Source organism: Magnolia sinica, chromosome 17 (assembly GCF_029962835.1).
Source record: "Magnolia sinica isolate HGM2019 chromosome 17, MsV1, whole genome shotgun sequence".
Classification (NCBI taxonomy): domain Eukaryota; kingdom Viridiplantae; phylum Streptophyta; class Magnoliopsida; order Magnoliales; family Magnoliaceae; genus Magnolia; species Magnolia sinica.
Window position 1 is genome coordinate 69,243,159 of NC_080589.1, and position 72,089 is coordinate 69,315,247.

Consider the following 72,089-nt stretch of genomic DNA (forward strand, 5'->3'; position numbering starts at 1 on the left):
AGAAACCCTAAAACCCTTTTAAGAACCCTCAAAAAACTTTTAGAAAGCCTTAACATGCCCTAGAATAGCCCTAGGAACCCCTATTTATAGTTTAGGAAACTCCCCTTAGGTACCTCTTTGGAAAATTCTGGAAACCGCATCAAATTTACGCAGTCTGCGTGTGGGCTGTGTAACCCTCAACTAGTCGTGAGGAACACGTGTGTACCACATCCTGTCCACTCATGTTCCCACGTCCACACGTGTGCTCAAGTGAGGTCCCACATGTAGGGCAGGAGATTTGCTTGCACCACAAATTTAAAAAGAATATTGTCATAAATATAGGGTATTATTGTGATGTTATTTTCGGAGATATTCAAGAATATCTGGATATTATGGTGAATATATTTTTTATGAAATTTTGGGAAATATTGCTATATTTTCAAAATACCAGAAATATTCATAACTATGCTAATGCTAGCATACTACCCAGAGTTGTGAAGATCTGATCCAGAGGTGAATCATAGACGAATATAGCTATACATTTTCATACATGATCCTGCTTGATGGAGAATAAAATGGGAAGAAAAGCATGCTGGGGAAAAGGGTCAGCTGTAATGTAAATAGAACAAGTACTCGTACTCAATAAATAACAAACATGAAGTGCTTGCAGAAACACATGCCTACCTGTCAACCTGACGAAGGAAGATTTCTGCAACTTCACGATCTTCCGCAATTATGCAATCAGTGTGTGCACTGAAAAATCATCAAGGGTAGAACAATTACAAATTTTCATTTGTTTAAATGCTGTAAACCAAGATAAGAAACTTTCTCACATTATGAAACACAAGACACTTTGTCTAAAATAGCAGCACAACTTGATGGAAATATTACATTGTCCAACTAATATCACAATCAGAAATCTATAGGTGTTACAGGAGATGTTAGAGCATGCCTTCCATGACGATGTATATGGTCAATGGCAGCAAGCACGTCGTCCACAATTTCTACCGTGCAAGCCATCGAGTTGTACTCATGATGGAATGAATGTACCGCCGGAATATCTAATATAGCACTTGCTCTTGGCCCACCATATAAAGAAACACCTACATTGGATGCACATGAGTTAGTAACTATTAACTATATTTCTTCAATGATTTGCAGAAAATCAGCATAATAAGGAACAAGCTAGTCTCCGCCAAGTTTTACAAATTCATTTATATATACAACAAAGCAGCAGAAGAGAAATTAGTTATCTGACGAAATTATAACCAGCAGCAGGTACTTAGTCTATTTCAAGCTTAAGAGCACAACGCAATAATCTAAAACTTGGAAAAATGAGGAAGTCCAGATGCATCATTTTAGGGGCAGCTGATTACTGAAAATGACCATTTTGTTCATTTAAAACAACAACACAATGAAGCAGAAACATGAACCTGACACCAGGATGCTTCATTAGCGGCCATCAAAAGCATTACAGACTGACCCACCCATATGGGACTCGAACTTTGCCATTTGCATGCAGGGTGTCGTCCCTTGCTCCAATTTCCTCGCCTTCATTAGCTTCGACCATTGTCACATCCACAAGTGACTATAAGGATCAAGATGTAAACAATCGTGAGTGAATGGCATTTATACATGTAAGATGTGGCAACTTCTGAGTTCAACATCATATTTGCAGACTAACAGCAGGGGGAAAAAGAATGAAAGAAAAAGAAAAAAAGAGCCCAACGAAGAAAAAGAGTTGGACTTAGTTGAGCCCAATCTGGTTCAGTGCGAGCCCACGAGTCATCCACAGAACTCAACTCAAGATTACACAAATTGGTCTGAGTAAAAAAAAAAAAAAAAAACAAAAACAACAACAAATATCAGGTGGGCAGTCCAAAAATGGCCAGTCTGACCCGCTTCCTTTCAGTACATTCTGCCGTCTGCACCTTGTGCCTCATGTCAAACGGCTCTACTTCCACAAAATGCAGATGAGGTTCCAATACAACATTAGCTTTCCTCTGGAACTACAAAACCACAATACCTGATTTATTTTTATTTTTTATGAATAACATGGTACCTGCAAGTTCTGGACAAGCACATCAATTGCAGCCAAATAGGGAGCTACAGTCAGGGATTTATTGATGACATTGTTTCTCTTGTACTTGCTATTACCAATTTACTCCAAATTGGTAATAGCAAGTACTTATCAATATCTGGGATGAAAAGTTCGCCTCTGCAAACCTATTTTTTGCAACTCACAACCAGTCTACCAGAATATACTATCCATGTTTCTTCCGAGTTTATTTGTGCACACCCATGTCAGTACACACACTCCATGTTGGCCACCCCCACTAGGGATCGATGCCAAGACGTCAAGTGTTGAAACGAGGTATTTCCACTCAGTCTGCCAGTTGAGCTATGGATCTGGGTTTCAGATCCATGAATAAAACCTTTATAGCTGATTTTGATTGTCAATTTTGATGGTCATCATTAGCTAGTATGGATCATCCAATAAAAGCAATTATTAGAGATTGATTTTTATAGTTGTTTGACTATCAATTTTGATGGTCATTGCTAGCTGGTTTGGATCATCCAATGAAAGTGATTATTTAAGGACATGAAAATTTGATGTGGCCATCCCTCCCTCCCAACATGTAAATTTTACTAGGCAAGGATAACCAAACAATAAAACGATAATTCACAAATTAAAGAAGGAAACAACCAAAGAACACAATTGTTAAATTATAAGCTTCCATGAAAGTACCAACTAATGAACTAACTAATTCATTAAGTCACTATATTATACATGCAAATGGCCATATAGACATTAGCTAGAAAATTAGGTACCTAAAGACCCTAAAGTTGAAAAAGTGCCAGTGAAGTCGCCTTCTCCAAATGCCAACCTACTGCAAGCCTACACTCATCAGGCATGCTTGTTAGGAAAAAGGATATAAATATTTCATGCTCAAACAAAGCCAACAGAAGATGTCATATGAAAGACTTAGACAATGGCACATATTATGTAGACCATATGACTTGAAAGAAAATGGGGGAGGAAAGGCAGAAAACAAGGGAATAAGTAATAGTTTGCAAACAAGATTAGTCTACTCAGGACTTTCTTGAGTTAACTTGACCTACTACTGGTTAACTGGGTCTAGAAAAGCAGGCACATCCGAGTTCAGGTAAGGTTCATCTTGGTTTTCAGAGCACAAGCCTTGTTCTAGACAAGACTCTTCTCTTTCTGATTCCAGGAGTGGTTCAAGATTTGAAATTTAGATGTCAATCTTTAAGATATGAGTTATAGGCGTTCAGAACATTTAAGAATTCTTTGGATCTTTCTCTCTTGTATCTTGGTTTATATATAAAAGACCTCTAAGACCATATGTATGAGAAGAGTTGATCAATATACATTGGATTTAGAAAACGTGTGAGCTTTGGGATAATATCACACAAGAAGAAAACAAATCAAAATAATTTTTTAAAAAAATAATAATAAAAAAAAAACAAACCCTTGGATCACAGGGTTTGTGGATCGTGTAGTTTGTGAAAAAGAATCCATCAAAGGCATTGCATCAAATTAATCAAATTAGAAACTCAAATATAGAGAAAGGACCAAATCACAAGGATTTAGCTAACCTTCGGTGTTGGTGAAATATATTGAATTTCTCTAACTTTCCAATAAACCCTCAAAAAATAAGAAAAGTGAAGAAAATATGCCCACAGATTAGAAATATGAGGACAAAACAGACACTCCAGCAGAAAAGTTCCAAGACATCTAGCAGAAAAGTTCCACCAACAGACTGCATGCATATCACATCTAGTTTTTCCGACTACTTCAAAAGAAATAGTAAAGCAGTCTCAAATTGATTCAAGTAAGAAAGAAAGATCCGGTTACCTGCTCTCATGTGCAGCCAATGATCTTACCATTGCTAGTACATGTTGCCGAGCTCGCCCACATGATTGGACATAACTACGAACTGTTTTTGGCAAGTCAAAACGGATCACACAGGAGCAGTTATGCACATCAATTCCCTCTTCGGCCACATCAGTAGTGAACAATAGGTTCACCTGCAAGGCACAATCTCACTGTTGAACACCAGTAAGAAAAACTGCATTAACATGAGCTCCCAGAGAAAGTTGCCGGTTATTTTACAATTACTAGTATTGACAGCATTTTCTGCAAAATAAACCGTGAACCAACTTCCCAGGAACCACGCAAAAACATTGTCGAGCTACAATATTTCGTAATATTATCCAATTTGCAGATGCCAGAAATCTGACATTTCTTGTATCTGATACTCAGCTAATCCAGTGGTCAGGATATAAACTATAGAAAGATTAAATGATCTGTGAAACACAAACTGTAATAGCAACAGAGCTCATAGCTCAAGCTAATGTTTGCTAAAGAAACAAGGCACTTGCAATATACTTCATACTCAAAAATTGAAGTTACAATGGTTGTTTCAAAATGGAGGCAGAGTTCCTCATTCATTCAGAACAGCGAACTTCCCTGTTCGGATCTTGCTTTGTAGATGTGGGCCCCATGGTCTATCCAAGCCATTGATCTGCGGGCTCCAACCATGGATGGACCATTCCCAGAATATCCTCCCAATTTGGCATTCAAATACATGGTTAAAAAGTAATGCACGAACAAACCATGGAGGAAAGGCCAATGATTCATGGCTAGGATCTCCCATTTTGGGGAATCATCCATCCATAATGGAGGACTCAGATCAATGGTTTCAATAGACCAACCATGGTCCCACATCTACAAACCACGTTCTAAACAAGGAGCTTGGCCTCTTCAAAATAAGATCCTTATAAACCAAAACAAGTAAAAATCATAGCATTCTCAACACAAAGAAAGGGTAAATGTTGAGTGGCACACTATCCTGCTACAATAAGGCATGGGGTGGACATAAGCATCAATTCGAACCTGGATGACTGAATAACCATCAACTCATCATCGACAAATCTTCTTCATCCAAACTCTGATTTCTCAGAGGCCCCCTCACATCATCTTCAGCACCGAGAAGCTCCCGTGTCGCCTTCTCGAGGAACTCCCGTGCAGCATCTCGAACAGATTGGTGTTTCTCAGATGACGGGCCCTTCCTCTTCTTGCGGGAGCCCCGGTGCTCATGAAAACTGCTCTTACGCCCCTCCCTTCTACTGATATCCTGCATACTTTGCTTCTGTTCTGCAAAGTTACATCTCTCATCAACAAAACAATGTCAAGCAATACAGAAACAATGTGAACCAGAGGAACAAAGAATGGTTCAATACCTGCTGTTAGATCAGGCAAAGAATGCTCAATGAAACGAGTTGCTGCTTGATAGTTTATTGTAGTAGAAGGTCGCAGTGGCTCTAAAACATGGAGCAAACAAATGCCACAAAGCAGCCACTCCTCTAGCCCCATTCCAACTACACTTGAGACCTAAATCGTTCTCTTGAATCTAGAAGGTGAAATCCCTAATTCGAGGTCCACATTCAAATCTGAAAAGAACAATGGTATTGTAGACATCTATCATATGGACTATAGACAGTGTATATTGATTGTGGATTGTTCGTCAATTCGTCATAAAATTCATCAATCAGAGATAAGGAAATAGGAAAATTTTCAACAGATTCAAAGGAAACGATAAGAACGTACCTGAAATTCGAGTTCGCCTTTGCAAGGTCGATCAGAGAGAGATTGCAAAAGGAAACCCTAAAAATCTCCTGGAAGAAGACCTCTCTCGTCTTTTTCTTTGAAATTGCTGGATTTCTCGAATGAAAGATTGAGGTTTGAGAAACAGAAAACCATACAGAGAGAGAGAGAGAGGAGGCGATTAGGGCCAAGTAACATAACCAAAACTTACAGGATTTCTCTCTGATTCGCTGAAAAATGCAAATGAGAAGGAGAGAGGGAGAGAGAGAGATTACCCTAGAAAGTCTTCCTGTCTAAACAGGGGAAATCTTGATTTGGAGAGTGATAGCCTAGAATTTCCACATCTGAAGGAGAATAGATTGAAGAAAGAGGAGAGAGAGAGGAACAGAGAAACTTGAGAGAGAGAGAGAGAGGGTTAAAGAAACTTCCCGCGAGAATGAAAAGAAACTGGCGGGCTTGTGGATTTGAAAAAGAAACTTCTCGCGAGAATGAAAAGAAACTGGCGGGCTGGTGGATTTGAAATTACGTTCATGGTGAAAGAGACCGGTGGTCTTTTCAAGGGCTCTGTAGGGCCCACTGTGATGTAAGTGGTTTATCCACGCTACATTCATTTTGGCATTTAGTTTTAGTGTATGATCCAAAAATGAGATATCTAAAGCCCGAGGGGACCACACCACATATTGATGGTAAGCATTTAATCTCCACTGTTTCCTACATTGTGGTCCACTTGAGCCTTCGATCTGCCTCTTTTCTTTGGGCTATGCCCTTAAATGATTAAGAAATGAACGGCTTAAATAAAACACACATTGCAATGGGCTTTGTTAGTGTCTGGTGCCTACTCAATATATCCACGTGGTCCATCAGTTCTTCTAGCCTATTTTAAGGCATGGTCCACAAAATTAAGGGGTCGTTTGGCACCTTGGATTGGAGGAGATTGGAGGGAGGGAGGGGGTTTCAAATCCCCATGGTTGTTTGGCAGGCATAAAGCAACCGGGGATTGCTAATCCAGGGGTTTCCAATCCCCTCTTTGAGGGGGTTTGTAATCCAAGGTGAGAGCTTGGATTACACCTAAAATCATTTGAATAGTTGCATGTATAAATGTATGTCATTGTACACTATCATTCTACTGGGCACATGGCCCACTAACGATGATCAGCACCGTCCAAACATTGTTCATGTAGATCAGCACCGTCCAAATATTGTCCAGCACCGTCCAAACATTGTCCATATCAATCAACGATTAAAAATCGTTGGTTAGTCACTCAGACATGATCTTGTGCTTGCGGTCCATTTGAGACTTGGAATTTCATCATTTTTAGGCAAAACATATATTTTAGCGGGCTTATCACAACCATGGTATCAAAAATTATATATCTCACTAATTGGGGATATTAAAGTTGATTTAGTAATTAAATTCAAACCCCCGTGAATATACCATGTATAGGTATTTTTGAATTAAAGTTGATTCACACTCAAGGGTACCAAACACACCGAGAGGATTGCGAATCCAGGGGGTTTCAATCCTGGGGGTTGCGAATCCAGGGGGTTCCAAATCCACGCTCCCAAACAGGCCCTAAGACAGATCTAACTATCAAGTAGACCACAGTGTAAAAGGCAGTGATGAGTGAACGTCTACCATTGAAAATGAGAAGGAGAGAGGGAGAGAGAGAGATTACCCTAGAAAGTCTTCCTGTCTAAACACACACACACGTACATAAGTATTAGCTATATCCAGAGTTCTAATGGTTTTAATGGTGAGGCCATGCGACACCCAGCCAGCAGGCTTTTAGCGGACCCCATTCATATACCAAAATCAGCTCATTCATGGACTCGTGGCCATCTTTATTACATCTTTAATCAGGCTTGCCTAAGCAATGTATTATACATCAAGTCAGCCTCATATCACGCTCCAAACTCAATGAACAAGCTCACAAAAATTTTGATCTCCGAAACCAACGGTGACAGCCTCCATGGCACCCATTCTCAGTTCCTAGCTCCCATACGGCAGGTTATGATCATGGGATTCCACAAGGAAGACTTTTTTGGGAAATAATTTTACTAATATGAAATTTAAAGAATTTCACTATTATGAAATTTAAGATGATAAAATCGATGGAAGAAGAGATTTCTCTCTCACCACCGGGTAAATTATTTAGAGGGAAAAAAAAACTATTTTTCAAGAATTTCATTTTACCGAAACAAAAAGGTGAACATGGGCAGGTGATGTACCAATCTGTACCATCAATGTATTTTCCAAACATACATGACGGACGCAAAAATGATGGAAGGCTAAACTAGCAAGTCTATAAATGCTATCAGTCATACTAGACAATGCAATATAAGAGCCTACATGGACAAATGTCATATGTTAATGATGCAATGCAACATGTCAATCCTCCATTAGTCCACATATCAGAATAGTTCAACTCTGGAATATTACTGTGGTCTAGTACACTTTTGACACTAGTTGCCACCCATCGTGCGCAAGGCCAAGGAAGTGCAAAAGACCTCACTATCTAAGTTGTCGGTAGTACACGATACCACCCAACTCGTTGATAGTGAACCTATTTCACGAGCTAGTCAAATTCAACCTAATGTATAGCCCTCTGCACCTAAGCGGGTAAGGTCAAATCCCCTTCCAACTGACCCCGACACAGTGGGAGACGCATCCTACCGATATCTATCCATCGTTAGCTCATGAATCTACTCGTTCTAGATGTTGGAGCAACCTATCCTCAGGTACCATGAGGTTTATGAACTTTCACCCATAGATTCACATAATGCCCTTTAACCTCAATTATTTTTGTGTCCATAAAATCATCCGTCAACCATAACAAGATTGTGGGACTACCTCCCTAATGTCACTAAGGAGTAGATGTGAGTTTTTTACCATAATGGTTTAATGTATGAATCACATTGTCCAAGTCATGCATCAATCCTACGCATACTTAGGGGTGTAAACGAACCGAGTTAGCTCGGTTAGCTCACTCGAATCGACTCGAAAAAGCTTGATTCGACTCGGTTTGAAGGCGAGTTCGAGTCGAGTCAAGCTGATTTTTAAGCTCGAAAAATTTCGAACCGAGCTCAACTCAACTTGGATTGAACCCCAACTCGAATCGAACTAGTTCAATAACTCGGTTACTCGACAATGATGTTGCTCACCTAGTTTTTGATGAAATGACTCAACAAAGTGTCAACTAGTGGCAAGGAATGTATGTATAGGAAACAAATATTATTTTTCCTTGATTTTGATGTTGGTTGGAAGGTGTTTGATGAAATACTTGTTTACATACGGTGAGAAATTGAAAGTGCACGCATGTGTTTGTGAAAATGCCGCAGAGGCTTGATTTTGGCTCGAACTCGGCTCGAATTGGCCCGAGTTGCAGTCGAGCTCGAGGACCGAGCCGAGCCGAGGTCGAGCTGGGGTCTGCTAGGTGTAACACCCTGAAAATCGGGGTCGTACATACACTCGACTCAGAGTTCCCGGGGTCACTTATAATCGGTTTTCATTAATATGCGCTTAAATCAAGTTTAAATGCGCAGCTTAGAGTTACTGGAACATGGAACACAACCACAACTAGTCTCCTGAAATGAAAAGAGATAAATATATATATATATATATATATATACACATGCCCAAAAGAATATATAAGGGTCGCCCAAGGCGTTACCCAACAAAATTACAAAAATATATATATAAAAAAGAATGATAAGCTGAGTTCACTACTCAGCGATCCACAATAGGCTGTTAATCTATGACGAACCGCCCATCAGCTGGAAGTAGAACAACTCGTCCTTCTCAAACTCATCGCTACCTGCAGCTACTAAAGAGTCTGGTTGGTGTTTTAAAACACCGTCCCAGAGTGAGAGTGAGTGATCAACTTAGTGGGTGTTATTAGTCTTAAGTCGTAACAAACATCAATTATATTATGAATTTAATGAAAGACAATCATTCAGAAACACCTAACTAATCTTGTTAATGTGCATGCATGCAGAATGATATGATATATGCCCTTACCACAACGCTCCCTCGTGCGACAACATCTAACGATCGCCAATGCCAACACTCCCTCAATGCGACCTCGACGCCGAGTCGCCAACCTAACTAATGCCATGTAATGATGATGTTAACCGGGTTCTTAGTTAAGTCCATTCATCCACGAGATTGGGGAATCGATACACCCCACGTATCAAATGCCCCGAACTAGTTGCGAGGCTAAGACCCCCAATGTGAGAGGCCGAGACCCCGCGATCCTTGACCTCGTCGGGTTTCCCCATCCCCGACTTCAAGCACATGGGGGTCTTTGAATGTGGGGTCGCTCGCGGTCACTATGGGGAGGCACGTCACCCGGCGTAGGCCGACAACTCGGACATAGTGTCTCATTCTACCATGCCCGGCTCACGAGATCGTGGATCAATTTTTCATTATCGATGGGCTACAACGGTGGTGGAGTGTTCCAGCTTTCCATACATATGTGAGCAAACAAGGTTAACAAACCAGTGGGTCAACCAGTGGACTAAATCGCACGAGCCTAGGCAAGTATGTGGCGGAACAACATCGAGTACAAGCGACCCATGTAGCCTAACCACCGCCGCCCACACGTACTCGCCCAAACCCATGGGTTTAGCCTCAAGGTGGTCCTACCAACGGAACCACCTTCGCTCTCCTCATGTTCCCGACCAACCCAAGGGTAGGAATAGTGACTTATAACATGCTAACTACCAATGTAACATCAAGTATATTCATCACTATGTTCTCATGTTGCTCAACATATAATTCACATGTCTCTAGCAAGCAAACTATAAATATCATGAATAAGGTGTATGTGTGTGGTGTGGGTTGGTGAGGAAGTTAAGCACTTCCTACACCTCAAGGGATCAATTACACAAGAACAATGAATCAACACACTAAGAAGCAACACATATGAGAGAAAAGAAAATCAAACAAACATGAGCATGTAATCATCCATACACTAGATCATGAGAGACAAGATTTAACATCAAGGAGAATTAAACATGTCATTCCATACAATCCAACAACATACCATTCCTAGGTTCCTCTAGATTCTTCCATACAATATACCAAGCAAACAAAATCATTAAACTCCAACTATAATTGGTGCTAGGCCACCTAAGGATAATAGTCCGCACCTATGGATCGTTGAGATCTTGAAAACGACCTAGGAATGAGGGCTTTTGGGGTCGGACGGCCGGATCCCCTAAAACAACCATTTGTATGTTAGAAATTCATGAAATCCCTTCTCATCATAAGGGTTTTAAGGAAAAAGGGGTGAGGAATTTACCTACATGATCAATGGGATGAATGGGCGGTTGTAGAGGAGGGATTCTTCTTGGAGAAGAGGTAGGGAGTTATGGGGTTTGATTCTTTAGGCCCCACCTCGACCTAGGGTCCACCTTCACTCCCTTCTTCACTCTCCCTCTCTCTTTCTCCTCTCTTTCTCCTCCTTCCTCTTCTCCCTTTTCCCTCTTCTCTCCTTCCTTCTCTAGGGCAAATTCGTATGGGGTGAGGGGTGCCCCCAATGAGGCCCTTATATAGTCTTAGGTTTGGTGTAAATGACCCTAAGAGATGGGTTTTCAGTATACTAGACCTATGAGAAGGTCTTTTTAAGATGTAGGACCCATTATGGGGTGTATAAGTCAATATACACCGTAGGATAGCTAGCCCTAATGATGATCTAGGTATGGATATGATCGGCCCGCCATTTGGATGCGCCGATCGACAGATATGATAAGAAGTCTGCTCAACGGTCGCCGATAGTCGATCAGGGTCCGCGGCTATACGGATATGAGCAAGGAAATATCCTTACTCCATGGGTAAAGTTTGGTAGCAAACTGACAGATCGAAATACTCAACAATGCATAAGAGTGAACGACTCACTTCACTTAAGTTCCAATTCCTTCCTTTAGGGTATTTGCACTTCTCATGCACTCATCCTTCGGCTCAAGTTGAGCGGTTCTGGACAGTACCCCAGTCTGATTCCCGCAATGGGCGTCAAGCCCAGTAAGATGGACATTATTCTATAGTTTTAGAAGTAGTGGTCCACCAACGAGCGGTCTAGAGCTTATTTGGAGAATCGGGGCAGTTCTGGTGGCCCTCTAGCCATGAAACTAATATGATAGGTGCTCCATGGCCCGATGAAGGGCCATGCAAAATTTAGGGGTAAACGGATGCGGGGTTTTACTGCAACAGTCCGATTTGTGATCAACAGTCACCGTTCCACGATCGGGTCCCAAAGTTTGTGGACTAGCGTAGAAAAATTCATTAGACCTCCACCGTAAATATGGAAGAGATCCGATGGTTGGACAGCCTGGTATCTCGGTTTCATTTGCAAGCGCCAGATTTTGGTCCTGGCATGGGTGGGGTGCATTTAGTCAATGTCAAATCCCACTTCTGGGTGTCCGCTGGGTCCGCGGTCCGCGATGGTCCACAAGCCCAGTGAGCTCTATGGTTTCCTAATTTTTCAGATTTTTTTGACCTTCCCGCGTCGCGGTATAGCCCGTACGGGCTGTTGCTCAGTGTAAATGGTCTTCCGGCTTGGCGGCCCGCACTAGGCCTTGTCACGGCCCGTCTGATTTATTCAAATGGGCTAATCCTAAGTTAATTAGCTTATGGCACCCCCACCGCGTATGTTTTAAACGTTCGGTCCTGCGAAAAATCCTACGTGGTGATCGGGCGGATTTATTGGCTTCCTATGGCTGATTAATTGGACTGGTGTGACTCTTTACTGGTACCACCCCTGTATACACTGACATTGAGTGCTAATGGTTATTAAGTAATATTTAGGTTAATTAAATAAAATTAAAAATAAAAATTGATGGATTTTTGAAAATCCAAAACAGTGAAAATCCAGGATGTTACAATCTACCCCCCTTAAAAATAATTTCGTCCCCGAAATTGCCTAAGGGTAGTAAGTAAAGGCTTCATTATTTCATTTGCCCAGGTTTGTTGATCTCAAGTTTATATGCATGGTAGGGTGTATACTATCTATGCTAGGCTGGGTCATTTTAGTCTACCCCCCTTAAAACTTTTTCACCCTGATGGTTTACTAAAATTTATTTGTAAAGATTTAGATTCATGGCGACGGTTTTTCTCTATCTAGAGTAAAAATATTTGTTTTCAATGGTAAACTAATACGAAGAGACGGTTGTAGTAGGCTTGAACTCGATACGTCGATTATCTACCTAACCAGGGTAGAAGGCTCATCGTATCCCTTCTTCGTCCTGGTAGACCCTGGTCTTCTGCTCGGCCAAAGCAGTGAGTCCATTGGTAGTCGCCCAGGATTGAGAATTGAGTCAAGCCGCGAATGCTTCGCAGGTGTATACTTCCATAATTTCGTAATCCGATCAATCTAAATGCTTAGGAAAATCACACATAATTAAAAAGTTAAAATCTCCTATTTATAAAGTTGTCATTCAGGTCTTGTACAAAGATAGTTCTCGTCTTAATTAATGTCCAAATTAGTGATTAATAAATCTTTCATTATGCTAGCTTATGGTCAAACAATTATCCTAACAAGGTTTCCAATGGACTATGATTGTATCTTTATGTTATCGTCTAGAGCCTATGGCTAGTAGGTTATGAGCAAACCGTATTTGGGTTTCGCTAATTTCGAGAGAGAATAAGGAACCGAAAGTTCTAAGATATTTCAGAGGTTTGAAGGGATGGTGACCTTAAAATGGCCGCAGGAATGGAAAGAGGAAGAACATAATCTCCTCCATATGGTATGAATCTTGATTCTATAAGAAAATAAGAAAAATTATAATATTTTAGTGAAGACTGCATCGAATATGAACTTAGAAAGTATTAAACAATCAAACTCATCCTATTCAAGAGTGGTAGTTCAACCGTATTAGAAACTATTTGAAGTAGAAAAATATACTAAAAATAATCTAATTTAATCATACAAGACGATTTCTATCATGGTTAAAAGTAATTTCTAAAAAGAAACAAAATACAAACTCCAATATGAAGAAAAAAAGAAAAAAAAATACACTTGGTTCATTGGCAACCCATAGGGCATCAATCTTCATTTGTTAACTGATGTCATGGATATACCAGAAATTTCAAGGAGACTATTCCATGAAACTGGACATTTTGGCACATTTTGTAGGTTTAGAGGTTCCTACATGTATAAAAAATTCTAGAGTGGTAGAAGAATGTATTATAGAGACTACATAAGATTATTTAGATGGTTTTTAAAGTTTTCTTAGCCGCAGGATGACATCGTAAGCCTTATCTTAGCTATCCATGTAAGGTAGCCAAAAGAATCTTAGGTCTACATAAGGAAGACGGGTCCTCATTTGTAACTAACCACATAAACCTCATTCTTGAGTTTTAGTATAACAAATTCGCTTACCTTGAAGGCTCTCTTATGTTACTCTTCTCTCCAAAATAGTGTGACTATACTATGGTGGTAGGCTGACTCGTTCGCAACGAGGGTGTGTGCGAGTGCTTCATAGTCTGCACTTAGGGAAGTACTCCAGATATGACACTAGGATCCAAGAACCGGCCATGGCGGAGCCTCACATTGACTACACTCGCATCTTGGCATGGTCCCATCCAGTACTAAACCCAACACAACTATTACATGCACACCTCAAATGGTGAAGCCGAGCAAGCAAACTAGGCGATAGAGTCAAATGAGCTATATCATGTATATACATATATATTTTAAATCTCACTTTCTTTACAGTAGGCTTTAATCGACGAAGTATAATTAACCCCATTCGGCAAAATACCCTTCTCACCCATCAACAGCAAAATGTCCAATGCAACTTTGTCTTACCCAGCTTACACCATCCATCAATCAATGAATGACAAGTTACCACATGTGGTTCCATCTTATCAAATATTATAATGAACTCAACCTAGACAGGACCCAAATCAGACCTAAGAAAACTATTTATTAGTTAATATAGGAAGGTCTACAGGGTCTTTTAAAACAAGCATGCATGTATGATAAGTACCCGCCTTTTTTAAACCTATGTGTGGCCCACCATGACATGTAAGTATCATCCAACTCGTCCATTAGATGCACCCGATTGTCAGTCCTAGATCCCAATATCTAGCCTAATCCATAAAATTTTTTTGAATTAATTATATAAATTAAAACCCGACTCAATGTCTTGTTGGGTTAGGAGTAGACTGCACTTCAGTTTCCTAAACTTTGAGATGGAAGGAAGAATCGAAAGTTCTAAGGTATTAGAGTGCCAGTAACGCTAATATGGACGCAGTAAGGCAATTATTCATATAAGCATTCACAAGACGATAAGAAAATTTCAAAATAATCCATATATTCATATTGAATTCAAAATGCCATTAGTATGGCCGGTTATATCCTACAGTATGGATTTACATGTATTACTAGATACTCTAAACGTAAAGAAAAGAAAGCAGGAGTCAAGCAGGAGTTTTAACTATCTTCAATATACATGGTAGTAGTCCTAACTAACTCAAAACAACCACTAATTTCCGTATGTTAAGCTTTTATTCTTCTGGGTCGGACGAGGGTGGGGGTGCTTCTTCCCCATGAGGGAAAGAATTATCGAAATGGAGAAGAAGGAGGCAACGGTTGCTAGGAATGTCACTTCCCACGGCAAGGAAATGGATTGTTGATGAGAATGTTTTTGAAAAAAATGAAATGGGTTTAGTGTTGGATTAATGGGGTTTGAGATGTGTTTTAGGAGTGAAAGAGTGAAAGTGATGGAATGGGATGGGTTAGGGAGATAAGAGATGTGAAGGAAAAGGAGATGGTTTTAAGATGGGTGTTGGGAAAGTATTTTGGATTAGGTTTGACAATGGGTTTGGAGAAGATGAAGAGGAATGGGTAGAGGCTGGATGCTCTTGGATGAGTCTCTTGAAAATGGGTTTGAGGTCGGTTTTCATGAATGAGATTAGAAAAGAAAGTTGAGAATGGGATGGAAATAAATGTTGGAAGTGGGTTTTGGGAGAGGAAAGATGAAGAGAATGAAGGAGTGTTGAAGGTGAGGAGGTTTAGAGAGAGGGTGTAGAAAATGAGGGTGGTTTGGAGAGAGCTAATGGAGTCAATCAAGACTCAACTTCTGCTACAGCTCCAATAGAACAACAAAAGCAACTTATCGGATGAAATACCTAGCCCAAGCTGTTGAAGGGTCAGATCACACCATCCAGGTCGATGTGTTGGATCCTAGAGGCAACTTAAATCCCATTGATTAGGTGGACTATATAGCATCCTTAGCAGCTTTCTCTATCTGGAAAGCTTGGAAGAATGGAAAGAAATTAAGCTCTGTGGCCGCAAAACTCAAAAGGTGTACTCGTTTGGTAACAACAATACCAATTGACTTATGAAAGAAAAGGAATAGAAAAGATTAATAATTGGGCTAAAATTAAGTTGAAAATGAACAGTAAATTGTTACCTCTTAATTATTATCAAACTTTATATAAAAAATTTCAATTGCAACAATCTAATGATCAATGTATGCTAAAGTATATAAAATCAATTTTTACAAATCATTGAGTTTTGTAAATGAGCTTATGGGAGTGAATGAGTGGATAGTTTTGAATGGGTTCTGTTGAAGGGGTATTGAGAGTTTGTTTTAGGAATGGGTTTTGAAAGTGAGATTGGAATGGGGGGTGGAAAATGAAGTTGAGGATGGTCTTGGAATGGGGAGGAATGGGTTGAATGTGGATGGTTGAGGTTGGGTTTTGTGAATGAGGGATTTAGGTGGTAATGGATATTGGGTGTTAGAGGGGATTTTTTTGGAAATGAGAGAGTGGAGATGGGTTAGGGAGATGGAAGTGAAAATGGGAGAAGGATGTGTTTTTTTTTTTTTTTATAAGGAAGATGGACTTTAAAGATGCGGTTTGACGGAAATAGGTTGAGTGTGGGTTTGAAGAAATGAACTTGAAGATGGGTTGAAGGTATGGGATTTGAGAAGGGTTTTGAGATAGGTTTTATGAGAAATGGAGTTGGAGAATGGGAGTTGAGATGTGGGTTTGAAGAAATGGCTTAGAAGGGTTTTGAGGTGGGTTTTTGGGAAATGAAATTTTGAAATGGGGAAGAAGAGAGTGGAAGGATTGGGGTTTTGGTGAATGAGTATTGAAAGAAATATGGGTGGTGAGAGATGATGGGAAATGTGCAAGAGATGAAGGTGGGTTTGATGTTGAATGGGTGGAACAAGAAGGAATGAGTTTTGTGAAAGAGAAGAAAATGGTTTGGAGGAATGGGTTTTGGGAATGGAGTTTGGAGATGAGGAAGGGGAGAGGTTTCTTATAAATAGGTAACTGAAATATTTTTAAAATTTTTATAATGTTTCATCATTAAGTTTAAAGCCGTACCACAAAATTTTATCTCATTTGAAGTTGTAGATAAATTATTAAAATTCTAGGAGCAACAGCCGTCTGAAATTTATAATTTTTGAACAGTTGGTAAAACATCCTAAGTTTATCTATATTATAATTTTTATTTTATTATTTTATTACTTTTATACAAACTAGACTCATCAAGCTTAAATCTGACTTTTAAATCACCTAAATCGAAGTTGTAACGAAGGAGATATGAATTTTTGAATTGACCTAAAATACCAGAAAATTTCGGCGTGGGCACGCTGGGCCCCTGGAGATTTGGGCGTGGGGACGCCCAGTGGGCGTGGCCACGCCAAGCCTCTGGACTCCCGGGCGTGGTCACGCTGAGCCTTGAGCATGGGCAGTGGGCTGGGATTGGGCGTGGGCACGCCGAGGCCCTGCTTGGGTCCCTTTGTTTTTCGATTTTCCAGGTGCCAGTAAGGCCCCCTGGGTCATGCCATATATGATTTTGGGGTAGAATGAGCTAATTTACACAATGAACCTATTTATTTCATAAAATTCTCCTTGGTTAGAGGCCAAAAACCTAATTTTCCTACATTCCCACTAATTCCGGTAAATTTGTATTTACCCTTAATTCTCTATCCCCAAATGGGTCGAAACTACTAAGTTCAGTCTGGTATTAGCTCATTTGGTCCAGGACGATGGTTCTGACTGTCAAATCTTTCGATTTCTGACTCGTTCCTACCAATGTACTGGGAAAGTTCTAGGATAGAATGATGTCAGGAGATTATTTGAGGAGATACGTTGGAAAGAGGGATTTTGACTTAGGCTTGTCTGGCTATGGGCACTTAGTTGTACTAAATGAGATTACAATGTTACTCCCAACTCAGATTGGGAATGGCATGTCTGGAATGAGTGTGGGATGGGATTTAAAATTAACTTCCTAGGCTTGCTAGATGAGCCCGGTGTTGAGAGGCGTGATGTGGAATTTCTCAAATCTCATGATGATGGACTTTCCAAGTAAATTTCGGAAGGACAACCCGAAATTTACCTCTAGTTGGATACATTCCAACAGGTCATCATGGAATATGGGATGCGCTCATCCCATGGACAATACCTTACACCTACATTAATCGTTACTCTAACATTTACTTCACCCTAATCCTACCTACTTCAGTTGGCCGCATGGGACCTAGGAATTTGATGGACTAACGAGCTAAACCTCCTCGTCAATCGAATCGAATCTTGCCGTCAGGTTAAGACCCTCGGACCCCCATCTCTCGCAACCCATTCCTAACCCCTTGCAAGTCCTTCCTTCCGTCTAAAATTGTCAATTTAGGGTCTGGGATGGTTCCCAGCGTTCTAAGTCCTTGTTGTGTTTTCTAATACGTATCCTCTCAAGTCAGCAGACGCATTAGTGAGTTCATGACCCATGACCTAAGGGATTCCAAACTATTACTTTGATACCATCTTGTAACATCATGAAAATCGGGGGTCATGCATACACTCGACTCTCGAGTTCCCGGGTATCACTTATAACCGATTTTCATTAATATGCACTTAAATTAAGTTTAAATGCGCAGCTTAGACTTGGAACATGGAACACAACCACAACTAGTCTGAAATGAAAAGAGATAAATATATATATATATATATATATATATATATATATACACACACACATGCCCAAAAGAATATATAAGGGTCGCCAAGGCGTTGCCCAACAAAATTACAAATATATATATAAAAAAGGATGATAAGCCGAGTTCACCACTCAGCGATCCACAATAGGTTGCTAATCTATGACGAACCGCCCATCACCGGAAGTAGAACTCTGTCTGAGGTCTCACTAGTATCTGCATCAATAATATTGCTCGGTTGGTGTTTTAAAACACCATCCAAGAGTGGGAGTGAGTGATCGATCAGTGGGTGCTATTAGCCATAAGTTGCAACAAGCATCAATTATAATAAGAATTTAATGAAAAGCAATCAATCATAAATATCTATCTAGTCTTGTTAATGTGCATGCATGCAGGATGATATGATGTATGCCCTCACCACAACGCTCCCTCGTGCGACAACATCTAACGATCGCCAATGCCAACACTCCCTCAATGCGACCTCGACTGCCGAGTCGCCAACCTAGCTAATGCCATGCAATGATGATGTTAACCGGGTTCTTAGTTAAGTCCATTCATCCAGCAGATTTGGGAATCTGATACACCCCACGTATCAAATGCCCTGAACTAGTTGCGAGGCCAAGACCCCCCAATGTGTGAGGCCGAGACCCCACGATCCTTGACCCCGTCGGGTTTTTCCCATCCCCGACTTCAAGCACATGGGGGGTGCTGAATGTGGGGTCGCTCGCGGTCACTACGGGGAGGCGCGTCACCCCAGCGTAGGCCGACAGCTCGGACATAGTGTCCCATTCCACCATGCCCGGCTCACGAGACTGTGGATCAATATTCCATCCGGTATCGATGGGCTACAACGGTGGTGGGGTGTTCCAGTTTCCATACATATGTGAGCAAACAAGGTTAACAAACCAGGTGGGTCAGCCAGTGGACTAAACCGCACGAGCCCAGGCAAGTATGTGGCGGAACGACATCGGGTACAAGCGACCCATGTAGCCTAACTACTGCCGCCCACACGTACTCGCCCAAACCCATGGGTTTAGCCTCAAGGTGGTCCTACCAACGGAACCACCTTCGCTCTCCTCATGTTCCTGACCAACCCAAGGGTAGGAATAATGACTCATAGCATGCCAACTACCAATGTAACATCAAGTATATTCATCACCATGTTCTCATGTTGCTCAACATACAATTCAAATTTCTCTAGCAAGCAAACTATTAATATCATGAATAAGGTGTATGTGTGTGGTGTGGGTTGGTGAGGAAGTTAAGCACTTCCTACACCTCAAGGGATCAATTACACAAGAACAATGAATCAACACACTAAGAAGCAACACATATGAGAGAAAAGGAAATCAAACAAACACGAGCATGCAATCATCCATACACTAGATCATGAGAGGCAAGATTTAACATCAAGGAGAATTAAACATGTCATTCCATACAATCCAACAACATACCATTCCTAGGTTCCTCTAGATTCTTCCATACAACATACCAAGCAAACAAAATCATTAAACTCCAACTATAATTGGTGCTAAGCCACCTAAGGATAATAGTCCGCACCTATGGATCGTTGAGATCTTGGAAACGACCTAGGAATGAGGGCTTTTGGGGTCGGACGGCCGAAATCCCTAAAACAACCATTTGCATGTTAGAAATTCATGAAATCCCTTCTCATCACAAGGGTTTTAAGGAAAAAGGGGTGATGGGTCTTACCTAGACGATCAACGGGGTGAATGGGCGGTTGTAGAGGAGGGATTCTTCTTGGAGAATAGATAGGGAGTTGTGGGGTTTGATTCTTTAGGCCCCACCTTGACCTAGGGTCCACCTTCACTCCCTTCTTCACTCTCCCTCTCTCTTTCTCCTCATTTCTCCTCTTTTTCTTCTCCCTTTTCTCTCTTCTCTCCTTCCTTCTCTAGGGCAAATTCGTATGGGGAAAGGGGTGCACCAAATGAAGCCCTTTTATAATGCCAGATTTGGTGACAATGGCCCCAAGTGTTGGGTTTTTACTATACTAGACCTATGAGAGGGTCTTTCTAGCCTCTAGGGCCCACTATGGGGTGTACAAGTCAATATACACCGTAGGATAGCTAGCCCTAATGATGATCTACGTATGGATATGATCGGCCCGCCATTTGGATGCGCCGATCGACAGATATGATAAGAAGTCTGTTCAACGGTCACCGATAGTCGATCAGGGCCGCGGCTATACGGATATGAGCAGGGAAATATCCTTACTCCATGGGTAAAGTTTGGTCGCAAACCGACGGTCCGAAATCCTCAACTTTGCATAAGAGTGGACGACTCAATTCACTTAAGTTCCAACTCCTTCCTTTAGGGTATTTGCACTTCTCATGCACTCGTCCTTCAGCTCAAGTTGACCAGTTCTGAACCGTACCCAGGTCCGATTCCCGCGATGGACGTCAAGCCCAATGAGACGGACATTATTCTATAGTTTTGGAACTAGTGGCCCACCAACGAGCAGTGTAGAGCTTGTTTGGAGAATCAAGGCAGTTCTAGTGGCCCTCTGGCCATGAAACTAATAGGATAGGTGCTCCATGGCCCGATGAAGGGCCATGCAAAATTTGGGGGCAAGCGGATGCAGGGTTTTACCACAACGGTCCGATTTGTGATCAATGGTCACCGTTTCACGATCAAGTCCTAGAGTTGGTGGACCGGTGTAGGAAAATCCATTGGACCTCCACCGTAAATATGAAAGAGATCCGATAGTTGGACACTGGTATCTCGGTTTCATTTCCAAGTGCCAGATTTGGTCCTGGCATGGGTGAGGTGCATTTAGTCAATCAGATCCCACTTTTGGGTGTCCGCTAGGTCTGCGGTCCGTGATGGTCCACAAGCCCGGTGAACTCTATGGTTCCCTAAATTTTTAGATTTTTCTCGCCTTCAAGGCGTCGCGGTATAGCCGTGACGGGTTGTTGCTCGGCGTAAATGGTCATCCACCTTGGCGCCCGCACTTGGTCTTGTCATGGCCTGTCTGGTTTATTCAAATGGGCTAATCCTAGGCTAATTAGCTTATGGTACCCCCGCCACGAATGTTTTAAATGTTCGGTCTGCGGAAAATCCTACGTAGACGCCTCAGTACACTGTAGTTGGACGGAACGTTACATGATTAATTAGACTGGTGTGGCTCTTTACTGGTACCACCCCTATATACACTGACATTGAGTGCTAATGGTTATTAAGTAATATTTAGGTTAATTAAATAAAATTAAAAATAATAATAATAATTGATGGATTTTTGGAAATCCAAAACAGTAAAAATTCAGGATGTTACAATAGTGACCAGCCCAACTCGGTTCGACTCGATGTACACCCCTACGCGTACCACGTGATCATGCAAGGTGACCCTATCTCGTACGGGTCCCCCCAAGTATCTCAGGCCAAAAAGGCGTATATTATGATTGGTCATCATTCTAAAATACGTATACAAATGATGTGTATGGGCATATGAATGAGCAAGTGTCCATTACACTAAGCATATTGTGTCACCTATCGGAATAAATACACTATGATATCATCAAACAAAACATATGGTAATTGGCCTTAATGGTCTAAGGTATAGAGAGTAGGACCTGATTAGTGGGCCCCTCAAGGAATGTTAGTCTACATGGCCTGGCCTACTTGAGACTGGAATCGGCCACACCCTTGGGCCTATGCATATAACATGAGCTTGTAAAACGGAATCGGTGAGGACATAATATATACATCAAGGTGGAACCTACTTAGGATGGATTAAATACATGTGTTGAGACTCAAATATTGCATAATTTTTCCATTTATATCTTAGTTTTATGAACACGAATCAGCTTAATATTCTATTTTACTCATGTATATGTTGCAATGTGAATTTAAGAGCTTGGATTGAAAAAAGGTGCTAAAAGCATGGATTTGATGCTCAAGAATCACCAAGGCAAGGGATGGATTTTAGGAGACCAAGATTAAAGAATTCATATGCCAAAGATCCAAGAAAACCAAGTGAGGAATGAAAAGAATAAAAAATTTGAAGGGAAGAAAAGGAATCTAGAAATCTTCCTGAAAAAGCATATTCTGAAACTCTGCGTTATTTTGTAAAATTGTGTAGAGTGAAGTCTATTTTAGCAAACTATATAAATTTAAGGTGGTTGGTTTCTAGAGTTTTCCAAGTAGGTGTAAAAGTTGGAGTTCCACAACTATAAATAAGACTCCCTAGGATGTTCTTTTTTCTTTGAAAGTAAATTCAGTTGAGTCTTTCAAGCACTAACTATGACATAAGGTTGCCCTGCTTGGGATTTTATCACCCAAGTGCTATGGTTGTCCTACGGTTGCTGTTTGATCACAAAGATCATCCGCTGAATCTATTTTATAGATTAACATAATTAATTTCCGTATTAGTTTTACTTTTGTTGATTTATTTTTTATTTTTCTTTGTGAATTGAACCCTTATGGTCGGATCTGCCGGGTTATTGATTTATTTTGCTTTGTGGATTAAACCCTCATGGTACCGCCAACTGGGTTGTTGATTTATTTTGCTTTGTGGATTGAACCCTCATGGTCAGCTCTGTCGCCTGAGTTGTTGATTTATTTTTCTAGTGTGAATTGAACCTTTATTGTTGAAAACTTCTGGGTTGTTGATTTATGTTGCTTTGTGGATTGAACCCTCATGTTCGGCTCTGCCGCCTAAGTTGTTTGTTAAGTTTTTATTTTTATTTTAAGTATCATACTTACTATTTGAATTAGTGGTATTTGTTGTGTGGTGTGGAGGGTTTATGTCCCATTGGAGTAGGGTTTAAAACAATCGACTCTCTTCCGAAGGTGGACTAGTTTCAGGCCTTGATCATTCACTTAGGAGAGGCACTCAATATCACTTGGATTCCATGGCAAACCCAGTTGATAATCCAAATCTAAATCCAAATCTGCTAGATCCAACTATAAATCAAAACAGAGAAAATCAACATAATCCTCCTCTTGAGGATGAGAATGAAATTCATAGGAATGTGTTACACTAACCAGGAACTTTATGTGAACATCTACACTATGACATATCAACTTTACCATCTTGCATAGTATTCTCTGCTCACACAGGGAACATTGATTTTAAACTAGGTGTTATTCAATTAATTTCTAAATTTTATGGCTTGGATTCTGAAAGCCCCTACTTACACCTTAAGAACTTTGAGGAAATGATTGTAACATTACAAGTAAACAATGACAATAGGGATGCACTTAAGCTTGGGTTATTCTAATTTTCTCTAAAGGATCGGGCCAAACCATGACTCAACTCTTTATGACCTCATACCATCACTACATGGCAAGCCTTAAGTAGAGAGTTTTTGAAAAAGTTATTTACTAAGAACAAAACAAATGTACTAAAACAAGAAATTATGTCATTCTCCCAAAAGGGAAATAAACTATTTTTCCAACTCGGGAGCACTTCAAAGACCTTCTACTTGCTTGTCCATGTCATGGTTATGAACTATGACACGTGATTGATGCGTTCGAAAGGGGCTCACCACGGATACCCGTCAGTTCATAGAGATGATGTGTGGTAGAACCTTTCTTGACAAAGATCATAATGAGGCTTGGGATTTTCTAGACATGTTAGTAGAGAATACTTAGACATGGGATGTCTTTACAAAACCAGACCAAACTAGACCCATTCCTAGAGAGAAAACGGGGATGTACGTCCTAAGAGAGGAAGACGACCTTAATGCAAAATTTGCTGCATTAGCTAGAAAGTCGAAGCCTTAGAAATTAGGAAGATTGATATGGTTAAAGCAAACACTTAGGTAATTTTTGTAGCATTTGTGGTAGTGCAGACCATGACACAAAGGATTTGTGGTGGTGCAAACCATGACAAAATAATTTCTTTGGGGCATCTAATAATGCACCATATATACCCCCACCAAAGCGATCATCCGTGGAGGATGCATTAACCGCATTCATGAACTTTCAAACTCAAATGAATCAGTCTCTAATCCAATCAAATCAGAATTAAAGACGACCGTGGCTAGGATTGAAACTCAACTAAATGCTAGGGAAAAAGCACCCTTCCTTCTCAACCCGTGTCAAACCCTAAAAACACACATTTCATTGGAGACTCAAATCAAAGTGAGCTACATCATGAACAAGCTAAGGCCATCATTACCTTGAGAAATGGAAAAGAGGTCGATAATAAGATAATGCAACCGGTAGAAATACCGGAGGATGAGTCACTGTCTCAAGAGAATGATGAACCGACTATGGTTCAAGAGCCACAACAACAAAAGGATAAAGAGACTAAGTCACATGAGCCTCTAGTTCCATTCCCATCTAGACTTCGGAATTCAACTGTCCCCATGAAATATCAAGAGGTGTTGGATGTGCTCCAAAAGGTTACTGTCAATATTTCTCTGCTTGATGTCATTAGACAAATTCCATCATATGCTAAATATCTCAAGGACTTGTATACTGTAAAGAAAAAATTAAATGTGCACAAAAAGGCATTCCTTATTGAGAAAGTGAGCGCTATCATTGATAAAGGGCCGTACCCAAATACAAAGACTCGGAAGTCCCACTATTTCTTGTATTATTGAGAATTTCTAAATTAAGCATGCTTTACTAGATTTGGGTGCAAGTGTCAACTTAATACCTTATTCGGTTTACAAATAAATGGAGTTAGGTGAGCTTAAACCAACCACGATTACACTCTAACTCACTGACCACTCCATTAAGGTACCAAGGGGAATTTTAAAGGACGTGCTAGTCCAAGTGGAGAAATTCTACTTTCCCATGGATTTTATTGTACTAGACATTGAACCTTGTGTAAACGTTAGCGCTCAAGTTTCCATCATTTTAGGCCACCCATTCCTAGCATCTTCAAATGCAATCATAAATTGCATGAATGGAATAATGAACTTTTCTTGGTAACATGACTTTAGAGCTAAATATTTTCAATTTATGTAAGTAGCCCATTGGCAATAATGAGATCCATGAGCTGAATTTCATGGACTACTTGATAGAAGAAGATGAATTAGAACCTAGTTTAACTAAGGAATTAATTCAAGTTTTTGGGGACTTAAAAAATTCTAATATAGAAAAAGTGTTTGTTGAAATTGACGATAATAACGAGAGTACTAACACTCAGAACATTGATATGTATCGGTGGAGACCGCGCACACCGCGCACTCAAATCTTATATATTGAGGACTTATGACCTCTGTCATCACCAACCAATGTTCAAAAGCTTGATCCAAAACCACTACCAAATGAGCTTAAGTATGTATACTTGAGTGAAAATAAAACTTACACATGGTGAATATTATGAAATCTAGGTCTGCCTACAAGCTGTCAATAGGTTGGGTTCCTGTTGGAGGTGGGCTGGATCCACTACCAAAAAATTGACCAATGCCGACGGTCGTGTAGTGCTTTCCTCGACGGCTTTTAGCCGTCGGTGAATCATAATAAGCCACCTCTACCATCCCTCGTTATTACACCTTGGCTGCGGGTGCATTAAAAAGTGGTTTATGAGGCCCACCACAATGTGTATTTTATCTAAGTTATCCATCCATTTTGACAGCTCAATGTAAGACATGAGCCAAAAAATAAGGCAGATCGAAGGCCCATGTGGACCACACCATAGGAAACAATAGAGATTATTCGTCTACTATTGATACGTGATGTGTTCCACTCGTAGCTTCTATCCACCTCCTTTTTGGTTTCATGTTCTAAAATGAACCATAGAAATGAATGGACAGAGTTGATGAACAACATACATCATGGTGGGCCCCATGAGCTCCTGACTGGACCGTCAGTCTCTTGCTCGTAGAGACCGCGGCGCGAACCCCATTCGTTGGTGTACACACACCAGCAGCCCATCCGTGTTGACGTCACCTACTTCTGTGGGTCCCATCATCAGGTATGAGTTATATCCAAACTGTCCGTCCACTTAGTAATTTGGTCGTAATGATTGAGCAGAAAAATAAGACCGATCAAAAAATATATCCTTCTCCTATTTTTTCCCTTCATCTGGCCGGCATGACCTAATTAACAGATTAGATGTCAAATAAACCGTACAATGTCCATTTGGAGAGATCATTTTATGGCAATGTCTAAAGAACGAGTTAAATCCAAAGTTCCAGTGGACTCCAGCACAGAAAACAGTGGGACAGTAATGCTAGTGTGGTCCATTTAATAATTGTAAATTACTCATGTTTGGGATCACGATCTAAAATGATCTCTCCAAAGTGATAAACGGTGTAGATATGATAAATACGTCATTGTGAGGCCCATTTGACTTTGATCTCCTTTAAACCGTTCATGCAACTCGGAGATTGAGGAACGTCAACGCTCTCTCTCCCTCTCGGAAATGGATTGGCTACTCCCCCTACCACCAGCCATCTGTGGGCCCCACCATGATGTATGTATTTCATCCATTCCGTTCATCCATTTTTACTGATAATTTAGGGCTTGATCCAAAAAATTAGAGGGATAGAAATCTCAGGTGGACCACACCACATGAAAACAATAGTGATTGGATATCCACCATTAAAATCCTCCTAAGGCGCACTGTACTGTTTATTTCACATCCAATCTATTGATTAGGTCATACAGGCCTAGATTAAGGGAAAAAAGAAAAATCAGCTTGATCTAAAACTTCTATGGCCCCCAAAATGTTTTTAATGGTCGACGCTCAATAGTGTTTTCTGATTGTCTGGTCCACCCAAGATTTATTTCAGTCTCATTTTTTGTGATCGTACACAAAATGATGTTATGAAATGTATGGACAGGGTGGATGAAACAAATCGATCATGGTGGGGCCCATAGAGCAATACCAGGTCCAAAGGTCAACTTACCGTTTTGAATATAAGGTTTTGCATTGTGAGTCTTGTATTTTTTGTAAAATGGTGGTGACCCGTCCATAACAATAGTGGCTAAGATATAGAGTTATCCAGACCATCCAAATAATCGGTGTAATTGTAAATAGTAAATATTTACAATTATGTAAAACGATCTTAACCATCTACCCTTGCATGCACGACCGTTAATAGATTTTGTGTTATAAATAATGGTAAACTCATAATATACGGATATGAAATTTTCATCTTATTTAAAAAAGGAAAACTATCAAACGCCCGCTCCTCTTTTCCCTGTTTTCCTAATTTCGCTCTTTCCTTCATCTTCCATCGACGAGAAATGCTCCCAGGACCGTTTGAGCGTCATCTTCCATCGAGCATCACCTTCAAACGGAAGGCCCTGCATTCCGTTTCACCTCCACTGAGGTATATCCTTACTTTCCCATTTCATCCCTCCCTCGAATTGTATTACAATAGATTTCTCTAATGCATCTCTTCCTTTTTTTCTCCTTACTATCCTTACCAAATCTCCTGCATGCATTTCCATCAAAATGCTGGAACGTTCATTCAACTTCTTTTTCTTTTTTACTTTTCATTTGATCTTGAAAAAGAATCAGATTTCCTCAAAAGGGTAGTAAATAAATAAAAATACCGATTCAGGACTCACAATCCATTTTACGGTGACGATCCATTAAAGGCCACGGGTAAGGATGTCATTATCGGCAAGAGTATTTTCAGCCATAGATATGACTATCCTGATGGATGGTGTGCATTCACTTCCACGGTTGCCATGTGTAAGGAACTGGGCATTGAATGCATGTTCTTGATCAACCAGCATCATAACTGGGCAAAACTTCCTGCCGAGGGATGCAGGGTGGGGCCCACCGTGATGTTTGAGATAAATCCCCATGTTCATCCAATTTTACAAATCATTTTAGGATACTATCCAAAAAATGATGCAAATCCAAAACTCAAGCGGGCTGCACGACAGAGGATCGAACGCCTATAGTGGATCACAGAAGTTTTAGATCTGGCTAATTTTTATGTTTTCAGTTCATCCCAATAGGAATGACCCTATTAACAGTATAGATGGCACGTAAATATCACAGTGGACTCAGGAAGGTTTCAATGGGAAGCATTTACCTACCAGCTTTTTCCTGTTGTGTGGCCCACTTGAGTTTTGGATCTGTATCATTTTTATGCCCGTGTACTAACATGACCTGGATATATGGATTGGCAGGACAGATTCTCACAAACATCACGATAGGGCCCACCTTGCTCCTGTAGCAGGAAGTTCCAATGAAAAGCTCTCTCTCTCTCTCTCTCTCTCTCTCTCTCTCTCTCTATGTATATATATATTGATTTTTTTTTAAAATGTTTTTATGTTATTTCTAGTTGTGGATATTATAATCTCATTGAATAAGTTGGGTGTTTCTTAGAATTTCAGTACATGTAGGAAAAATCCCGATATGGGTTTTCCTACATGCATATCATGGTGGGCCCCATCGAACCCTTGTCGGGGCTGAGTTACACAATGCAATCCGCACCATCGTGACATTCATGTATAGATGCAGATTAACTTGTCCTGAGACTGTTATTGTGATGGTTGTACCTTTTATTTTGATTTTTATAGGAGGGGAGCTTTTCATTGGAACTTCCTGCTATATATAGTGGATTCTTCAAACTTCTTGACTTGACTTGAATCACTCCAAAAGGCATCCATAGTCATGCCAAGCCATGATTTTCATTTCAAAAAAGCCACAGGTTCTCTCAATTATTCTAAAAAATTACAGTTGATAAAGCCAAATTTTCAATTTGCTAGTGTTAATGTTTCTTTCTCTTGGTCTTTTGTTGTTGGAATAGGAGCAGATTTGCATTCAGTGGAAACTTTGGTCAATGTTGATATTGAAGAACCCAGTTGGTGGGTATGGGTCACACATGACATGGTTCTTGGTAATATAGAAGAGCGTAGTGGAATTGATGACGAGAGTTATGTGATTATTACCGAGGAGCTTGTGGTTGATGGGGTTGCCAACTTCATGGCTAGGTGCATTCTTGCAAACCCAAAATCTAAGGTATGGGAATTCTATTTTCTTTTGTTTTATCTTTTATTTGTTTGAGTATGTATCATTAATTGGTTATCATTAAATTGTAGAGCTTAACACCAGAGGAACTGCGGAAAAGTAAGTTACACATACATCTCTTCCTGTAATTGAGATGGATGGTAAGATATGATCCAACCATATGCAATTGAGACGTTCTCTTATTTTTATATATCCTAAAAAAAGACATATAAATAACATTATTATTCCAAGTTGTCACAAAAAAAGAAAATCCTAAAGTGCCACAAATATAGATCTAAATATCTACCTTTCTTTGTTTTTCTTATGCTTATCTCTTTCTTATGTGATATATCCTATTAAAAATCCCTAAAGGCACGGATCTCCCAAAATAGAAGACTACTAATGACTTGCACATGACTAATTGCAGCATATCTTGTCAAAAAGCTTTTGTCACCAAGCATTTAGTGGTAGGTAGTATAGATTATTTAATATAGGCTTGACGACCAATGGTTTAACTGAGGATATGCTCCTTGATAGAGTGGAATGGCGTGAACGGGATTCATGTAGCTGACCCCAGTTTGTTGGGATAAGGTTTAGATTATGAAGATGATTATGATGATAGATTATGTTGGAGATTTTGTTTGAGTTTCAGTACATTTGAGGATGGGAAAGTTTCAAGTTCTTTTATCGGTAGTTCCACATGTTGTATATCAGTTGGGTTAGTTTAAAACAAAGAGACATGGTGATAACCCTCCTGCCTGTGAGTTGATAGTTTTGGAACTCAAAAGAGTTGTATGCATTTGGGTTCTAGTTAAAATTGCCAAGGCCACAGTACAATTATCAGTCACCTTTGTTTCATGAACCAAGTCTCCAACATGCCTTACATGCGTCAACTCGCAGATACATCTTGATTTTTAAGTTGGTATTGCAAAGGGTGAGTAAATGCAATATTACAGGTTCCAAATACCTTAACTAAAGATCTTTTTTTTAACCTCATTTGGGTTCCTAATAAAATTACAATGATCAAGCTAAAATGGTCAATCCACCTTACTCTTATGAACCAATCTCCTACATGTGTGACATTTGTCTACCTGCAGGTGCATTTTGTTTCTCAAGTTGGGTCCTGAGGGTGAGAAGGAGACAATGTTGTGGGTACCACATGCCTTTAAACATTTGTGTGTCAATGATCTAATTCTTATATATTCATGTGATGGGTTTATGTGGATTATGTATTTTTTGGCCTCTCATTTGGTTATTCTTTAAAAGATTCTGTTTTTTCGTTCATGCTTAGTATTTGTTTTGTGCCATACATTTTCCATGGTAAGGTTTGGCATTTAACGTACATGAAAAGTAGACACATTTGCAATCATGCTTGGTGATGGGGATATCTTTAACATTTTGATTTTTTATCAATTTTATTTTGGTGGATATAGCTGGAACTTTTCTCACATGGTCATGATTACCTCATTCCACTTAATTTTGTGTGGTATGCCTTCCTTAATTGAACCAACGATCATCAGTTTGGCTGGTTTATCTGACTATCATGATTGTTTGAGACTCCTGGCTTTATCCAGTGGAGAGGAATTTGGATTGTGGTTATGTTCAAGTTTGGTTTATGTGTTTATAAGATTGGCAGTAATGGTTTTTAAACTTCGAGAACTTGCAGCTGTAACAAAAGCCTTGGGCGACATGAGCAACTGGAGTAAAACGAGGAAAGCATGGCATGCCAGCCAGCTCATTTATGCCCTCACAATGTGGGGAATTACTTTGGCAGAGTGAGATTCTACTGCTTTTCTTACCAATCTTTTTTTTTTTTTTGGAAAAAATTTAAAAATAATGCTAATATGTATTCTTCTCCCTTGGTTTCTCCAAAACGCACACAAATATGATATGTGCCCCGTAGAGGTATGATGCCAACAGCAATCAGTGAACATGCATGCTTATCAATCAATTGATCCAGTCCTGCTAGCAATCAGCGAACATGCATGCGCATCAATCAATTGACCCCCCCCCTCTTTTTGTGAGGATCCCCCTCATGCACCTGATGACTTCTTTTACTTTTATATAAGCGACTTCAGCTTATTAAAAATTGAACGGTGGTTCATATGGACTTTGAGGAAAACTAACAGTAATTTAATAAAAAAACAGGACTTTCAGGACTTTTGGAAAGGGGGAAAAAAAAATCTTGGTTGTCTTCGAGTCAACCAGCACACATTCATCTGCCAAGCTTCATTCATTCTGGACTAAATTCAAATGAAGGAGAAACAATGGTATTAAATCAACTATATAGTTAATGCAGAGATCAGTCTTGTATTTTCTTTTTAAATAGAAATATGATTGCTAGGAGTAGAAAAGAGAATTTGGTTTTAAAGATGTATTTGGGAGGCAGACGGTCATGTGAACAGACTTGCAGCGGGTGACTGGATTGGAGCTAGTCATCTCCGATGCAATGCCTCTGTTGTATCTGAGCCCCTGTCAGCCCTCTCTGTATTTATGTTTCTCTTTTCTTTAAAATAAAATCATCACTGATGTTTGGGAGAATGTCCTTTCATCTGCTATTGGAATGCAGGTTGTATAGGCACCTCCTCATTGTAACTTTCTCTGTTTGAGGTCCCACCTCCTCATTGTAAGTACTAGCAAATTTCTAGATGTAGCAAGTCTTATAGTTCCCCTGAAAACCAAACTTTTGCAGGTTCATCTTTTAGATGTTTTTAAAGAAGTGCCATCTTTGCCTTGAATTTGTTCACTGTTTGTCAACTTTGGGCTGCACTGAGTTTGTTTTCTTCCAAGTTCTTCCAGGCAGTCTCATCTGTCATTATGCATTTTCTAGTGAAACTTTTATGTAATTGTGTTAAAATGCAAACCTTTCAACAATTACGGCCATGCTTTGAGAATCTCACCTAAATCTCTCTTTTCTCTATTGAATTTCTTACTTGTTTGTAGGTCCTTATGGTTCATGAAGACATCTCCCATGTACAACTTGAATTGATTCCCATGATTCAGGAAATACTTACTCAATGGATTATTCTCCACTTGGTGGGAACAACACCATCTGAGTCACCACTTTTGGAGGATTTTAGCTCCGCCTTTCGTCATTGCGCATTGGTAACTGCATGTTATGCTTCTTGTACAGCTGGAACGTTTTTCTCTTAGTTTTCGTCATTATGCATTGGTAACTGCATGTTATGCTTCAAAAAAAAAAAAAAAAAAGAGTTTAATATTGAGTTATCCATATGGCACTACCCCAAGCCCTTATCCTCTATTACTGGAAGTTCTAAAATGAAGATTACCACACCTCTATAGGGTGTTTATATATGTCCCATTTTCTTTGTATTTAGTTAAAATTTTATGATTATTTTATTTTATTTTATTTTGTGCTTATTGTACAGCTGGAGCATTTTTCTCTTAGTTCTCAGTTTCCTTATTGCTCCATAACTTAAATCACCTAATAGACAATTTGAAATTACTAGAGCCTGTTGGCTGAGACAATTTCTATGCAAGTACCTATTAGCCTTGTTATTTTTTTAGGTTCTTTTTTCAGGTTTGCTTGTTGCATTAATAAAATTTTGATTTGTGGTGTAAATGGACTTTCTTGGATGCTGGGTTCTGCTTTATCAGTTATTTGCTTAAGGAGGAAGATCTCTTTTCCTTATGAGGTACGATAAGAAACTTCTTTTGCCTTTATACAATGCACAAAATGTATCCTTCTTGTTGCTGAAGCGGGGGTCAAATTGGGTTGGGTCTGGAACCTTTATTGCAGTACATATGGACAAAACTAGACAAAACTCGGGTTCAACTTCCAAATTTGAAGTGTTGTGGCATATTTCTGCATATGGTATTGTTCAAAAGTTAAGAGAACTTTTAATCATCACATGTGGCATATTTCTGCATATGGTATTGTCAGATTTCTTAACTCAGCTCCTTGTTGAATCTTGCAAATTTCTGTTACTAAGAATACTATACTCAGAAAGTTGAGTTGGTGTTTTTTTTTTCCTGGTTGTATTTATTAAATAGGTATGAGATGAGCAAATGTCCCCATGGGTGTGTGCTCATGAACAATAGATAAAATTCCAGAAATTTACAGGAAAATCACATCACTGCCCATAAGAATAGTTCCAGGTCTAGAAACCAAAATAAGAAGCAAACAGAGAATTTTAACGAAGAGAATGAAACCAAAACCAGAAAAGGAATAGAAGAAACTGACCCAGCTAGCATCTCCAAGTCTTTCTTTTTTTAGCAAATCCGTCCGATTTTTTCAGCAAATCCGTCCGATCTAATCAGATCCAAATGCGACCCTCGTCTTCTCTGTCTCTCATCTCCAGTGACCACATTTGCAGCCCGTGATTGCCGAACCCATCCACGCAGACATCATCGTGAATCCATCTCCGTCCCTCTGCAATGGAAAGAGAGAGAAGAGGAGCTTCACCGCGTGTGTTTCTTCACGTTGATGCATTGGAGAGCTAGGGAGGAGAATGAGAGAGATGGAGTAGAGATCGGGAGGAAGAGAGAGAGAGAGAGAGAGAGAGAGAGAGAGAGAGAGAGAGAGAGAGAGAGAACCCTTGTTGGGCGGAGCACGCGCCCAAATTTGGGCGTCGTCTCATGAACGGACCGTGGATGGTCCTGACAGGGGCTCCGTGGGGCCCACCATAATGTATTTGGTCTATCCATTCCGACCAATAATTTTATTAAATTATTTTAGTTAATGAGCCTAAATTTAAAATAGATTGAAGCCTTAAGTGGACCACACCATAAGAAAAAAATGTGATTTAATATCCATGTTTCCTACCGTGTGGTCCACTTGAGACTTCGATCCGGCTGATTTTTTATTTCATGATCTAAAGTAATAATTTCAAATATATGGATGGCTTAGATAGATCATATATATATATATATATATATATATATATATATATATATATATATATATATATATATATATATATATATATATATATAGGCCCCATAAAGCTCCTTACAACACCATTAATTATTAATGGTGTGTTAATTTTTAGAATGGGTTAAAAGCTTCAGCTAATTTTTTCATAGCACCACATTCGTTTTGCAAACATTAGCCCACCTTACCAAAAAATTGATCAATTTCTAATCTATCCATTTATCAAGTTGGCCATGTATGCATAATGACTTTGGGAAGAGCTAAATGGGTAATGGGTCAAGTTTGAGTTTAAAAAATGTGGCCTGTTTATATTTAAACGGGCTGGGCTGATCCAAAACCTTTTAACACATTGATAGATGATGAGCAGATTCATTCACATCACACAACTAATTGGATTGGGCTGGCATACCTTTGGCATCATGTTCCATTTTTAAACCCATGTTAGCTGTACTGGGTTGGTTGTAAGGTAAGTTGGTTGAACCCAACCCAATTATTGGGTTTGATGAATTAGTGGGCCAGGTTGACTACAAGGTAATGAGTCACAGGTAAGGTTTGCCGCACCCATTTAGTAAATGGGTCAGGCTTGGACTGTCTTGGACCCAGCCCCGAGCCAACCCAGTGCCTCCCCAGAGATGTTAAATACATGGGATGTAAAGGTCAAAAGAAGAAGAAATTTCTAACCATTGAGATGCGTGTCATGTGTGGAACATCCGAGCCGTTAAAAAAATGGAATGCACCATGAAGATCATGTGGGATGAAAATTAGGATGATCCAGTCAAAAGGAGGAATACACGTTCAAAATAAATGAATGGATGATGGTCTCACTTAAGGTAGGGGTGTAGATTCCCTAGTAGGTGGGACGATCTAATTTTATCTTGAGGTGATATGGCCTACCTTTTGCATGGATCAGATCATGTACACGAGTTACGTGTGGACAAGAAAGCTTTCTATGTAAAAGTTCACATGCGTTTGCACTTTTACACATTTTCAAAGTTTTTCTTTGACGTGTGGTGACATTAGGGTTGAAGGTATAAGAAGATTCATCAAATTATAGAGATTAAAGATGTAAGTCAATTTCTATGAAGCTAAGTGGTCACTCATTCAACTATATATATATATATATATATATATATATATATATATATATATATATAATATCCTAATTTTTAAGTATATCTAACCTTATACGCTGCACCCGACTCAATCCCAAACCCTCTCTTTCCCTCCCTCATTCTCCTCTCCTCTTCCAAGCTTGATAACCTTCCTCCAAGGCTGACAGCCACCCACCACCATCACCACCCTCCTCTCTCTCTCCTCTCCACTCCCTCCCTCCCTCCTCTTCCAAGCTCGGTAGCCATCCACCATCATCACCACCTTCCTCTCTTTCTCCTCTCTACTCCCTCCCTCCCTCATCTCTCGATCCGACTTGGTCTGGATTAGTCCAGGCCAAACCTGGATTTGGATCGGTTTAGGCATGCTGGAGTACTCGGTACCAAGTTGAATCAGGCATGCCAGACTCGGTACCGAGTCGGGTCGAGTTCAAGTCAGGCCTATCTCAAAACCGGATCGAGTTAGGTCAGCCCTAACTTGATCCAACTCGACTCGATGCCCAGCTCTAAATTCGTACGTAAAAGTTCACATGCGTTTGCACTTTTAAACATCTTCAAACTCAAAATTATAGTTTTTCTTTAACGTGTGGTGACATTATTTGTATTTACATGTTTCAGATAAAAGGGATGAAAATGGGCAAGGCTGGTCTGGCCATGACTGGCCGTCTATTTGATTGGGCTGTGGGCCCAACCCATTTTACTTGGGTGGGCCACCATGGAAACAACAAATGGTGGCCAAGAGCCTGAATGTTTTTTTTATGTTAACATGTAAACAGCAATGCCTACTATGAAAACGTCCATTCATCAGGTGGGCCACACTATGGAAACCATAGAGGGCCAACGGTGTGTGACTTAACGTACACGTCTTGATCACCTAATGAGACGGATAAGCCTGATTTTGAAGACCGGTGGTAGGTGTGGAAATTCTCTGCTGGAGCTCTGACCGGGTTGGTCCTAGCCCAGGCTAGTTCCCTAGGACCTGGTCCTGGAAAAATGGCTGAACCTAGCTCGAACGAGCCCTAAGACCCGGGCTAGTGCCCTAAGACCTGGCCCTGGCAAAATGGCTGAACCTCAACTTTGGGGCTAGTGCCCTAAGACCCGAGTGGTGTGTTCTACTTGAGCTCTGGATCTACCTCAACTTTGGGGGGGAGTATTCGTAAGAGGGTTCGAGAAATCGAGAGAGAGAAAAGGGACGCGCGGGATATCGAGAGAGAGAAAGTGATGCAGATTTGGGTTTTTTTCTCTGGAGTGGAGGGAGAGATGAAATTTTAGAAAGTTCGTGAGAGGGGGAAGGAGATAAAGGGCAGCGCGGGCTGGGTTTCCTCAAATTTTCCTGCTACAGTTTTAGACCGTAGCTACTGTGCCATCCTTCACAGCCCCTCCGCACTCGCACAAGTCTGACGGGTTCTGGACGACGTCCTGTCAAGGGCTTTGTGGAGTCTATCGTGATGCATTTGATATATCTACTCCATCCATTAATTTTCTAATTTTTTTTATAGAGAATGACCCCAAAATCTAGGCAAATCGAAGGTCCAATTGAACCACAGCATCGATCAATGGTACGTATATAATTTCCACTGTTTCCTATCGTGTGGTCCATTAGACCCTTCGATCTACTTCTTTTTTTGAGCTCTTGCCCTAAAATAATCTTTCAAAATGGATAGATGTATTAGATGAAGCACACACATTTTAATGGGCCTCATAGAGTCCCTTATGGGGCAATCACATGGTGTAGGTATGTGTGGTGCCATTAGCTTTTAACTACGGTTTTTTCATTTGTGTAATTCGGTAGCTAATATCTAGCATGGTCCATAGCCTTTGATCATTTTTTTGAAAAATTGGGGGTGACAGAGTCAACCTAGCCTATGACTTGAGTCAAGACTAAATGAGTCATTTGGAGTTAGCGAGTCTTAAAACCATGGGGAGCTCATCCCAGCATTCGACTAGAGTTGGCAATGAGTTGGCCAGGTCAAATGAATGACCCAATTTCTAAACGACCCACCAAAATCAAACCCAGCTATCTTTTTAAATGGACCAATAATTCAAGCCCAAGCTGGATATATCGACACTAAACAAGTTTGACTTTAAGTGTGCCTTTGGCTTTGTTTATTCAGTGGGCCCATTGTTATTCTTGACCAGTGGTTTTCATTACAATATGCAATTGTGGGCCATTTTCATCTGATGATCTTCCTAATGAGGGAGATAATTTAGGATCATTATAATCACAAACACCACTTCCCTGACTGGAATTCTCAAGAACCCTTGTAATGCCGGGTTGTGTAGGGCCCACGGTAATATCTCGACAATTCATTTTATTAGCTAAGTCCAAAACTAAGGCAGATCTAAAACTCAAGTGGCCCACACCACACAAAACAGTAGGTATCAAATTGCAAACCGTTGAAAGTATCATGGTGTCATTTTGCCATCCAACCTGTTCCCATTGGATGAAGAAAAAAAGTAAAAATATCAGCATTATGTGACCAACGAAGGTTCCAACGGTGAGGATTCAGACCTACTATTTATTTGGCATGGTCCACTTGAGTTTTGAATATGCTTTTATCATTGAAACTACTAAATCATTAAACCCACTTGGATGCTTATGCTTGTAATAAATACATAATACATACATGAAAATATGTATTACATAGACGGAAGGACTGTCATGCAATGTATAAGTGTGATTTTCTATATAAAGATATTGTATATCATATCCTTGTAATTATTTTGGCCACATCAACAAAGATGAAAAATAAAAACAAACTATTTCATTAAAAGAAATAATTATTAAAATAAAAAATAAAAAACTAGAAATTAACTACCAATTTTTGGACTGCTACTCTTTTATCTTCTACGATGGATTGGGCATAATCCAGATTGGTGGTGTGAGACCGGAATGAGTGACACCATGGGGTAAAAATGGCTTAATACTCCCATCCTCTAAACTACCCACTACGAAATCAGTACAGTTAACATCTGGACACTTGTCTTCTGGAAAAAGGAAATAGTCTTCGTAATAGTCATCTGAGAAATAAATGCGATTGCCTTTGCCTTGGAAGCTTGGGAAATCTCTAAGTGACAGAGAAAGAGAAGCATTCTGACCTAAGAAAAACAAGGTATCCTCACCTAAACTTGTCAGCTCCACCCATCGTTGCTGTGGCGCTTCCTCACTTGTTTCCTCTAACTTGAAAACTTTGAAACTATCAGTCTCATGGGGATAATATTCATTATTTAAACGCCTTGCTTCTACATCGTCATCAGACGGCAAATCATCATCATCAGACTGAAAATTATCATGGTCAGACGGCAAATCTTTGTCATTTATGAAGATGATACCATCACGATGTATCACGGATCTACAAACTTGGAGCAACTCCCCTGACAAGGACTCCACGATATACCTACTTTGAAAAAAAACATCTTTTATAGGAGAAGGAGCTATTTCTGTTGTTCTTGGATTCATCCCTTCAAGATGACAAAGCAGTACTCTTCCATCCTGACTTACAGCATAAAACTTACCTTTATGGTATATAAGGTCATGGATGTCAACACCAGAAGAAGAACTGGTGTCTACATGTCTCCAATTCTCGTCGCCCTTCTTTAAAAAAGCTAATTTATGCGTCTCGGAATAAACAGCCATGACGATGAAGTCTGGAGATGAAGCAGGATCTGAAGATATAATGGCTTTATGGATGAAAAGAGTGTTTATTGGCTCTTGTGGACTATTAGTAAACTGATGAAATGGAAACTTGGACGGTGGTGGAAGCTGAATTTGTAATCTTGCGAAGGGATTTAATAGATGAAGTGACTCTGAATTGTTGGATGCTGTTATTAGCCAACCATGAGATGATCCACAACAGCGCATTCCATGGATTTCAGGCAGCTCAAGCCTAATGATCTTATTATCGAAGAGTCTGAAGAAAGCATGAGTTTCAGGGCCTTTGTCGTCGTCGGAGAGTACTAAGCATGGAAACTTGCAATGGCTTCTCTCTAAGATGAGAGATCTCCATGAAGAGCAGACAGCGCTGAAACTTTGGTAGTCAGTAAGGTAGAGTCGTTTGGCAATAAGCTCCAACAGATCTCTGTTAAGGTGAGCCCAGTCTGCCATGGAAGAAAGGGCTGAGAAATATTCAAGAAACAAAGGAAAATAGAGACCTAGCAAATCTTTTAAAAAAAAAGAAAGAAGAGAGAGCAGAGCTAGAAAATACTCAAGCAACGAACACGCACTGCTTTTTTATGCATCCTCTACGCAACGCAAGAGAAACAGATTGCGTAGTGTGCTACGCACCACCGACCTTGGTGGTGTGTTGACGTTACCAAGTTCTGTGGGCCACACAATAAATTAAATTTTATGCATCCAATCTGTCCATCCGTTTTAGTAGATCATTTTTGGTTTCAGACCCAAAACTGAGATAGATCCAAGGCTCAGGTGGGCCACACCATAGAAAGAAGTGGGGATAGTGTTGCCCACCGTTGAAACCCTCGTATGGCCCACAATCATGCTTATCTGGCATATAACCTGTTCATAAGGTCATAAAGATCTGGATTAAAACTTTGATCCAAAACTTTTATAGCGCTCAAGAAGTTTTCAACGGTGGAAAGCATTGTCTCCACTGATTTCTGTGGTGTGGTCCACCAGATATTTGAATCTACTTAAAGTTTTTGTATTATAGCCTCAAATATTATTATAAAATTTATGTACAGTTTGGATATTACAAATACATCATGGTGGGGTTCACAAAACTTAGCGACATCAATACAACACTTGTCGCACACCACGCAATCCGCTTCCTAGAGGGGAGAGCTCTGTAGTCGGAAACGGCTTGGGTGTATCCCGATCCATCCAGGTCGGTGGATCCCTGGCCGTAGATCATTTTTTGATCTATGTGACTTAGATCTAGACCATCCATACGTTTTAGAAGATCATTTTACGGCATTTTCTCAAAAAATGAAGCTGATCCAAAATTCAGGTGGACACATCACTGAAAAAGGTGGTGACCGAATACTACTATTAGAAACTTATTGAGGTAACTGGAATTTTTATTTTACATCCAACCTGTTGGTAAGATGAAAAAAACCGGATGAAGTGACAATATAAATATCAGCTTGATCCAAAACTTTTGTAGTCCTCAAAAATCTTTTAAAATCAAGGAGAGGTATTACTACAAATCTAAGTCCGTTTAAGTCCTACCAAAGACTACTATACTTGCCACATGTTTTAGTCCAACTAAAAGTAGTATACTTGTTGCATTGCCTAACGTAGCACACAACTCTGTTACCGTGTGGTGTTGTAAAATCCAAAAATCAGACAGATCTAAGTCTCACGTGGACCACGTTATAGGAAACTATGGTGATTGAACATACATCATGGTGGGCCCACATATGTTTTCCAAAGTACCAGCTCGGTGCTGTGCACGATCCGATATTGCCCCTGCATGTGGCAGCGTTTTGTGCTTTTTGGGCCTATACCCTTCTCAACACTTGTTTTACGCCCAATCGCCCTGGGGCTTACCATGTCGTATATGTATATCCACTCCATTCATCAGGTAGGAACCTTTACTTGAGTCATATATAATAAATATCATCTTGATACAAAATTATGATGGGCCACACCAAGCAAAAGCTTTTTTTTATTTGCTCTTCAAAGCTCAAGTTTACGTTGCCTGTGGTTGGCATCCTATATCCCATTGTTCCCATTGGTGTGGCCCACGAGATGGGGATATAGCTGATTTTTTATCGAAAAGAGATAAAAGTTGATCATAGAACCTGATGAATGGATTGGATCTTACAATATACACCTCACAAGCCCATAGAGCTTGAGTGTTCTACACAGGTGTAGGTGTTGCATAGGTTTCCAATCCCTCCGTCCGACCGGTCGAGATTTGTACGCGGGGTAACCATGGTTTGCATCTCTTAATCAAAACCGTTCATCAGCTGCACTTAAGAGTACGGTGGAAAAGACCGATAGACCCCACCATGATGTATTTTCATTGTCCATTCCGTCCTTCCATTTTGCAAGCTTGAGTTAGGGCATGAGCCCAAAAATAAATTAGATCCTAATCTCAGGTGGACCAGACCACAGGAGAGGGTGGTGATTGAACACCCATTGTTAAAAGCTTCCTTAGGCCCACTGTAACATAGACCGAGGTGAAAGGGAAAAAAAAAAAAACAAAAAACAAATATCAGCTTGATCCGCGGAGAAATTTTTAATGGTGGGTGTTCAATCAATATCATTTTCTATAGTGTTGTCAACCTGAGATTTAGATTTACCTGTCGAATTTTTTTGACCAAAGTGAATATATAAAACATACAGATCATGTTGGGGGACCGCAGAAGCACGCAAAGATGAATCAAGTGAAGTAATTCAATCACACCAATCAACAAATGATAATTATGAAAGCAAAATTTATAAGAGCTTAGATAATACCCGTTCCAAACAAGCCTTGAATCTAGTATCGAACAGGTGCTCAAATAGTCCAGCAACTAACCGGAGAAATTTTGAATTTCTTCGATGGGATCGAACAATTGTTCAATGGTCAATCAATGGCATCAATGGACCCTGTTTCTGAATTGATTTAAGACATCAAAAATAATAGATCATTATTACTTCCATGGGACAATATGTGCCGTACATTTATTTATGTTTTCTCATATGAATTTTTTGTCCTTAGATATTAGAGATCCCATTTTCGTATGAACTTAAGTCTTATTTTTCAAAAAGATAAGTAGAACAAGAAAAAGAAAAAGAAAACTCTAAGATTTGAGACAACATCCAAGAGAAAAAAGAAAGAAAAATGAAAAAAGACTACAAGATTTCCAGAGAGAGGATAAGAACTCTCATATTTGAGATTATACAGAAAACAAAGAATACATTTTATTTTCTCTTCAATTTGACTTTTTTTTCTATACGACTCTTTCACGACTGCACGTGCACATAAACCAGAGATCATCTTCCCATTTCGGCATACAGAGATGGTTAAATATTTTAATTTAAAATTTGATTTTATTTTTTTTTAAAACAAAATTTTAGAGGAAAAATATGAATATTCCAAAAGTTTTGGGCCCAACTAGACTGATGGGATTTTGGACAGATAAATCCAAGTCCGGCTGGCTTGAGAAATGAGCTCACACATTCGATCCAAATTCAGCCTGTGGACCTTAAACTAAAGCCAAACGTTGAGGAAAAGGTGCTTTAGGTACATAAGATGGCACATGAGTGGTTTCTGGAGAGTCAGAGTGCTTTTGGGCTTTCGATGCATTAGTATGTCTCTCCTCTTTATTTTGATCTTCTGATTTGGAATTTGATTCTTCCCTAGGCATCTCTACTTCATTCTCGATTTGTTTACTGGACCTAAGGGTAATGATTGATTTGGCTTGCTCATGATATTGTTCTTGGTTTGAATTAGAGCCAATCTCATACTGTCCTTTTGGATTTACCACAGGTTGACTAGGGAACTTACCCTTCTCTCTCTCACTCAATGTGGCAGCAAGTTGACCCAACTATACTTTCAGCTTGGCAATGAATTTCGCATTTGCATGTAAGCTTTGCTGGTTAGCTAGTAAAGTTTGTTGGGTGTCTTTTTGAAATTGAAGTGAACGCTGCAGGAAAAGATTGAGCGTATCCTCAAGAGATGGTTTCCTAGCTTGGGGAGGTACTTGTTGAGACTGCGACCACTATTGAGGTTGTAGACTGCCAACTTGGGGGTAAGTTTGCATTGGAGAATTTCCAGATGGTCCTCCTTGTTGTGGTCCTTTTGCCCAAGAAAAATTTGAATGTCTAGCCCACCCTTGTTTGTAGGTGTCTGAGTAAGGATCATTCCCAGGTCTCCGAAAGGTGTTCATAGCATGCAGTTATTCAGAGAGAAATTCTGGAAATGCTATACTAGATGGACAAGACTATGTAAGATGGGTGGGACTGGAACATATGGCACATGACTCGGCTTGAGTTGTTTGTGGAGGTCCATTATTTAACATCAAAGCATCCACTTTCTTTGTCAGGCTATCAATCTTGGCATAAAGATCTAACGTGACTCCTATCTCATATATACCACCTTTCTTCTGTGGTTGAGGACTTCTTTCACCTCTATTTGAATAGTCCCATTGCTAGGAGTTTTCACACAAGGTTTCAAAGAAATTCTACACTTTGACATCACTTTTAGTCATGAATGACCCTCCACTGGTGGCATCAACCATGCGACGGTCTTGGGGCGTCAAACAGTCATAGAAGTATTGAACTTGTTGCCACTTCTCAAAACCATGGTGTGGACATTTAAGAAGCAAGCCCTTCCATCTTTCCCAACATTCATAAAAGTGCTCACCCTCTTTTTGTGTGAAATTAGTAATTTCTCTACGGAGAGCATTAGTTTTGTGAACAAGGAAGAACTTGTTTAAGAACTTCTTAAACAGTTAGTCCCATGTAGTGATAGACCCAACTTCTAGAGAATTCAACCATGCCTTTGCCTTATCCTTCAAAGAAAAAGGAAAAAGGCGCAAAACGGATTGAATCATCTGAAAAGTTTTGAAACCTAAAGGTAGAGCAAATGTCTAGGAATTCTTTCACATGATGGTATGGATCTTCCTTATCTAAACCATAGAAGGAGGGCAATAATTGTATGACTCCAGGTTTAAGTTCAAAGTGTGCTGCCATGGTGGCTGACAACACTATGCATGAAGGCGTATTAAATTGGACAGGAGCTGAATAATCTCTAAGAGCTTTAATTCCATTCTCGTCTGCCATTTCAAATAGGATGTTTCTAAATCTTCTATGAAAGGTTCTTTCTATTTCAGGATCAAAAGGTGCTACTTCTATGTTCAGAGATCTACGTCCTAGCTTAAACTATGTTATTGCAATGTAAGAAAGAAAACTAAACTAAGAAGCAACCTAAGAGAAATAAAACTAAAAATAAAAATTATGAATTCCTAAAAACAAGAGAAAGCTATGTATACGAGAATTGGAAGACCCAACTGAAAAATGAGATGATGGATGTCCGAAGATTTGAGAGCTCCTCCTTTTGAAAACAATCTTATTTAGCAGCTTCCTTCCCGAATTCCTGTAGAAAATAAAAACAAAAATAAATTAAATTTCCTAAAATAATGCTAGAAAAATCCTAAGCTACGGTTAATTTCTAAAAAAAGAAAGTTTCTAATCTTAGAAATAAAAAGCAAAGTTAGTTTCTAAAAAGGAAAAAATTTCTAAAACTAGAAAATAGAAAGTTACTTGAAAGAAGAATCTAAATCTAAAATTAGAAAATAGAAAATTTCTAAAAAAAAAAAAGAAAGCCTAGAATTAGAAAATTTTTAAAAAATAAAATCCTAATTCTAAATATAGAAATTACAAAAAGTAGAGAATTTAGAAAGAGATTACCAAATTAGAAGTTCATGTCAGGACCCTACAAAACAGGAAATAAGTTAGTTTCTAAAAAAAAAAAAAAAAAACTTTAACCTAAAGTTAATAAAATCCTAAGACTATGAATTATGATAAGAGAGAATCCTAAATCGAATTGGACCGAAACAGTTCCCCGGCAACGGCGCAAAAAACTTGATGTTTTAATTTAAACCAATCTAATTTAAATGATTTTAAACTCGCAAGTATACGAATTAGATGTAGATACGGTACGTATTACGAGATCGTTCCCACAGGGACTGGTTATCACAATTCGAAATTCACGACTCTTCTAAACTAATTCAACAAATGATTTAGTAAACTATTAAGTAAACTATCACAAATCTATGGAAAATAACCGAGAGCAATAAGGAAAATTCAATCAAAGAGAAGACTAAGACTTTCGAATCCACCCCTAATTATCCTAACCCTTGTTTTACCTGTTGATTCACCCTAATTCAGATTGATGTAAATAAATAAAGCACACTCTGTCCTTGGTTGGGCACACAGAATGTATAATCCCTTAAAGCATAAGGATCACATCTTTCCATCCATGGTCAGGCATGAAAAGATGTAGATTCCTATTTCTTTCTCTATAGGAAACCTGTTCATGGTCAGACACAAGCACCTAGAATAAGATTTCAAACAACATCCACATCTAGACTTTGGTTAAGCTCATAGAATGGAGAAGCACGGAGTTTTCAGTTAAGCACACTAGAGAAAGAAACAAATCAATCAAATCAGATGAAATCAACAATGAACAAGAGTCATTCAAATTAGGGGCTTCATCTCAGCCATAGCTAAGAGATTAACAATCCATGAATTCAAATAAAAAGAAAGAAAAATAAAATTGATAAAAGGAGAACATCCTTCTCTCTCTTCTTTCTTCCTCTCTCTCTCTTCTCCTTCTTCTCTTTCTTCTTTCTCCTCTCCTTGGCTCTGGATCTCCTCTCTCCTGCTCTCTCCAAAAATTCCTTTTATAGTTGCCAAGGGCGGTGGAGAGCTGTCACAACAGCTGCACATGCTCAAAAGCCTTTTCGCAGCAAAAATCGGAGCCTCCCATGTCCCATGTTCCTTGCATTATGTCCGTAAAATCAACGTCTCCTGGGACATTTTTGCCTAAGCTACATGATTGACGGATCAGATCTTCCATCTGATTAAAGATGGTGGGCCATAACCACCTGGAAATCCCTTTTTCACGGACATGCGTAAGCTTACGCATGTGACTGCGCTGATGTGATCGGTGGGCCCCACAGGAGTAATTTCGAGGAAATCCATTCCGTCCATTGGATTCAGGACGAAATTTTGGTTAGGAATGGTTGGTTTTGAATGTCCATTGACATGGCCCAGAGAAGCAATCATGTTGAGATCTTTTTGAACGTCGCAAGGCAGTCCTCTTGTGACCTCTGTAGTGCACACGTGTGCTTGCTTTGTTAACAACTATCAGCTTGGGTTTGATTCTTTCGAGCCCCTCTACATGATGGACGGATGGAATCGTCCCCTTGAGCTACGATGGTGGCCCACCAGCGTCCACAAAATCTGATTTTGGACGTTGGTTATGGAGCAGGAAACGGAAACATCCGTTTTAGGAAGGAAGTCGGGTCAGCGCCTGCTGACCGACTTGGTCCATTCGGTGCACGGATAGTGCACATGTGCACTATGCACATGTCACACAAGGTGGGGCCACTATAATGTTTTTGTAAAATCTAATCCGACCATCTGTTTTATCTCCTCATATAATGGGTTGAGACCAAACTTGAGGCATATCCAGAGACTGTGGGCCCCACTTAAGGAATTAAGGGGCTGATCTGTCCGTTGGGCCGCTTCTAGAGGGATCCAAATGGCTAGAATTCTATGTGTATGGTTAATTTATGGCTCTCAGTGGCCATGTATGAAGTTTTAAGCCGAATGGATGGTTGAAACCATGTGATCTTGAATCTTAGACAACTTTTAGGCCTCTTTAACGTGAACGGCTTGATTTTCTCGGATCTCCGGCATGTAGATCCATCAATCTTGGTCCTCTGGAGTCCGTTCCTTGCCTTTGTGATTCTTGAGCATTAATTCCATGCTTGTAGTATCCTTTTTGAGTCCAAGCTCCTGATTACACCCTACATCACAAACACGATTAAAATATGACTTTAAGCATTATCATGTACGCAAAAGCATGTGATAATTGATAATTGGGGTCTAATATGCAATATTCGACCCTCATCAACCATCAAATATCGGTTCTCAATACTACGGTTAGACGACATGCTCGATATGCTAGAAGGGGCCAAGGTGTTCTTTAAACTAGATCTAAGGAGTGAGTACCATCAGATTCGTATCCGACCAAGTGATGAGTGGAAAACGACATTCAAGATCAATGAAGGATTGTATAAGTGGCTAGTCATTCCCTTCGACCTATCGAACACACCAAGTACTTTTATGCGTTTGATGAATCAAGTTCTAAAACTGTTCACTGGCCCATTTGTGGTAGTATATTTTGATGACATATTGATATATAGTAAGGATGAGGCAGAGCACTGGAAACATCTCAGGTAGGTGCTGTAGGTCCTACAAATTAACAAGTTATACCTCAACTTGAAGAAGTATAGTTTTTTAACTGACAGTCTGTTGTTTCTAGAATTTGTTGTAACGTTCACATGCATCCGTGTGGATGATGAAAAGGTGAGAGCCATTAGGGAATGGTCGATCCCGACAAACATTCATGAGGTAAGGAGTTTTCATAGGTTTGCGACTTTCTATCGTCAATATGTGCGAGATTTTAGCACCATAGTCACGCCTATAACAGATTGCATGAAAAAAGGACCGTTCCAGTGGACCGATAAAGCTGACAAGAGCTTTCATGAGATCAAGCATCGTTTGTCTACAACACTGGTCTTAGTGCTTCCTAATTTCGACAAATTGTTTGAGGTTGAGTGTGACGCTTCATACGTCGGAATTGGAGGAGTATTATCACAGGAAGGCAGGCCGGTAGCCTTCTACAGTGAGAAGCTCAGCGAAGCCCGAAAGAAGTGGTCGACTTATGAGCTTGAGTTGTACGCAGTTGTTCAGGTGCTGCGACATTGGCGGCATTATCTGATTCAAAGAGAGTTTGTTTTGTACACTGACCATCAAGCATTAAAGTTTATTAATAGTCAGACTAACGTGAATCGTGTGCATGCTAGATGAGTTGTATTTTTACAGGAATTCACGTTCGTTCTGAAGCACAAGTCAGGGCAGCAGAACAAGGTGGCTGATGCACTTAGCCGTTGTGCATCACTACTTATTACGATGAGCAACGAGGTGGTAGGCTTTGACTGTCTTAAGGAGTTGTATGCCAGGGATAAGGACTTCAAAGATTTTTAGAAGAAGTGCCAAGAAGGTCACCCCAGTGACCTTCATATACAGGATGATTTTCTCTTCAAAGAGAATCAATTGTGCATCCACAAAGTTATCTGAGAGAGCAGATTATTCAGGAGCTAAATGGAGGTGGCCTCGGTGGACACCTTGGGCAAGACAAGACGCGAGCTCTTATGGAAGAACGGTATTACTGGCCGCAATTAGTATGTGATGTGGGAAAAGCTGTACAATGTTGTCATGTTTGTCAGACCTCTAAGGGACAATCTTAGAATACGGGCCTCTATACCCCGTTACCTGTGTCTAATGGTCATTGGGAGGATTTATCAATGAATTTCGTGCTTGGTCTCCCACGAACACAACGCGGCATGGATATAGTATTCATGGTGGTAGATCATTTCTTCAAGATGGCGCACTTTATCCCATGCAAGAAGACCCTCGATGCAACACACGTGGCGAATCTATTTTTCAGAGAGCGGACGGCTACACGGGGTCCCCAAGACCATTACTTTCGATCGTGACACGAAGTTCATTAGTCACTTTTGGCGGACTTTATGAAATCGATTCGATACACGACTTCAATTCGGCAGTGCTTACCACCCAACTGATGGGCAGTTTCAAGTTGTGAATCGCACGTTGGGAAACCTCTTTCACTGTATTTCAAGAGAAAAATCGAAGTAGTGGGATTTGATTTTGTCTCAACCGAGTTTGCATTCAACAACATGGTGAACCGCCTGATAGGAAATCACCGTTTCAAATTATCTACGGACGAGTGTTTCGCCACACACTTGACTTGGTCCCTCTGCTCAAGCACCTAGGCATGAGCATTGCAGTAGAACATATGGCAGATAAGATCATGAGCATTCATCGGAGGTACAGATCAAGCTACATGCCTCGAACGAAAAATACAAGGACCAAGTGGACAAGCATCGGCGATAAAAAGTGTTCGAGGTGGGCAACCGCATTATGGTCCATCTGCGTAAAGAGAGATTTTCGACTGGGATGTATAACAATTTGAAAAATAAGAAGATTGGACCAGTACTAATCATCCGAAAGAGTAATGACAACGCTTAAATTATTGATCTTCTAGATGACACGGCGATCTCACGGACTTTCAACGTCGCGAACCTGACCGATTATCATGAATTAGAGCAAGGCAAGAACTCGAGGACGAGTTCTTTTGAAGTGGAGGAGACTAATGACGCAAGGATAAACGTGATGAGGATAATTACTCCGAATCCACGAGCTTCTCTGGACTCCTCACGAGAGACTTGTCGAATCCACGAGGAAAGAAAGCGAAAATAGAAATAAATTCTAAGAAATTTGAAATTGATTAATTCATTATGAATAAAAACGAGTTCACCACCCTTTAAATAGGGGTACCAAGCAATGGGAAAGAAATCGAATCAAACTACAACTCAAACTCTTAGAATCCGTGACTTATTATAAATAGTAAACTTACTATTTATAGACGGTCGTGATGTCTACTAGTGCGCAAGGTTTTCAGCCAAAAATAGTAAGTGTCCTATTTGGCTTCACCAAACCGTTATCCTAATTATTCTAAGCTCTTTTCATGTTGGGCGCAACTCCTAAAGCCCGACGAATGAAGAGTTATAATCAAACTAAAACTTACTATTTATAGTAAAAACGAAATTAAAATAGGAAAACGACCGTCAATCCAGGGGTTTTTCACAATTCAACCCGACATGGCCGGGTTGGTTGGGTACGGTGCTATTTGAAACACTGGTCGGAATATTTCGAGAGGGTACCTTGTTTGTGATGGGGTCTCTTGGATCACGTGGCTGATGACATGGTAAAAATCAGGATTTTGTGGTACTCGGCCCTTTCATGCTGCAAAGGGACAGGACACGGCTTTTGCATGGCTCATGGAACTCGCTAAAGCCAATGGTCCCAAATGGCTGTCACGTGCCATGCACGTGACCTAAAAGGAATTTGTGGTACTAATGCCGTGAAGATCCCAGCATTTTCCCTGAAAATTTTAAAAAGATATAATTGTAATAATATTGATAGATTTTTCTAAAATCACATAAAAGGAAAAAAAAATTTTAAGCAATGTTGCACCTTGTCCCCTTTCACAGGAACTGCCTGCAAGGGAAAGCTAGGTGGGCCCACTGTGATGTTTGTAATAAATCCATTCCTTTCATTCGTTTTTCCATATCATGTTAGACATTACCCAAAACTGACCCAAATCCAAAACTCAATAAGCTCGTACAACAGAGGATTAAACGTCCACTGTTGAATCATGCATGGGGCGATGGATGCTATATAAACATCATGATGGACCCAAGGAAGAATCAACGGTAGGAGTTTACCTACAGACGTTTTTGGATTTGGATCATTTTTAGGCCCTTCTTCGAACATGATCTTCCAAAACTGATGAACACGGTGGATTACCTAAAAACATCACAGTGGCCCCCACCTAATTTCCCATCCTGAGAGGAATCCGCGTCCCGGTTGATGTGCTCATGACCAGTGTAGCCTAATCTAGAAGCACTTTCCACATATCAAATTTTTTTTTTTTAAATGAAAATTTTAATTTAATTCAATTCAAGTTAAATGAAATTTCATAATTCCATTCCATAGTAAATCCTCAAATCATACATCACACTAACATGTTTGCTAAAATCTTGTTTCAAGAGGTCGGATGAGCTATATATATTTTAGAGACATGCATGGGCTGAATCAGGCTGGCCAATGTTGGCCCGAGCTTGGCTTAAAATTATTTGTGCTTTTATATCTTAGCCCAAGCTTATATAAGAATTGATCAGCCCAACTCATTCATAGCCCTAATTATACTAAGGCTATGGTGGAATATATGCGGAAAGAAAAAGACTGGATTAAGGAAATAAATATAAAGAAAAGGGTCGGGGCTACACGCAATAACATGCTCAACATGAAGAAAAAAGGAACGGGACAATAGATGGAATCTATCCTCCTTGTTTCCTTTATTATTACTCATTGGAATCGCTAATTTTTAGAATGCCATACTAGATAAGCCAACTCAATGGATGTATAGATATACAATATGTCATACAATCCTTTGGTCAAGGCCCACATAGCCTTAGAGGCATGATCTCCCCAATACAAGGGGCAACTTGTAGATGGAGAAGTTAGTGCATGCTATAAGTATAATACAAGGTAAAGAAAATTACCACAATAGGAGTATAAAATGAATTATTTTAAGGGGTGTTTGTTTTTCAATTCCTATCTATAAATACTATAGATCAGTGATGATTAATTTCCAAGGTAATTCAACAAAATTGCACCACCATTTTCAATGCAGACATTAATAGCCTACTTTTTTAAGGATATAAAAGAGTAGAGATGTAACTTTCATGTGAGGTCTATTGATCATGGAATCTGATGGATGGATTGGATCTTACAATATGCACCTCACAGGCCCACAGAGCTTGATTGTTCTAGACAGTTGTAGGTGTTGGAGAGGATTCCAATCCCTCCGGCGACCAGGTCGAGGCTTGTTCCTGCGGCAACCATGGCGTGCATCTCTTAATCAAAACTGTTCATCAGCTGCACCTACGGTTACTGTGCAATAGACCTGTGGACCCACCATGATGTATTTTCTTTGTCCATTTAGGTCCATCCATTTCTCAAGCTCGAGTTAGGGCATGAGTCCAAAAATAAAGTAGATCCAAGTCTCAGGTGGACCGGACCACAGGAAACAATGGCAATTGAGCACCCATTGAAAAGTTCCCAAGGCCTATTGTAATGTAGACCTAGGTGAAGAAAAAATAACAAATATCACCTAGATCCATCAAGAAATTTTTAATGGTTGGTGTTCAATCAATATCATTTTCTATAGTGTGGTCCACCTGAGATTCATATTTGCTGAATTTTTATTATCAAAGTGAATAAATAAAACATGGGACCACAAAAGCACATAAAGATGAATCAAGTGAAGCAATTTAATCACACCAATCGACAAATGATAACCATGAAAGCAAAAATTATAGGAGTTTAGATAATTCTTGATCCAAACAAACCTCGAATTTGGCATCGAACATGCACTCAAATAGTTTAGCAACCAATTAAAGAAATTTTGAATTTCTTCGAAGGGATCAAACAGCTATTCAATGGCATTGAATGGTCTATCAATGGCACCAACAGATTTGAATTGATTTAAGACATAAAAAAAATAGATCATTATTACTTCTATAGGACAATGTGTCGTACATTGACTTATGTTTTTTCATATGAATTTTTTGTCCTTAGATGTTAGAGATCCCATTTTCGTACCAACTTAGGTCTTATTTTTCAAAGACATGAGTAAAAAAGAAATAGAAAAAAAATTCTAAGATTTGAGACAACATCCAAAAGAAGAAAGAAAGAAAAATGAAAAAGACTACAAGATAGATTTCCAGAAAGAGAGAGAGAGAGAGAGAGAGAACTCTCGGATTCGAGATTATATAGAAACCAAAAAATACATTTTATTTTCTCCTCAATTTGACTTTTTTTAAAAATTTTATAAGACTCTTTGCCGACGGCTTTGTAAAGTTGCACGTGCACATAAAACAGAGATCATCTTCCCATTTTGGCATACAGAGATGGTTAAATATTTTAATTTTAAAAAAAAAAAATCAAAATTTTAGAGGAAAAATATGAATATTCGAAAAGTTTTGGGCCCAACTAGACTGATGGGCTTTTGGACAGACAAATCCAAGTCTAGCTGGCTTGAGAAATGGGCTCACGCATTAGATCCAAATTCAGCCCGCTGGCCTTAAACTCTGGCACAAGCCCGGCCCAATATGGCAAAACCAAAAGCCCATCAAGCCAGCCCTACAGGCAACCTATGTGGCATATGATTTTTTTTTTTTTTTTTAAAAACCTAAGTTTGGTGAGCAGAGGAGTTCTCACTTGATGGACAGATTGGATGAGCTGGCTGACCTATGTTACTTGAAGTTAGGACCCTTTTTCATTTATCCAAACCATTTGTAGTGTGCTTGCTATCTACTTTGTAAAACTAATTCAAAACAAACATGGGTAATATCAATGCAAGAGCTTTACCGCCACTTATTGAACTAAGGAAACGTAAATGACTGATAATTAAAAAATAAATTTAGTTTGATTTATTTGATTAATATGAGACGATTTCTTCTATTAAATTACTTTACTATTTATAACATTAAGCTATTCATCTGGATGCTTCCCACGTTGTGACGGTTATTATAACTGTTTCGACACTATTTGCTTTCTTTATTTATAAACCTATCATCTGTCCTATAACCACTTCAGTACGATCACTCTTCCCTCGACCGTTTAATGGATGACGTGGCATTGTCCAATAAACACTAATTATTTTATCATATAATCCAAAGATATTCAAATACACTATGGAAATCCTTCTTGATTACACTTAATCTATTCTAATTGGTTCTCGTATGAATTGGCGACAATAGGACTGAACAATCTGGTCCACTCAGAATGCAAGCTCAGCATTACAAACAAGTGAATGGGTTAAAAGCTTCAGCTAATTTTTTCATAGCACCACATTCGTTTTGCAAACATTAGCCCACCTTAGCAAAAAATTGATCAATTTCTAATCTATCCATTTATCAAGTTGGCCATGTATGCATAATGACTTTGGGAAGAGCTAAATGGGTAATGGGTCAAGTTTGAGTTTAAAAAATGTGGCCTGTTTATATTTAAACGGGCTGGGCTGATCCAAAACCTTTTAACACATTGATAGATGATGAGCAGATTCATTCACATCACACAACTAATTGGATTGGGCTGGCATACCTTTGGCATCATGTTCCATTTTTAAACCCATGTTAGCTGTAATGGGTTGGTTGTAAGGTTAGTTGGTTGAACCCAACCCAATTATTGGGTTTGATGAATTAGTGGGCCAGGTTGACTACAAGGTAATGAGTCACAGGTAAGGTTTGCCGCACCCATTTAGTAAATGGGTCAGGCTTGGACTGTCTTGGACCCAGCCCCGAGCCAACCCAGTGCCTCCCCAGAGATGTTAAATACATGGGATGTAAAGGTCAAAAGAAGAAGAAATTTCTAACCATTGAGATGCGTGTCATGTGTGGAACATCCGAGCCGTTAAAAAAATGGAATGCACCATGAAGATCATGTGGGATGAAAATTAGGATGATCCAGTCAAAAGGAGGAATACACGTTCAAAATAAATGAATGGATGATGGTCTCACTTAAGGTAGGGGTGTAGATTCCCTAGTAGGTGGGACGATCTAATTTTATCTTGAGGTGATATGGCCTACCTTTTGCATGGATCAGATCATGTCTGTAAGTAAGTAACGTGTGGACAAGAAAGCATGGCATGTAGACTTGGGCACGGACGACTCAACTAGCTCAACTATTTAGTCCCAACTTGATCTGAATGGAATGGGTGAGTTGCTCCAAACCAGTAGGATTCGCCCAATCTGTACTCAAACAGGGTCGAGTCCAAGTTACCCAGTAACTCTCTCTCTCTTCCTTCCGGTAACTCGACCTGAAACTCAATCCGGTCAAACTCGACTTGATCCGAAACCCGACTCGACTTAAATTCAATATATATATAAAATCCTAATTTCTAAGTATCTCTAACCCTACTAGTGCACCGGACCCCAACCCGATACCAAACTCTCTCTCTCTTCCTTCCTCATCCTCCTCTTTTAAGCCCGATAGCCACCCACAATCATTACTACCCTCTTCTTCCTCTCTCTCTCCTCTCCACTCCCTCCCTGCCTCTCTCATCTCTCGGTTTGATTCGGTGCCAACTTGACCCAACTCGATACTTTTGATCAGGTTGGACTCAGTTCAGATTAGTTCAAGCCAGACTCGGACTTACATTGAATCAAGCATGCCAGACTCGGTACCGAGTCGGGTCGAGTTCAAGTCAGGCCTATCTCAAAACCGGATTGAGTTAGGTCAGCCCTAACTTGATCCAACTCGACTCGATGCCCAGCTCTAAATTCGTACGTAAAAGTTCACACGCGTTTGCACTTTTAAACATTTTCAAACTCAAAATTATAGTTTTTCTTTAACGTGTGGTGACATTATTTGTATTCGCATATTTCAGATAAAAGGCTGAAAATGGGCCAGGATGGTCTGGGCATGAATGGCCGTCTATTTAATTGGGTTGTGGGCACAGCCCATTTTACTTAGGTGGGCCACTATGGAAACAACAAATGGTGGCCAAGAGCCTGAATGTTTTTTTATGTTAACAAGTAAACAGAAATGCCTACTATGAAAACGTCCATTCATCAGGTGGGCCATACTATGGAAACCATAGAGGGCCAACGGTGTGTGACTTAACGTACACGTCTTGATCACCTAATGAGACGGATAAGCCTGATTTTGAAGACCGGTGGTAGGTGTGGAAATTCTCTGCTGGAGCTCTGACCGGGTTGGTCCTAGCCCAGGCTAGTTCCCTAGGACCTGGTCCTGGAAAAATGGCTGAACCTAGCTCGAACGAGCCCTAAGACCCGGGCTAGTGCCCTAAGACCTGGCCCTGGCAAAATGGCTGAACCTCAACTTTGGGGCTAGTGCCCTAAGACCCGAGTGGTGTGTTCTACTTGAGCTCTGGATCTACCTCAACTTTGGGGTCATGCCTTAAAATGATCCGGTAAAAATGGATAGATAGTATGGATAAAGCACACGCATCATGGATGACAGAAAAACATTACAGTGGGCCCCAGTAAGTTTTTAACGGTGGACGTTCAATAAAATACTGTTTTGAATGGTGTGATTCACTTGTGATTTGGATCTGCCTCAATTTTAGGCTCATGTCCTAAAATAAGATAGCGACGCAGATCTACAGCCCGGATAAAAGCACATACATCATGGTAGGGCCACAAAGCTTTGACATCAGCCAGCTGGTAGGTGTTGAGGTCACTAGCCAAACCGCGTCGCGCACGCGCTTTAAGCTGGACCGCTGCGGTGGGGACCACCGGGTAGAAAAAGGTCCGTGCGTCCGAAATCGGACTGCGTACTGAGTTACTCAGTAGGCTCTTATCGTACTGAGTAAACTCTGTTGGGCCCACCATGAATGTATCTGGTCTATCCACGCCGTCCATCCATTTTTCATCTTATTTTAGGGGTTGAGACAAAAATTTAAGCATACCAAAGGATCAAGTGGACCATACCACAGGAAACAGTTGGAATAATGATTTTCACCGTTGAAACCTTTATAGGGCCCACAGCGATGTTTATTTATCATCCAACCCATTCATAAGATCACAAAAACATGGATGAAGGGAAATCACAAATACAAGCTTGATCCAAAACTTCTGTGGCCCCAAAGAAATTTTCAATGGTAGATGTTCAATTCACACTGTTTCCTGTGGTGTGGTCCAATTGAGGTTTGGATATACTTCATTTTTTGATTCAAGCCCTAAAATTATTAGGTAAAATGGATGAACGGAGTGGATAAAATACATATATCAAGGTGCACCCCACAGAGTTTACTCAATACGCAATCCGCTTCCCATGCGTCCGATCACGCCTCCAATTGAAATCAGAACGTGAACGGTTCTGATGTATCATGTTGGTACAGGTGGGGCCCGTGGTTAGGTGACCAGAACCACATAAGCTGGCAATGGATTACATGATCCTAGTCATCCAATACCTGCCTGTTTTTTTCTAGACTGTTGCCGTATTTGGCCAACCGATCAAAGAGTTAGGTTGCACTAACTCGGGATATTTCAATAGGGTCTCTTATCCGTGATGAGGTCCCTTGGATCAACGGTTTGGATTACTTAAACATGGGCCCCCATCAAAGCAGTACGTCATTAGCGTTTCGGTGCATGAGGATCACATAGAAAAATTTCGTGAGATTTTCAAACTTTTACGTTTGTCGGGAATGTCTAATATGTTGCTCAAAATAAAATATTAAAAATATTTAACATAAATTAATAAATTATCTTAAAATATTGAAAACATAGGTATATAATAAGTTATTTTAACTCTCAAATAAGGTGTGCGATAAAATAACGAGAAATTAAAACCTGGCAAAAATTTTAAAATATCGTAATAATATTGCTTGATCTAATTCCGGAATAATATCACGAAATTTACAAAATATCGGCGATATATGCCCCACTGATACAGCAGAAAGCTAAGAACCAAAATGATTAACGGCTAGGATCATCTGTATGGTGCCTACTGGCTACATTCGCTAGAAAGGTCCGTCTCCGACACGTGGCAGAAGGTCACATCAAGATGTTCGTGGGTCAAATTAGGTTCCCAAGAGTTTGGAAAGTGTGGACAGCCGCGTGGGCCATTGTTGTCGGTATTTCAATCATAGCATCCATTTCCTGAATGCATGTTCCTGCGGCGCCACGTGGTGGAGACATGGCAAAAATCAGGATTTTGTGGTACTCGGCCCTTTCATGCTGCGAAGGGACAGGACATGGATTTTGCATGGCTCACGGAACTCCCAAATGGCTGTCACGTGCCAAGCATGTGACCTAAAATGAATTTGTGGTAATAATGCCACGGTGATCCTAACATTTTCTCTGAAAATTTTAAAAAAGAAATAATTGTAATAATATTGATAGATTTTTTAAAAATTACATAAGAGCCTATTTGGCTGAACTGATCCCATGGTATTAAGAGGGATGGGATCACGATACCTCGAGATATGCATGACGAGCCAAATAAACCTGGTGAACTTGTCCCGGATATAAGCAATCCCATGGATTTAAAAGCAATCCATTGACACCACCATCATTACTTTAAAATTGATCCCATCCCTTGGATGGACGGATTGGAAGGTAAAATCCCAAGCGTGCCAAACGAACCTAGTGAATTTTTCCCGAGATATAGCAATCCCATGGATCTTAAACCAATCCGCTCACACCACCATCATTATCTTAAAATTCATCCCATCCTTCCTAATCCCATGGGATTCGTCCGACCAAACAGGCCCTAAAAGAAAAAAAAATAAAATAAAATAAAATTTTAAGCAATGCTGCACCTTGCCCCCTTTTGCAGGAACTACCTGCAACCGAAAGCTAGGTGGGCCCACCACGATGTTTGTAGTAAATGGATGGACAATTTAAATATAACACATACCTCATGATCAGACTCATAAAATTTGTTGACGTCAATGCAGCAGCTACATAGGTAGTGTAAGGTATTTCATGAGTTTGGAAAGTGTTGTCGGCATTTTAATCAATAGCATTCACTTCCTGGATGCATGCTCCTGAGGCGCCACATGGAACCCGCTAAAGCCAACAGTTCCAAATGGTTGTCACGTGCCAAGCATGTGACCCAAAAGGAATTCGTGGTAATAATGCCATGGAGATCCTAACATTTTCTCTGAAAAGTTAAAAAAAAGAAATAATTGTAATCATATTGATAGATTTTTCAAAAATTACATAAAAGAAAAAATAATAAAAATATTTTAAGCAATGTTGCACCTTGTTCCCTTTTGCAGGAACTGCCAACAGCTGAAAGCTAGGTGGGGCCACCGTGATGTTTGTAGTAAATGGATGGAAAATTTAAATATAACACATACCTCATGATCAGACCCACAGAATTTGCTATTGTCGATACATCAGCTACATAGGTGGTGTGAGGTATACTGTTTCATGAGTTGGAAAGTGTGGACAGCCGAGTGGGCCACGGTTGTCGGCATTTTAATCAATAGCATTCATTTCCTGGATGCATGCTCCTGAGGCACCACATGGCTGATGACATGGTAAAAATCAGGATTTTGTGGTACTCGGCCCTTTCATGCTGCGAAGGGACGGGACACGGCTTTTGCATGGCTAATGGAACTCGCTAAAGCCAACGGTTCCAAATGGCTGTCACATGCCAAGCATGTGACCTAAAAGGATTTTGTGGTACTAATGCCTTCCAGTTCCTAACATTTTCTTTGAAAATTTTAAAAAGATGTATTTGTAATAATATTGGTATATTTTTCAAAAATTATAGAAAAGGAAAATAAAATTAAAAGCAATGTTTCACCTTGTCCGGTTGATGAGACGTGGCTCTCGCCGGAACTGTTTTTAAGGAGTATAATACAAGGTAAAGAAAATGAGGGCAATCTAGGAAGGATAAATTAAATTATTTTAAGGGTTGTTTGTTTTTCAATTCCAATATGTAAATACTGGTGAATGAGTAATGCTTAAATTCCAAGGTAATTCAATATAATTGGACCACCGTTTTCAATGCATACAATAATAGCCTGCTTTTTTAAGGCTATAATTGAGCATAGATGTAACTTTCTTGTGAGGCCTGTGGAAAGTAGTGCGGTAGCGAATCGGAATTCAAATCAAACATGCGAAAGATAAAATGCAATAAAACATGTACAAGTAAACACTTATTAATGTGGAAAAATTTTCACAGGAAAAATTTATGGCACAAAATGATAAGCAATTCATTATAACAGAAATATTTAAAAATATTTAGTACTTACACATGAAAACCCACTTTGAATCTCTCTACAACTCTTACTTTTTTCTCTATTGTTCTTGCAATGTCTTTAAATACCCTTGGAAGTATCCTAATCTTTATTATTACTGTATATAGCGATACAATCGGAATCAGAAACGGACTGCATACTTACACAAAACTGTGAGAATCGTCAATCTAAGCTTCAATCAATCAATATCGATCGAGCACCCTTCGATCATTCGGGCATGGCCATGTCATCGAGCATGACAAAAAGCATTTGGAAAGTTAATAAGGATTTTCTAGGAATTTCGATCAATCGAGGCTTGTTGGTCAATCGACCGTCCAAGTCCAAATCTATCCAGTGAACAACCTGCACGATCCGAGGTATTTTCAATCGATCCAGCACGGCCGTCAATTGCTCGAAATCTCTTGTTCCAGTAAGATTGAAGACGTTCAATCAACAGGGCCGCTTGATGTATATGACTCATCTACACTGTTTATCTGTTTTATCAACTGATTTTAGGGCATGAGCCCAAAAATAAGGTAGATCTAAAATTCAAGTGGACCACACCACAAAAAAAAAAAAATGACGGATCCTAGAAGTTTTCGATCTAGTTGATAGTTGTTTTCTCCCCTTATCCATATATCTTTGTAACATGATGAACCGGTTAGACGACAAAAACCAATCTTGTAGGCCTTAGGAGGAAAAAACTTTTCAATGGTTAAAGTTTTAGGACCTCACGGGTTGGGCCACTTCAACTTTGGGTCTGTTTCATTTTTGGGCTCATGCCTTAAAATATTCATGCAAGATGGATAGATTGCATGGATAAATCACACATATCATGATAAACCCCACAAATTTAAATCAGCCTTTTTGAACCGACTTACAAAGTGAAAATATAACCATGGCTTTCAAATGCATGTAAATAATAATAATGTGCTATTTACAGTTATTTATCAATGTTTACATTTACTTAGTATTAAACAAACACCCCTATATATCTATATATATATATATATATATATATATATATATATATATATATATATATATATATGTCTTAAAAGCAAACAATTATGAGATTTGAAAATCTCATAATATATTGGTGATAATATCAATTGATGTGTACCAAAAATATATGACTTAATTTATAAAAAGAAAGGGAGCTATATTTGTTACTGTGTAACCAAAACCAGTGATACTAGAGAAGGCAATATCTGGGGTAGGTGTCAAACATGTGTGGGTGGTGGGCCTACACTCATGTCCACTGATTCTCGTGGACCTTAGCTCAGTTCAGAGGCCTGTCTCAGTGGTCCACCATACCACCAAAATAACTTTAATCTCCGCTCTATTGATGAAATTTACGGATTTGTTCCCTTTTCTAATTTACGGATTCGCAAGTCTTAAAGCCATTAGAGTTGACAATGACTTCGCCGGGTCAGATCAACCGTTTGGAACGACCCATTTATTAAATGGTCCAATCAAACCCAGCCCACTTTTTAAATGGGCCAATAATTCCCACTCCATCAGATTTGTTTATTCAGTGGACCCGTCATTCTAGACCGTTGTTTTTTCCTTTACAGTATACTTTTGGGCCTTTGACACATGTGAGGATCTTCCTAATGGGAGAGGTATTTCAAGGATCTTCATGATCACGGACGCAACTTTCCTGTACACTTAAGCATACAGAAATCCCTCGTTACCTCAGGCTCTATGGAACCCACTGTAATGTTTATGTTATATCCATTCCTTCCATCTCTTTAGAGAGCTTATTTTAAGATATGAGCCCTAAATAACACCAAGATCCATAGCTCAAGTGGTAGACTGAGTGAAAGATACCTCAGTGCATATCCATAGCTCAAGTGATAGACTGAGTGAATACCTCGTTTCAACACTGAGGTCTGGGTATGATTCCCTTGCGGGGGGGGGGGGGGGCAAGCTAACAAAAAAAATAAAAAAATTGAGCCCTATTCTCACACATAGAAGTAGGCAGGATCTGACTCAACCAAACCGGTCGGATGCGACTCGAACCGACCCGAATTTGAGTAACATAATAACCCGATCTGATATGGATTTGGGTATGTAAAGTCACATTTTCTTTATTTATTTATCTTTATCCTTCATTTACCTGAACCCTATCTACCTGAGCCGGCGTTGCACCCAACTCGATTGGAATCTAGGTTAAGCAGCCAAACACCCTATCTTCACCAGTCATCTTTGTCCATTCATCATGTAAGTTAATTTTATTCATTTTTTTTTTCCTGTGTTGAATTGAGCTCGAGACCTCGGGTGCAGCCATGCAAGCCGCTGGTGGTTCAGCTTAGCTTAGGACCTCAGTTATGGCTTGCCCTGGATCGAGACTGACGCGGATTAGCTACTAAACACAATGGTGGGTCTTACCTTAGCTTGTTGGTGGACCGCACTTCATGGTAAATCCCGCCCTAACTTGCTGGTGGTTTGGCCGATTTGAAAATTTTTCATTTTTTAAAATTTTTTTAATAAAAACAATTAAAAAAGCCTCCATCCAAATTCTACCCAACTCAGTTTCCCTGAACGAGTCAAACTTAGTTCGGGTTATACTATCCAGAAAACGGTTCGGACTGAGTTAGCCCTGCTGAACTTAGTCCCGAGTACGACCGAGATCAGGTATGATATTTGGCAAAACCGGATCAAGTCGAGCTAAACCTCACTTGGTCCAACTTCGCCCGATGCCCAGGTATGATATTTGGCAAAACCGGATCAAGTCGAGCTAAACCTCACTTGGTCCAACTTCGCCCGATGCCCACCACTGATGAAGTAAAAACACAAAAATCAGCGTCATCTGAAACTACTGGTAGGCCCCAAGACGGTTTCAACGGTGGGCATTGAGAGCCATTGTTTCTTTGGCGTGGTCCACTCAGGATAGAGTGTACTCCCACCTTTTTAGATAACGTCCTGAAATCGGGCTGACGCAACCGACAGCGGAGTGCAAGTAGCACAAATAACGCGGTTTTGAGCCCCACAAAGCTTACGGTTTTTGAAGGAAAGTGGCGTGATGGGATCGCCAAGTCCATGGCCCTGGCCCACCTGCAGAAACTGACCTATTCACATCAGGACCCTATTATTCGTCCTATGGACAAAGCACAACATGAATACGAGGCGATGCAACGGATTTCGTAAGCGCTTACATCAGCTCTGGCTGCTTGCTTTGGTTCAGAAAAGGGTGCGCGGATTAGCTACTGAACTCGACGGTAGCTCACCACATCCTGTGGGCCCCACTTTGAAGTATGTATTATATCCACACCGTTTATACATTTGGAGAGATCATTTTAGGGCATGATAGAAAGAATTAGGCAGATATAAATGTTAAGTAGACCCCACCGTAGAAAACAGTGGGAATTGAACTTCTACCATTAAAAACTTCTTTGGGCTACAAAAGTTTTCGATCAAGCTGATATTTGTGTTTTTCCTTATTCCATGTCTACATTAACTTATAAACGAGTTGGATTTCACGTAAACATCATGCTATGTCTTAAAAAGGTTTCAATGATGAGGTCCACCTGAACTTTGGATCTCCAAATGGGATACAACACCTACATAGTAGTGGAGCCCAAAAAATGATGACGTCAGTTTGTGTTCAGTGGCTAACTCGCGTTACAGAAAAAGTGCCGTGTTGGGCACCACGTGGGAGGCGCGATATTCGGGAACGGCCTAGACCCTGACGGGAAGTTGGTGGCGCCACCGATGAGGACGGGTGTAGGGCGGATTGGATACTGACAACGTCACCAAGCTCGGTGAACCCGTGATTATGTGTTGTATCCAAACCGTCCAATAATTTCTAGAGATCGTTTTATAAATGAGATAAGTCTAAAGTTTAAGCGAACCCCACCATGGAAAAAGCAGAGACAGTGACATTCATCGTTCAAAACTTTCACCGTTCAAAACTTTTTAGGGTTATAATTAAAGTCCTACAAGGGCCAAGCTAGCTCGACAAGCTCGCTCGACTCGGTTCAACTCAGCTTGGATTGACTCAGCTTGAAAGGCCGACTCAAGGTAATTCAAGGTTGTTTACTAAAGCTTCAGTTGGTGCATTTCAACATGGCTTGACTCAAACTTGACTCGATTTGAAGCTCGAGCTCGACTCGGCTAGAGTAATATATTTTAATAATATATATTATATTAATATTAAATATATATAATATACATTTAAATTTAAAAAAAGAAATTAAAACTTAGAAGTTTTTACTAAAAAACTCTACTTGACCCTATTCGTCTCCATTTCCTCTTTTCCTTTCCCTTATCCTACGACTCGAACCACTAGCTCAACTCGAACTCGACTCGAAAGCTTTGGCAAACAAGCCATGCTTCAATGTTGAGCTCGAGGGCGAGCTCGAGCTCGAGTATAACATGAACGAGTCAAGCCGAGCTTGGCCCACCTCGACTCGACTCGATGTACAGCCCTAGGTATAATAGTTTCAAATCAAGTTGATATTTTTGTTTTTACTTCATATATCTTTATGTTAACTTATGAATAAGTTGGATCTCAAAAATACATCACAGTGGGCCTTATAAATGTTTCAGTGGTGGGTGTGGTTGCTCCCATAGTTTTCTATGGTAGGTCCACTTCAAATTTAGATTTATCTCATTTTCTTTCTAATGCTATTAAATGTTCTCTACGAATGGTTGGACGGTATAGATACAACACATACTTCATGGGAGTTATACAAAGCGTGGTAACATCACTTCATTAGCAATTTGGCCACTGACCTTGTCTATATCCAATGGGCGCCCACTCACGCTACGACGAGCATGGATGCTCCTCAATCTCCAAGTTGTACGAACGGTTTAAAAGGAGATCAAAGTTACATGGCCCCACAGTGATGTATTTATTATACTTACACTGTTCATTTATTTTTAGAGATTATTTTAGAGCATTATCTAAAAGATAAATCATATCCAAAGATCATTTGGACCACACCACAAATAGCATTGGAGATAATGATTTTCACCGTTAAACAACCTATAGGGCCTACTTTAACATTTGTTTTCCATCTAATCTATTCATAAGGTCACAAAGACCTTAATGAGAAGGAAAAACAAATTTCATATTTATCCAAAACTCCATTAACCCTAAAAACGATTTTCAACTGTAGACTTTTAATCTCCCACTGCTTTTTTCAGTATGGTTAATTTAATAGTTAGATAAATCTTATCTTCCAACTCACGCCTTAAGACTAGCTTGCCAAATGGAAGAACAGTTTGGATATAAGACATGACTATTGATTAGACCCACAACTGATGTGAGTACACCAGCCAATCCAGGTACAAATATCATATCGTGAAGAACTTCTATGTTACTATATTTATTACCGTTCGGACGCTGTCTTTGTACTACGCTGACCGTCTCTAACGGACGTAACGTAATTTATCTGTTTATCTATGCCGTTCATCCCTTTTCCTGTTTCATTTTAAGGTTTCATTAAAGAAAAAAAAAAAATGAGTGAGATCCATCGCTCAAGTGGACCACATCGCAGATAACTATTGCAATTAATGCAACTCTACTTTAATGCTATATGCGTTTCATGCGTAGACAGATTAGCTACTTCAAAGACGTAACTTGCTTTTAATGCAATAATGTTCCGTGCGTTTAATGTGGAAACGGATGGCTACGATCAGCGCTACGTGCGCAATACCGTGGTGTACTAGTTTCATCCATGCCATCTATTTTTCTATATCAGTTTCAGGTATGAGATAAAAAAAAAATTATGTACACGACCACATTACAGAAAACAACGTTGAAAAAAATTTGACCATTAAAAACTTTTTAGAGCCCGGTAAAGTTTTGAATCAGTCTGATCTATATTTTTTTCCTTCATCCCGGCATGTCTGACCTAATCAGCAGATGGGATGTCAAATAAATAGTACGGTAGGCCTGATGAGAATTTTAATGGTGGATATCCCATCATTATTATTTTCCTGTGGTGTGGTCCACCTGAGATTTATCTCTCTCTAATTTTTGGGATAAAGTCCTAAAATAATCTTTAAAAATAGATGAACAGAATGAATGAAACACATACATTATGGTGGGGCCCACGGAGCACCGACCACCAGCCACCATGCTGGTGGCAGGGGGAGTAGCCAATCCGTTTCCAGTGACGTTACCAAGTTTTGTGGGCCCCACCATATGTATGTTTTGTATACACACGGTTTATTAATTTAGAGAGATCATATTAAGGCATGATCTAAATAATGAGCCAGATCCAAAGCTCGAGTAGACCCCACCACAGAAAACAGTGGGGAGAGTGACGCCCACCCTTAAAAAGTTTTAAGTTATAAGGGACACAATAGTTTTCCATCAACCTGATATTTCTATTTTTCCCGTCTTTCATGTTTGTGTTAACATATTAACAGTTTGACTTGCAAATAAACACCATGGTGGACCTTAGGAAGGTTTTAACGTGTAAGTCACTCTTTGTTTTCTGTAGTGGGGTCTAATCAAGCCTTGGATTTGCCTCATTCTTTGGATTATGCCCTTAAATGATCTCTCCAAATGTATGGACGGTGTGGATATAAAACATATATCATGGTGGGCCCCACAAAACCTAGCGACATCACTTCAGTAGCTAATCCGCGTCCGTTTAATGCAACCCGAGCTAATTAGTTGGTGTGGTCCACTTAGCATTGAATCTACTTATTTTTATACTCATACCTTAAAATGATACAAGGAAGAGATGGACGGCGTGGATAAACAGATATATCACAATGGCACTACATGTATTGGCGCTAGAGACTGACCGGGTAGGTAGCATTCTTCGCCCTCCCTCTCGTAGTAACTGATTAGAAAGAGATAGGTATTATTGCAGTGGAAAGATATAACCTGCAAAAGACGATATTTAGGGCGGCTGGGATATTTAGGGCGGCCGAGAGGCAATCAGAAGCAAAGCCTAAGTAAAGACGCGACCGACAGGTAAGACACAATCAAAAAATTCAAAAGACAGCTACTCGGGAGAAAAAAAAAAAAATTAAAAGAGCAATGCACCAAGGGAAGGTTTTAAGTGGTGACACCTTAATTATTAGAATTGTCGAGATAAGTAGAAGAAATGCTTATCCCTATTTAAGTACCTGGGGTCATCAGTTTGAATCGAGCTGTAAAATGGCAAAATGAGGGCGTCTACTTAAGCTTTGAATATGGCAAAATGAATGGACGGGATGAGCAACTTGATTCATAGCTCTAGTGGTAGACTGTGTGAAAGATACCTCGTTTCGTAACAATTCCTTATTAGGGGTGGCTAACAAACTAAATAAGAAGAAGAATGGGCAGCATATATATACAAATGGCTCAAAAGAGGCCACTTTTATAATATCTACGCACGCCGTTCATTAGTTTTTTAAGTTCTTCTGGGGACGTGAGCTGAGAAACGGCTTATACAAAACTTAAGTGGGCCACACCCAAAAAATTAATGGCAATCGTGGAAATCCAATGAGTTTTGTCATCAGGTTGATATTTGTATTTTCCCTTCATGCCGGTGGGAATCAGCTAATGAACTAGTTGGATGGTATATGAGTGGGGCCCAAATATCTTTTAACAGTGGGCGATCAAATCATACTGTTTTTGTGGTGGGGCCCACTGTAGCTTTACATCTTTTCAGTTTTTGGCTCAAGTCATCTGGCTGAACTGATGAACGGTGGATGTTACACGGACATCGCGGTGGGCTCCAGAGAGATTCTCCTCCACATACATCCGTCGGTTGAGATTTTACCGTTGGGAGATTTGTCGCAATACATCCCAAGCGTATTGATATAAAGATAATTTGGGAGCTCAACTGTTCCATTGGGCCCCTTTCCCACGAATCAAACCGTCCATACGATGGGCCTTAAGGAAGATGGTTTATATGTAAAGAAAATCTCAGATTGAAATAGTTCAACATTCCAATCATTCAAGTGTTTATAAAACCGTCTATCCAATGGAAAGACTCCAGAGATCAGGGTTGAAACATTTCAACCCAAGAGTTTCTGTTCTTAGCCTTTCCCCATCCAAATCAGGCCCATCATATAAACGGTTTGGATCAACGAATCATCGATGCAAATCCAAAAGCTAAAGTCCCCATGAATCCTACAGCAATACATCTGGATGTACACTACGAAGTGACCATCCTAGCAGGAAACGGATTGGCTACTCCCCTTGCCACCAGCCATTGGCTGGTGGTCGGTGCTCTGTGGGCCCCACCATGATTTATGTGTTTCATCCATGCCGTCCATCTACTTTTATAGATCATTTTATGGTATGAGAAAAAAAAAGAAGGTACATCTCAATCTCAAGTGGATCACATTAAATGAAACAGTCTTGAATGAACGTTGACCATTAAAAACGTTTTGGGGGCCATAAAAGTTTGGATGAAGCTGATATTTATTTTTTCCCTTCATCTGGGTCTTTATGACCTAATCAACATATTGGATGTCAAATAAACAGTACAGTAGGCCTTGGGAGGATTTTAATGGTGGATATTCAATCATTATTGTTTACCTGTGGTGTGGTCCACATAAGATTTATATCCCTATCATTTTTTTTTATCAATCCCTATAATGATATGTAAAAATGGATGAACGGAGTGGTTGAAACACATACATCATAGTGGGGCCCACATAGCTCCGACCATCAGCCACGGGGCTGGTGTCAAGGGGGAGTAGCCAATCCGTCTCCATCCTAGCCGACGCGATTAGGACGTGGATCGACTTACGTGAACCACGCGCACCGCACTGCAGGTGAAAAAGGCAGCGGACTAGGTGAGACCCCGGATCTACGCTGGTGGGTGGGACCCTGACTGTGTGGGGCTCACAATGATGAATGTGCCTTAAATCCACACCATCCAACCATTTTGAAATCTCATTTTAGGTCATGATCCCAAACTGAAGCTGACTCCAATCTTAAGTGGACCACACCACAGGTTACAGTCGTGATTGAATCTCCACAAATAAAAACTTTATGGCTTCCACCAGAATGCTTGTTTGCCATCCATCCCGTTGGTAAGGTCACAAACACCTACATGAAACGACCACCCAAATATCATCTTAATCCAAAGCTTTTGTGCCCGCAGGAAGTTTTTAATGTCCAATCACCACTGTTTCATGTACTATGGTCCGTCTGGGATCTGGAACTCCTTCATTTTTCATATCATGCACTAAAATAAGCTTTCCATACGGATGGATGGCTTAGATGTAATCACATACACCTCAGTGGGCCTCACAGTTAGGGGTCCCACCCACCTCGGTGGATCCTGGTCTCATCAAATCCACTCGCTGTAGAAAAGCGCCACCTGTGCAGGACGTTCGTGGCTAGAGTAGGGAGAGACCGCTTACAGAACTGTCGGTTGGTATCTAGAGTCGGGCGGGGAAGGAGGCAGTAATACACTTCTGTCCTACTTCCTCGTGTCTCAGCCAGGGACCGACAGTTCCACGGTAGGCACGGACAGTGATGTGGTAGGCCTTGTCATGCATCTGTTTACCTATTCTGTTCATACCTTATTTCATGTCACTTAAAAGTATCTGCACAAAAATACAAACAATACTGAAGGGCATGCACAAAGCACTAAATGTAACTATACGGACGTAGATTTTTGTGAATGGCTATCGCGGAAAGTTCCTGACTGGGATGCTAGGTGGGGCCCATAGTGATGTTGGTGTGAAATACATACCTTTTCCATCTGTCATGGGATCTCATTTTAGGACATGATACCTGTTGATGTAATTTCTGACTCACCCCGTGTGCCGTTCGAACCCCTCACGTGAAGAAGACAAATGGGACCTTGTGTTGGTACAGGGACCACAAAATGCCTAAGCTAGAATCAGGATATAAGAATATGCTAGAATCAGGATATAAGAATATGGTAATAGTTTTAGGGTTGAGATTGTGTGTATCTTTCACCCTTTGGCTTCCTTATTTATTGAGGAGAAATCATTCGGTCCTTTTAGGGATCTTCCTTAAAATGAATTGATCGTGATCTTTGAGTGATTCCGAGATCTCCGATCTACTAGATTCTCGACATCAGAGATTATCTTCCAACGATCTCGGATAGAGATATAGAATCGATTTCTTGGTTCAACTTAGGGCAAGCATCCAAATGAGAACTAGTGTCGGGGCTTGGCTAACCCCTGATCATCTCTAGAGCGTTAGTATTCTCAGGTGGCTTATGTTAAAGCTGACCAAACATCTTCCTGTCGATTAGCCGACCATTGATCAGTTATAAATATGAATACAATTAGTCCATGGCCAACCTATCTTGAGTTGACTGACTTAGGAGGTAAGTTAGACTGAGGTTTGGCCGAGGCCTGGTCGGTTTTTACCAGATCAATGCTCGACCTATAAGGTAGATTGACATATAGTTAGTTGCCTCGGTGAGGTCCCTAGGGGGGACCGGGAGGTGCCTCGACTTCATTGGAGGTCTTGCCTCGTGGCTCTAGACATATAGGCCGTGGTTAGGCTCAGAGCCTTGTAAGTCTAGGCCATATCTCTCCTTCGGGTGATTTGGACATGTGTCAAGCTCAATGCCTAGTGAGTCTGGGCTATATCAACAGGATCGGTTTGTAACTAAAGCCAACTTTATCAACTTATCATATTTTTTTCCTAACAATACTAAAAATTAGATGGATACAAAACCCAGGTGGGACGGATGAGGGAAAATTGGGAAATGAGTTTTCAATCGTTAAAACTTTACTCAATCTACCTTGATATTTGTATTTATAATGTCATTCACGCACAAATGAAGTGAAAACACTAAAATCTTTTCCTAGTACGAAACTTTGTAACCATGCAAAAGTTTCAAACGGTGGTCATTGGATTTAAACTGTTTCCTATCGTGCGACCCATTGAAATTTTGTATACACCTCATTTTTAGTCACATGTCTTAAAATATCCTCCCAAAATAGTTAGACGGTGTGAAGTTATCACAAACTGATAAATTCCACCTCTGCATGTGAGGGTCCATGGCTAGAAGCCTAGAATGTACACGTGGTGCTTCTTCAGTAGCTAAGTCCACCGTCTCTTAGCTATCCATCAGACACGCTGATATTTTTAAAGGTATTTGGGCGGTCGTGTCATATTTGAAAACTGACGACCCACCAATCCATCTATAACTTATCAATCACATCTTACCACATCACCACGCCGCCAATAACAGTGGTCTACCTTAGATTAATATTTCTTCAGAAAATTTTTAGCTGTTATACAGAAGAGTTGGTTAAATGAATGTACGGTATAAATATACATTGCATGCATCAAGATAGGCCCGAGGACAGCGTCCCACCTATCTAGATGGCCCCATGGTCAGCTTCCTATCCATACCCCATGGTGTGCCGCATACCACCCGCACCAAGTTCTGTGGACCCCACCATCACATATGTGTTTTATACAGACCGTCATTCATTTGACAAGATTGTTTTAGAGAAGCGGCCAAAAAACAAGGAAGATATTAAGTTCAAATAGATCACACCACATATAGCGATGAGGATTGAGCGCCTACCATTTAAACTTTAAGGGACCACACAAGTTTTTGATCAAGCTGATAATTGTATTTTTTTTTTTTTTTCTTTTCCTTTATCCAGTTCAACGTAACCTTATAAATAGATTGGACGGAAAATAAATATCATGATCCGCCTTAAAAAAGTTTCAATGGTGGTAATTACTGACCCCTCTGCTTTCTCTTGTGTGGTCCATTTAAGCTTTGGATCTGTATTAAATTTGATTTCATGACTTAAAATTATCTCATATAATTGATGGACGGTGTAACACATTCATCATGATTACGGACGCGGATTGCGTACTACCTCCGTCCCTCCCTAGCTCCGAAAGGGCAGTTCTGTGGGCGGGTCCACCGTGATGTATCTGTAAATCCAAGCCGTCTATCCCTTTTCTTAGATTATTTTAAGGCATCAAAACAAAAATCAAGCACATCCAACGGTCAAATGGACCACGCCACAGATGACTCTTGCATTTAATGCAGCTAACGTTTAATGCTTTGTGCATTTTAATGCAACCAAGCTTATTATTTGGTGTGGTCCACTTGAGCGTTGGATCTGCCTAATTTTTGTGCTCATGCCTTAAAATAATCTAAGAAAAGGGATTCACGGCTTGAATGTACAGATACATCACGGTGGGCCCGCCCACAGAACTGACCGTTCGGAGCTAGGGACGGGCGGGGGCAGTACGCAATCCACGTCCCATGATTACGTAACTTGGTGACGTCAACGCACCACAAAGGGGTCCACCGTCCACCCCATCCACTTACCGTTGGTTCGCGGGTCGCGGTTTAGTCGCGTCCTTTGACCGACCACCAAAGTGGACCTTACCATGAATGGCACGGTTTTCAAACGCAAAACCTCTCAGATAATCTCAACCATCATTTTCAATTCTATTTCAACGCTCAGTATTCAACGTTGATGAACGACTCCTTAATTCCTGCCCCGTTTTTCATGCTTTGTAGATATCCTTGTCGGTTCGAACATGGACTTTTTGGTGAGGTACCCTGTTTTATCGCTTCATCTGCACGTATCAAATGCG

General features: G+C 40.1%; 3 protein-coding genes and 1 non-coding gene across 8 annotated transcripts; 2 read left to right on the forward strand and 2 right to left on the reverse strand.

Annotated features, from left to right (window-relative positions):
- Positions 1 to 4,790: 4,790 nt before the first annotated feature.
- LOC131230602 (uncharacterized) lies at positions 4,791 to 5,380 on the reverse strand. Its single transcript, XM_058226501.1, has 2 exons — positions 5,248 to 5,380; positions 4,791 to 5,161 (listed from the first exon to the last, which is right to left on the reverse strand). The coding sequence occupies exons 1-2, from the start codon at positions 5,378 to 5,380 to the stop codon at positions 4,920 to 4,922; spliced, it is 375 nt and encodes a 124-aa protein (XP_058082484.1). The 3' UTR covers positions 4,791 to 4,919.
- Positions 5,381 to 28,840: 23,460 nt separating this feature from the next.
- Positions 28,841 to 32,564, forward strand: LOC131231464 (uncharacterized). Of its 5 annotated transcripts, XM_058227665.1 has the most exons (5): positions 28,843 to 29,148; positions 29,248 to 29,459; positions 29,540 to 29,567; positions 32,017 to 32,073; positions 32,391 to 32,561. In XM_058227665.1, exons 1-4 carry the CDS (start codon positions 29,112 to 29,114, stop codon positions 32,040 to 32,042), a joined length of 303 nt encoding a protein of 100 aa, XP_058083648.1. In that variant the 5' UTR covers positions 28,843 to 29,111; the 3' UTR covers positions 32,043 to 32,073; positions 32,391 to 32,561. The 5 variants fall into 5 exon arrangements, with proteins under 5 accessions (XP_058083646.1, XP_058083645.1, XP_058083648.1 ...); XM_058227663.1 differs by lacking the exons at positions 32,017 to 32,073; positions 32,391 to 32,561 and adding an exon at positions 30,545 to 31,595 and having other exon boundaries at positions 28,841 to 29,148; XM_058227662.1 differs by lacking the exons at positions 32,017 to 32,073; positions 32,391 to 32,561 and adding an exon at positions 31,114 to 31,595 and having other exon boundaries at positions 28,841 to 29,148.
- Positions 32,565 to 38,298: 5,734 nt separating this feature from the next.
- LOC131230603 (F-box protein At2g17036-like) lies at positions 38,299 to 39,555 on the reverse strand. Its single transcript, XM_058226502.1, has one exon. It carries the CDS (start codon positions 39,553 to 39,555, stop codon positions 38,299 to 38,301), a length of 1,257 nt encoding a protein of 418 aa, XP_058082485.1.
- Positions 39,556 to 43,698: 4,143 nt separating this feature from the next.
- LOC131232165 (small nucleolar RNA R71) lies at positions 43,699 to 43,805 on the forward strand. Its single transcript, XR_009164778.1, has one exon. It is a non-coding gene; the product is annotated as a small nucleolar RNA R71 (small nucleolar RNA).
- Positions 43,806 to 72,089: the final 28,284 nt, after the last annotated feature.

What these genes read in the sequence shown, in the direction of transcription:
- LOC131231464 (XM_058227662.1), top strand. Translation starts at nt 29,112, where the DNA reads ATGCCAAGCCATGATTTTCATTTCAAAAAAGCCACAG. An exon ending in TCATTTCAAAAAAGCCACAG is followed by an intron (nt 29,149 to 29,247) that starts GTTCTCTCAATT and finishes TTGTTGGAATAG; the next exon opens with GAGCAGATTTGCATTCAGTG. An exon ending in ACCAGAGGAACTGCGGAAAA is followed by an intron (nt 29,568 to 31,113) that starts GTAAGTTACACA and finishes GAGAACTTGCAG; the next exon opens with CTGTAACAAAAGCCTTGGGC.
- LOC131230602 (XM_058226501.1), bottom strand. Translation starts at nt 5,380, where the DNA reads ATGGGGCTAGAGGAGTGGCTGCTTTGTGGCATTTGTTTGCTCCATGTT. An exon ending in TTTGCCTGATCTAACAGCAG is followed by an intron (nt 5,162 to 5,247) that starts GTATTGAACCAT and finishes GTAACTTTGCAG; the next exon opens with AACAGAAGCAAAGTATGCAG.
- LOC131230603 (XM_058226502.1), bottom strand. Translation starts at nt 39,555, where the DNA reads ATGGCAGACTGGGCTCACCTTAACAGAGATCTGTTGGAGCTTATTGCC.